This window comes from Schistocerca nitens, chromosome 4 (genome assembly GCF_023898315.1).
Source record: "Schistocerca nitens isolate TAMUIC-IGC-003100 chromosome 4, iqSchNite1.1, whole genome shotgun sequence".
Classification (NCBI taxonomy): Eukaryota; Metazoa; Arthropoda; class Insecta; order Orthoptera; family Acrididae; genus Schistocerca; species Schistocerca nitens.
The window spans coordinates 788,493,348-788,565,436 of NC_064617.1; the positions used below are offsets into that span (position 1 = coordinate 788,493,348).

General features: G+C 41.8%; 1 protein-coding gene across 1 annotated transcript; it reads left to right on the top strand.

Annotated features, from left to right (window-relative positions):
- The first annotated feature begins 32,627 nt into the window (after positions 1-32,627).
- On the top strand, positions 32,628-43,296 carry LOC126252860 (trypsin delta-like). The gene is made up of 2 exons (XM_049953813.1): positions 32,628-33,038; positions 42,789-43,296. Exons 1-2 carry the CDS (start codon positions 32,631-32,633, stop codon positions 43,140-43,142), a joined length of 762 nt encoding a protein of 253 aa, XP_049809770.1. The 5' UTR covers positions 32,628-32,630; the 3' UTR covers positions 43,143-43,296.
- Positions 43,297-72,089: the final 28,793 nt, after the last annotated feature.

The following is a 72,089-nucleotide window of genomic DNA, read 5'->3' on the forward strand; positions in this document are numbered from 1 at the left end:
TCTTAAGATATGCATTTTAGAGCCCATGTTTACTGGACTTTTTTTTTTTTTTGCTTTTTTTTTTTTTTTTTTTTGCTCCGTTCTACCACCTCTGAAAGTTACCTGCCCTACAATCATGGCAACAACAATACTAACGGTAGGCAAATGTTTGCAAATCCTCATGCCACCTAGATGCTCTAGCTGTAATCCAGTTCCATCTTTGGAAGGAAGTGTTTTGTTTGTAGAATAACGACCAATACACGTTTGCGCACTGTCCTTGTGGGAGAACGTATAAGTTACCTTAGACAAATCCAATATCAGTGTCATTCCCCGCTCTTCAATAAGACGAGGGAGAAATAAACTGTGTGTGTTATTGTACGCACACTATATAGTGGCAGTTTTGGCGGGGAGATTTTTGAACTATAGTTGCATGGGGTACCGGTAGAAGTTGGGCCTGAACTACCACTGCCAAACACAACAAACAATTCTGGTGCAGCCACTACCAAATACTCTGTTACTCCAATTTGCCTTTTGTTGCAGACTGATTTTTTTCTTATTCTGAAATGAGTGAAGAGAGTAATCCTGGTGCATAAAGGGCTCGAATGCGACTCTCACCATAACGAAATGAATCAGCGATCCCTATGACCGTTACGTCAGCTCTACTTTCGTGGAAGCACAGAACGCGGACGTAGGATGGCAGCCCTCCGAGAGGGAGGCGGTGCTTACTTCCCCTCACCTCTCCTCTCCCCTCGGGCAGTCGACTTCTCGTTTGTTTACGGTTTGCGACTCACTACCACGACATACTGTCTGCGTAATACCACCTCGCGCTTAACCAGTCGCCGACGTTGCCTCCGCACCACGGCATCACGCTGTATCACTGGTCAGACCAGTGGAGTACGCAGCCGTGGTGTGGCGAATCGCCACCGCCAACCACATCGAAGAACTCCATACGGTGCAAAATGGGGCCCTGAAGCTCACCATGCGCCTTCCACATCTGTGTTTTCACGTGTCGGCTGCCTGAGGGCATGGGCATCAGATTCAGGCCCGTACGAAAAGGTGGGTCTATTCCACAACCGGATCGTCAGGAAACTGGACCACCAAACGCACCACAGGCCGACTACACGTTTTCCCAACATGCTGAGGGAGTAGCACTCCACACAACCACTGAGGAGGACATAGAAAACACAACTACCTAAGGCCAATCCATACAAGGGAGGCCACAACGGTTCCACAACACCCAGGAGAAGCGAGAATAGTACGCAAGTGCTTTGCCTGCCTCCAGTCAAGCCTAGAACACTTGCCATTAAACGCGACTGCGAACACCTCCTGCTGTTCCTGAACTACGTAAATGATTTAGTAAACAATGTGAGCAGCCATCTTTGATGGTTTGCAGAGGATGCTGTCATTTACAGTCTTGTTAAGTCATCGGATGATAATAAACAATTGCAGAATAATTTAGACATGGTATCTGAATGGTGTGCCAACGGCCTTGCCGCAGTGGTAACACCGGTTCCCGTCAGATTACCGAAGTTAAGCGCTGTCAGGCTGGGATAGCACTTGGATGGGTGACCATCCGGTCTGCTGAGCGCTGTTGCCAAGCGGGGTGTACTTAGCCCTTGTGAGGCAAACTGAGGAGCTACTTGATTGAGAAGTAGAGGCTTCGGTCTCGGAAACTGACATACGGCCAGGAAAGCGGTGTGCTGACCACATGCCCCTCCATATCCGGATCCAGTGACGCGTATGAGCTGAGGATGACATGGCGGCCGGTAAGTACCGTTGGGCTTGTTCGGGAGGAGTTAAGTTAGTTTAGTTTAGTTGATCTGTATGATGCGAAAACTGGCAGTTGACTCTAATAATGAATAGTGTGAAGTCATCCACATGAGTACTAAAAGGAGTCCGCTAAATTTCGATTTCACGATAAATCTAAAGCCTGTAAACTCAACTAAATAATTAGGAATTACAGTTACGAATGACTTGAATTGGATGATCATGTGGATAATGTTGTGGGGAGACCAAACCAAAGACTGCGATTTATTGGCAGAACACTCAGAAAATGCAACAGGTCTACCAAAGAGACAGCTTACACTACGCTTGTCCGCCCTCTTCTGGAGTTCTGCTGTGTGGTGTGAGATGCACATCAGTTGGGACTGACCCAAGACATCAAAAAAGTTGCTGGAGTACGCAGCCGTGGTGTGCGAAACGCCACCGCCAGCCACATCGAAAAGCTCCAGACGGTGCAAAATCGGACCCTGAAGCTCACCATACGCCGTCCACAGCTGTATTTTCACGTGCCGGCTGCATGAAGACAAAGAAAGGCAGTTCGTTTTGTATTATCACGAAACAGGGGATACAGTGCCATGGATACACGGATTGGTGTGGCAATCATTAAAACAAAGGCGTTTTTCGTTGCGGCAGGACCTTTTCATGAAATTTCAGTTACCAAATTTCTCCTTTCTCCCCAAAGTGTGAAAATATTTTGTTGGCACCCAACTACATATGGATAAATTACCATCATAATAGAATAAGAGAGCTCAGAGCTCTCAAGGAAAGATTTAAATGTTCGTTTTGTTCGCGCACTTTTCGAAAGTGGAACGAGAGAGAAGTAGCTTGAAGTTGGTTCAATGAACCCTCTGTCAAGCATTTAATTGTGAATTACAGAGTAATCATGTAGATGTATACGAAGACACAGTACAAAGTAATGCCTAACTGTGAATGCTGTACTAATCAATGAATAATCAAAGGTGCAGTGGCAAAACATGATTGATCATTGTTCTGGAGAACTAATAATCTGCCTTTCCCTATATTCTCGCCATTGAAACTATATGCCTTGAGAATGTAGTTCATCGCACCAGTTATTTAAATAACAGCACTGGGAGGACTGTCACCGTCTAATTGTGGCAGAGAGTATGTGGTAGACTGGACATTGTGCATCTTGTTATTCCATAGATCTTGAGAAAAAAGGAGCATAAACTGTTAACTGTTCCCACAAATACTGATACTCCATATGTGTTCCTGCAACAGAGGGCTGAGATTTACGCCGGCCGGGATGGCCGAGCGGTTCTAGGCGCTACAGTCTGGAACCGCGCGACCGCTACGGTCGCAGGTTCGAATCCTGCCTCGGGCATGGATGTGTGTGATGTCCTTATGTTAGTTGGGTTTAAGTAGATCTAAGTTCTAGGGGACTGATGACCTCAGAAGTTAACTCCCATAGTGCTCAGAGCCATTTGAACCATTTGATGAGATTTACGCTAACCTACCCTAAATCCGCTATCAACGTCATTCCACTTTGGAATAGCACGAGGGAAAAATGAGCAATCCTAAATCGTTATGTATCTCATTGTTAAGCACCGTAGACATGGAACTATTAACACACTTATCGTCCCATACACAGATTGTATGATAATTAATCGTGTAAACGCATCTAGTTGAAAGTATACGACACAAGAAGCAAAAAAGTCTGAGCAAACGTAAGTCTGCAAACAAACCGTTTGCGAGATAATTGCTACTTTGTGGTTCCTAGCCACTACTGACGTGATTCTGTGTAAGTACCTCATACTGTTCCATGGTGCTGGCTTTGTTTACATTTTAGAGCTGTGGAGCCGTAAACAGAATGGATACGACAGTACAGTACACTATAGCCACTCAGGTCAGTTACTTGTGAGCATCAGTCGTGCTGTACGAGTGTTGGTGATAACACGTAACATTACAGTACCGAGGAAAATGTGGATATGCAATTCATGTATGTTAGTACCCGCGGCAGTGCATGGGAGGCTGCACGCTTGTTCCAAGAAGCATACCCTGGCTGAAGGCACTCTGACAGTCGAACATTCACAAGGGTGCATCAGTACCTCCGAGAAACTGGGAGCATTGCACATGCAGCGCGAGCGATTAGTCCTGCACGAAATATGCCTCTGCTTGATGATGTGGTGCTGGAAACGGTCGAACACTCTCCAGGAATCTCGACAAGGAGACTTGCCATACAGATTTATGGAATTAGCCACAGTAGGGTCTGGAGAATAATACATCGCAGTGCAGTGTACCCGTGTTACCTCCAACGACTTCAGCGTCTGACTGAGGAGGACTCTGGTCTTAGACTACCGTTCTGTATCGGCTGCAATAACGAACTGTGGACAACACTAAATTTGACAATAACATTTTATTTAATGATGAAGCAGGGATCACTGGTGTTGACGTGTTTCATTACCATAATTCTCACTTTTGGAGCCATCTAGGCTCCAACTCGCATGCTGTGCATGAGTCGCCACATCAGCGACGTTTTTGAATGTGTGGTTAGGGGTATTAGCTGATCGTCTTATTGGGTTGTACATGTTACCAAAAAAACTCAATGGATGGGATTACCTTTGGTTTCTGCAACATCATCTTGCAGGTTTGCTTGAGGATGTACCCTTACAGCAACGTCAGAGGATGAAATACATGCATGGCGGAGCATCGGCACATTTTGCTGCAGTGGTCAGACGATATCTAACGCGCCGATACAGCCAAAAATGGATTGCGCGAGGAGGATCTCTACCGTAAACTCAAGATCATCTGAAACTCATCAGTTTCTGTGTTAAAGATGCAGTGCAGGCTACTCCGTTTAACACGGTTGAAGAGCCGGCCGGTGTGGCCGTGCGGTTCTAAGCGCTTCAGTTTGGAACCGCATGTCCGCTACGGTCGCAGGTTCGAATCCTGCCTCGGGCATGGATGTGTGTGATGTCCTTAGGTTAGTTAGGTTTAAGTAGTTCTAAGTTCTAGGGGACTGATGACCTCAGAAGTTAAATCCCATAGTGCTCAGAGCCATTTGAACCATTTTGAACGGTTGAAGAATTGGAGCAGAGACTTGTCACTGCTAGTCAAGAATTTCGAAATAATCCAGGATGTTTGAAAGGATTCGAAACTCGTTGCGGTGACGGGTACAAGCCTACATCAGGGTACAAGGACGATACTCTGAACACCTCCTTTATCGTCCTAAGGCTAGCTGATAAAATAAGTAAATAAAAATGTTTTCACCGTGTATTTTACTGTTGTTACACATAGTTACACTCTAAATTACATTATTTTGTTTAATATTTTGTATATTTTCTGAAATATTTGAAGAAACATATGTGTACTTCGGGTCTTAACCAGTAGAAGAAAAAATATTTTATGGCGCATATTAAGATTTTTTGTTCACGGGATTTTAAAAAGCAGGTTACACTTCTTGCACATGGTTCTGCACCCTTCAAAGCAACATTTACAGGCATTCTTCGCCTCTGCGTACTGGGGAAGGTGATAACAGTGGTCATAGCGGCTTAGGTTTGGGGAAAAAACTTCTCTTGAATGTTTTGTCATCAGATGCATAACTGTCAGAGCTCTCGGGTGTTCATCCACAGATCTGTTCACTTTATCAGCTCACTTGCAAAATTCAGTCTAACGTCCACTAGGACAATCTGTTATATTTTGAAACTCCTTCCTCTGCACAAGATCTTTTGCACGTAATCCGATAGTTAACTATGGCTAATGGTTAAACGATATAATTCGCCACTTACAGGTACCATGTGGCTCTCTTTCAACACAGGAGTGATATTACTCTCCCCCCCCCCCCCCCCCCCCCCGCACGAAGTATTTCTTCGTCATTGATAACTGAAAATAAACTGACGTTATAACATCTGTTTCCAAACAGTCAAGTTACATACAGCAAAAGCATTACATAATTGTGAGGTTGTCCTGAGGCAAAATAAAATAAGTTACTATTTACACTGTATAGGATATACAGAAATAGCTTTGAAGATGTAACCCGAAGTTCGCGTATGTGTACTCCGAATTTTAAAGTCGGCTGTAGTGAAAACTCGGAATACACGTATGTGTACCCACGGACTGAAAAGGTTAATTATGATCACAGTTATATAACTGTTGTCCTGTTCATTCAAAACACCTGCACTTCTGTTGAAGTATCTCTAATAACTTTTCTTAACCTTGTGCAGTATTGTTAGCTTTTCCAACTGGGATGACGGTAACACAGAATCAAGTCAGTGGTAGCCGGCAACTACAAAGTCGCAACTATCTTGCTAACGGTTCAGTTGAGAATCTGTGCCTTCTGAGAGTTTTGTGCTTCTAGTATCGTGTTCTTTCAACTATATGCGTTTACGCCTTTAATTATGATATACACTGTATATCACATATCACTGTATCGATGGAGGGAGCTTGGTACATATTCCAGTGATTTTTCTGCCCAAAAAGCACATTGAATAGCGGATAGTCATCTCGCTTTTCTCATTCCTATGGCCTCAATGTGAGATACATTATGGCAGCTGTAGAACTGTCGCTCATTCTACCTCGAACGCGCGTTCCCAAAAATTTCCCAACAGTTTTACGGTAATTACCTCGTCGTTCTTCCACGGAACCCGATTTATCGCGGAGATGATAAACCGGTCTGGGGATTACAATGCAAATGTACGACAAACACAGGCTAACCTGGGAGACAGACAAACGGACACAACTTCTACATACATGACACAACTCTGCCAGTCACGATTTTCTTTTTTAAATACTGTGTACATTTCGACTAGAAGACACATACAGTATTAATGTCCACTAGTAGGTGTCTAGATGCTTCTGATCAGACAGTACATGCGTAATGTAGATCACACAGCATACTATTAAGTAATTAAAGGGGAACAAGTTCACAAATGTGCAGTGTCCATGTGGGTGTGAGATATACTACACGCTAGTCGAACTCCGATATCAAAGCCAGTCCATTCTCGAACAGCATGTGAAAAAAATTAACAACATGTGTATTAACCGCTTAAATCTTTGCGTACTCTTGCAGTAGCTCTGCAGCATCTTCCTCGTGAGAAAATGCTGTTGTATGAAGTAATGCTGACCTGTGGGTTTTAACACTAAGCAATGTATAATTAAAGGCGCAACAGCAAGACTTGTTTGATCATTGCTTTGAAGAACTATTAATCTGCCTTCCCCTCTACTCTCGCCATTTAAAGTATTGTCTTCAGATGTACAGCAAATTCTGTCTGTCTGATTTTTAAATGCGTTTTGCCTTTCGTCATCGGTACTTCCCTGTAACTGTTAAATCACAATTTGGCAATAGACTACCATCCTGCCCTTCCTTGCTGCAGAGACTAGGAACCAGTAATGATTTTCTTACGCTCGGAGAAATGCATGATATACACTGTGCTGTCTTACAATACATTTATTCGCAACCGGCTTCGATCATGGGCCATCTTGTCAGTGCTAGCACAAAAATGGATACAAAGTGAAAATTTTGAATATCAACACATATTACATTTTCTTGAGAACTATTAATCCGAAAAATTAAGTGTGCTTACGAAAAATATATATTGCGATAACTTCACATGTCGTACATGCTGTTTAACCAGAAAAGTACACGCCACTGACTTGAAAACATGAGAAAATGATACTTAACTCCATGATACCGATTAAGCAAGCAGAAAACAATAAAAACATGAAAATACACGCATCAAAAAAAGTTTTGAATCACCCCAGTTCCTAGAACTCTTGAAGATAGACGTTGACTGTGGGTATTGTATCACGGACACAGTACCTCTGACTGTTCAGTGATGTCACTAAACCCGCCCACAGATGTAAACAACCATGCATGAGCAACGCCTACTAGACGGAGGAGGTCCGACAGCCGATCAGTTCCACTCATTCTACCAGGATGGAGGTACACGGCTCGTGTTGTCAACCATACCTAGACGGTCAATGTCGCGGTTCGATAGCGTCCGCATTGTTAGTTTGTGCCAGGAAGGGCTCTCAACAAAGCAAGTGTCCAGGCGTCTCGGAGTGAACCAAAACGATGTTGTCCGGCCATGGAGGAGATACAGAGAGACATGAACTGTCGATGATATGCCTCGCTCATGCCACCCAAGGGCCACTACTGCAGTGGATGGCTGCTTCCTATGGATTATGGCTAGGAGAAACCCTGACAGCAACGCCACCATATTGAATAATGCTTTTCGTGCAGCCACAGGACGCCGTGTTACAACTCTAACTATGAGCAATAGGATGCATGATGCGCAACTTCACTCCCGACGTCCACGGCGAGGTCCATCTTTGCAAACACGACACCATGCAGCGCGGTACAGATGGGCCCAACAACACGCCGAATGGATCGCACAGGATTGGTATCACGTTCTTCACCGATGAGTGTCGCATATGCCTTCAACCAGACAATCGTCGGACACGTGTTTGGAGGCAACCCAGTCAGGATAGACGCCTTAGACACATTGTCCAACGAGTGCAGCAAGGTGGAGGTTCCCTGATGTTTTGGGGTGGCATTATGTGGGACCGACGTACGCCGCTGGTGGTCATGGAACGCGCCGTAAACGGCTGTATCATACGTGAATGTCATCCTCCGACAGATAGTGCAACCAGATTGAAAAGGGCTGTTTATGGATGGGGGTGATCCACCAACCACTCTGAGGGATCTACGCCGAGTCGCCATTGACAAGTGGGACAATCTGGACCAACAGTGCCTTGATGAACTTGTGGGTAGTAGGCCACGACGAATACAGGCATGCATCAACGGGAGAAGACGTGCTACTGGATATTACAGGAACCGGTGTGTACAGCAATTTGGACCACAACCTACATATACCGGAGATGGAGGAAAAAAGTCATACGAACATGTAACATTGTTGCCACGATAGATGGTCGTGCCGAATAAAAGTTCCTCTGACCACGTGCCGTATGTTCCTCGTATGTTACATGCTGTGTGATTGACACAGCGTACTGTAAGTAGCAGAATGGTCGGGATCAGCAGTGACTGAACCACAACGTGGCGACTGCGTCATACCCTTAGGAGCAGCGCGGGACACGCCCACACCAGCAGCTTAGTAGGACAAAACAGTGGCTATGCCGCAACACGGTGTTGGCACACGCCACGAAGTTGACACCAACTCTGCCACACAAGTGTGGTACAAAGCAAAGACTTTAAAACACACTTTGGGGGAACGACAGACACCATTCCTTTTCGGACGACGTCGAGCTGGCCGGGCTACAACTCACAGTAGCACTGTTTAAGGGGTATATAACTATGATTAATTTTCTTCTGGAGAGAACCAATCTCCAGGTTACAACCGTGCAAGGCGGTCTTGAACAGCAGCTCATTACCTGCCCAATGTATACACAGACAGCAAATCAATTTCTCTTGTGTACGTAAAGAGAATGTCTGCATATGGTTTAAACGCGGTAGGGTCTGAAGAATTTGATACACAAGCATCATATCCAGTACGAGTTTCTGGATATCGATGAAACAGAGAAATTTAAATACAGGTGATACAGACTAAACATTCAGGAATTTGTTTTTAAAAGATTGTGTACCAATATGCAACTGTGTCAATATATCATTAGTGATCGGAGGTACAAGCTGCCCCTCGAAAGAGTCGTAAGATGCATTTCCTCAGGTGTTTCGGTATATATTTGCAAATTGGTTTTTGCAATTTCTAGCTAGAATCGACCCAAACAAATACTGCTCATCAGGTCTTTAATGTTATGACCATTATTGACAGAAAACGTCTGTTTCAGGTACACATTTCAGACAACAGTCCCAAATTAGTCTAGTGCAAATCATTTTACTTACCACCATCGCATTATATTTATAGGATGGTCGGAAACAGTCTGAAAAGCTTGTAAGAGTACTGCATGGTTGGTTGTGCTGAGAAATAACTTTTAAGACAAAAATTTTATATTTTGCACCATTTCTGAGTAAATTATCATTGAAGTTAGCCAATCAGGCAACCAAAGGTGTCGCCAAATGTGTTATTCATTTGGTTTTCTAAAACTGAACAAGAGAGCGATGAAAAATGAAATGATCGTATGGCATTGTTGGGCAGGATGTCCCATGCGGCTTCATCCGCCAAACGGCTCAATTTATCTTGTTTTTTTCTCAAGAATTATATATGTGTGTGTGTCTAACTGCCCACAGTTCACTACTCTCGAGGCTCATCCCAGGGATTGGGAGCCCTCCTGCAGGGCCGTCAGCTTGTCCCCAGTTCACATTAGTGCTTCCTGCACATGGCTTTCCCATTCTGCCTGCCACCCCACCGTCATCACATACTGTGCACTGCTCATCCTTACCAGCATATCTTTTATTTATTTATACTAACATCTTTATTCCAACATCCATTATTCTAAACAAGTTTCCTGGATTTTCTACATCTGTTACATTCAAATGGTGCAGTTCTATTTGCAATACGTCTCTATTAGGTTTTCATCCTTCCTCCTACACTACCCTAGCATGACCTATTCATTATTATAAAAATTAATAATTTACGTCTTATATATCTACTTACAACTAAACATCCTTTAGTGTCGTAAGTTTAGTGGTTAGTATCGTTATAAATGGTTAGTAGAACATGCCATCATACAGCCTATCCGTTATGTACATGTAGCTTCCCCTTTTTGCTTCCCATGTTAATTCCGCCCACAGATGTAAACAACCATGCATGAGCAACGCCTACTAGACGGAGGAGGTCCGACAGCCGATCAGTTCCACTCATTCTACCAGGATGGAGGTACACGGCTCGTGTTGTCAACCATACCTAGACGGTCAATGTCGCGGTTCGATAGCGTCCGCATTGTTAGTTTGTGCCAGGAAGGGCTCTCAACAAAGCAAGTGTCCAGGCGTCTCGGAGTGAACCAAAACGATGTTGTCCGGCCATGGAGGAGATACAGAGAGACATGAACTGTCGATGATATGCCTCGCTCATGCCACCCAAGGGCCACTACTGCAGTGGATGGCTGCTTCCTATGGATTATGGCTAGGAGAAACCCTGACAGCAACGCCACCATATTGAATAATGCTTTTCGTGCAGCCACAGGACGCCGTGTTACAACTCTAACTATGAGCAATAGGATGCATGATGCGCAACTTCACTCCCGACGTCCACGGCGAGGTCCATCTTTGCAAACACGACACCATGCAGCGCGGTACAGATGGGCCCAACAACACGCCGAATGGATCGCACAGGATTGGTATCACGTTCTTCACCGATGAGTGTCGCATATGCCTTCAACCAGACAATCGTCGGACACGTGTTTGGAGGCAACCCAGTCAGGATAGACGCCTTAGACACATTGTCCAACGAGTGCAGCAAGGTGGAGGTTCCCTGATGTTTTGGGGTGGCATTATGTGGGACCGACGTACGCCGCTGGTGGTCATGGAACGCGCCGTAAACGGCTGTATCATACGTGAATGTCATCCTCCGACAGATAGTGCAACCAGATTGAAAAGGGCTGTTTATGGATGGGGGTGATCCACCAACCACTCTGAGGGATCTACGCCGAGTCGCCATTGACAAGTGGGACAATCTGGACCAACAGTGCCTTGATGAACTTGTGGGTAGTAGGCCACGACGAATACAGGCATGCATCAACGGGAGAAGACGTGCTACTGGATATTACAGGAACCGGTGTGTACAGCAATTTGGACCACAACCTACATATACCGGAGATGGAGGAAAAAAGTCATACGAACATGTAACATTGTTGCCACGATAGATGGTCGTGCCGAATAAAAGTTCCTCTGACCACGTGCCGTATGTTCCTCGTATGTTACATGCTGTGTGATTGACGCAGCGTACTGTAAGTAGCAGAATGGTCGGGATCAGCAGTGACTGAACCACAACGTGGCGACTGCGTCATACCCTTAGGAGCAGCGCGGGACACGCCCACACCAGCAGCTTAGTAGGACAAAACAGTGGCTATGCCGCAACACGGTGTTGGCACACGCCACGAAGTTGACACCAACTCTGCCACACAAGTGTGGTACAAAGCAAAGACTTTAAAACACACTTTGGGGGAACGACAGACACCATTCCTTTTCGGACGACGTCGAGCTGGCCGGGCTACAACTCACAGTAGCACTGTTTAAGGGGTATATAACTATGATTAATTTTCTTCTGGAGAGAACCAATCTCCAGGTTACAACCGTGCAAGGCGGTCTTGAACAGCAGCTCATTACCTGCCCAATGTATACACAGACAGCAAATCAATTTCTCTTGTGTACGTAAAGAGAATGTCTGCATATGGTTTAAACGCGGTAGGGTCTGAAGAATTTGATACACAAGCATCATATCCAGTACGAGTTTCTGGATATCGATGAAACAGAGAAATTTAAATACAGGTGATACAGACTAAACATTCAGGAATTTGTTTTTAAAAGATTGTGTACCAATATGCAACTGTGTCAATATATCATTAGTGATCGGAGGTACAAGCTGCCCCTCGAAAGAGTCGTAAGATGCATTTCCTCAGGTGTTTCGGTATATATTTGCAAATTGGTTTTTGCAATTTCTAGCTAGAATCGACCCAAACAAATACTGCTCATCAGGTCTTTAATGTTATGACCATTATTGACAGAAAACGTCTGTTTCAGGTACACATTTCAGACAACAGTCCCAAATTAGTCTAGTGCAAATCATTTTACTTACCACCATCGCATTATATTTATAGGATGGTCGGAAACAGTCTGAAAAGCTTGTAAGAGTACTGCATGGTTGGTTGTGCTGAGAAATAACTTTTAAGACAAAAATTTTATATTTTGCACCATTTCTGAGTAAATTATCATTGAAGTTAGCCAATCAGGCAACCAAAGGTGTCGCCAAATGTGTTATTCATTTGGTTTTCTAAAACTGAACAAGAGAGCGATGAAAAATGAAATGATCGTATGGCATTGTTGGGCAGGATGTCCCATGCGGCTTCATCCGCCAAACGGCTCAATTTATCTTGTTTTTTTCTCAAGAATTATATATGTGTGTGTGTCTAACTGCCCACAGTTCACTACTCTCGAGGCTCATCCCAGGGATTGGGAGCCCTCCTGCAGGGCCGTCAGCTTGTCCCCAGTTCACATTAGTGCTTCCTGCACATGGCTTTCCCATTCTGCCTGCCACCCCACCGTCATCACATACTGTGCACTGCTCATCCTTACCAGCATATCTTTTATTTATTTATACTAACATCTTTATTCCAACATCCATTATTCTAAACAAGTTTCCTGGATTTTCTACATCTGTTACATTCAAATGGTGCAGTTCTATTTGCAATACGTCTCTATTAGGTTTTCATCCTTCCTCCTACACTATCCTAGCATGACCTATTCATTATTATAAAAATTAATAATTTACGTCTTATATATCTACTTACAACTAAACATCCTTTAGTGTCGTAAGTTTAGTGGTTAGTATCGTTATAAATGGTTAGTAGAACATGCCATCATACAGCCTATCCGTTATGTACATGTAGCTTCCCCTTTTTGCTTCCCATGTTAATTCCTCTATACATTCACGTTCTTGTTAATTATGATCTAATCCAAAAGAGGAGAGAAGATATCGACGCCCATAACGAGTTACCCCGCATTTCCGAGCCCGGCTTTTTTTTTCTACGTGCTTGTCCCCGTACTTCCACATCTCCCTCATGTCTTTTCTTTCCTTTCATCATTTCGAATTCCCACATTATAAGGAGTGCCATAAGCATGACTGTCCCCTTCTCGTCATCGGTACTGTGGCACAACTGTCTCTTACCTGTGAACATATTACAAAACAAAATAACAACATAACATTACTTTCAAATAACCTTATTATGTGTGGCCTTCATGCCATTTAAATTGGTGGGACATCATTTTTTTTTCACACTGTGTCAATGGGCAGTGCAGCCCCAGTTATTCTTGTACTCCTTACATTCCTCCATGGTTGTCAGTGAGGTTGTAAAAAGTGTGTATCTTCTTTAGTATTTATTACCTTCTTTGTCTCTCCCTGCAGTAAATGTCGCCGCTTTATACTTATACGGAAAAAATAAAGATTTCGTTTTATTTTGCAAGAATCCTTCGTTACAATCAAGTCTATCCCCTGGCCAGCTGTTCAGTCACATACTTTACTATTAGTCCACTTATCATTTCGCCCTTCACATCCTTCGACTAGTTTTAAGGCACAACACTTGCTCGCTGATCTATGACAAATATACAATGTTATCCACTTTCTTCCACAATATACTCGTACTAAAAAATACCGCATGTATTCTGGATGTGGGTCATCATATTCAGCCTCAAACATTACGTCCCGACACTCGTTCATCATGGACATATACAAAAAAATCATCTACTGTTCCCCTCACAAGTGTTCATTCTCTCTTTTGCTTACTAATTTGGCAAAACAAACCCAAGCTTTCCAGAAGCCGCGTGCTTTCCTGTACATTCTAGTATTCCACTCCTTCTCATAATGCACCTTCCCTCTGCTACTGGGTTTTATCAGGCTCCTGGCAAAACTTATGCACTTAACTATAGTTTCTTATTGTCGGTAATATAAATCCCTCCTTTATGATATATTCTACGCACTGTACTCCCGAGTTGGTCTCTTCTTTCCCAATGCCTACATTTACTCCAAGTAACTCGTAATATAATTTGAATCACCACATATTTCGCTACCTATCACCTGATTTTCCTTAAACCTACTAGATTCTGTCATTTCTTCTTATCCCAAAGGCCTTGTTCACATTTTGAGTAACTCCCTAAAAGGTTTAACATGGCTAATACGGTGTTTTCCCCTTTATTTACCTGGCTTGAGATTCACCAACACTACGACACTGGCATAACTAATGTCCCGGATCCTCACTTGCCCATAGTACAGCAGGAAGAATTTGTGACATACACCCTTCTATCTGCTTGATAGTCTACACGGTTGTGTCAGAACCTACTGACTTCTTTCATAGCTCCTTGTTTTAGCGTTACTTCCCATTCTTTCTTTTCTCTTCGCCGCCGTTGTTCTTAATTTCTTTATTGCCGACGCTGTCACTACTTTGTGCCATGGTGTTGCCTGTTCGAGAAATCTACCATATCTACAACCTTGTCTCATGCTGGCTTATTCAGGGTGTATACGTGGACAAGGAAAAAAATTCCCGGATTTTTCGCGGATTTTCCGGTTAAAAATACACTTTCTCCCGGATGACAGTATATTTTCCCTTATCAATCCTTTGAATGGTCATGGTTTTATACACGGGCGTACAATTTCCCGGCGCTTTAGAAAACGAAACTCATGTAAACAGACACGTTTTGGAAATATCTTTGATGTGCAGCAACTTGTACGTTGCGTATTTTCGTATTACGAAAGCATACATTGGAATTCCACCAAACACCGCATGTTACTTTCCAAATCATTAAAATCGTGATTTCGATGCGCCTTTGTAAGCCGTTCGTAGCTCATGTCACGTGATCTCGCCAGCCGATGACAGCGGATATTCGGAGCATAGGACACGTGATGTAGTGAGCCAACAGCAACATCACTGTTAAGTAGCACGAACTCACAAACAGGGAAAGTTAATAGTTTAATATACATAGTGTTGCTACAAGAAACGCAAAGCTTTCACATATAATATTGGTCTCAAGCTGCAAGAGAAGCTAGGCTTTCGCATATACTGTTGATCTTTTTTACGTGTGTTACACCTTAAGATATATCACACAAATGTGCCAGTAAAATTTTTAATAATGACATAAACGTCTGATCTTCAGGGTTCGAAAGTCTTCTAAATGGCTCGTCATCAAAGAATTGATTTTTAATTGAGAGTCAAACGCTCTGTGATTTAATAAATTCATGGTACATTCTTGCACATAACTCAACTTACGTAAAAGGATATTTACTTTGAAAGTAACGCTTTCAAACCACTATTTGCAATATTTTCGCGCGACCTGTTAGAAATAGGTTCGTTTCAGCAGTTGCCAGAGAGCGCAGATCACAGGCGACACCGCGCGCTTCCACAGCTACAATGACATAGGAAGCCCGTATTTACGCAAACGTGTAAAACATTGAAAGATCGTACATTATGTCATAAAAGAAACAAGACATCAGAGGATGCTGCAAGAGCATCGGCATTTCGTGAACCATATTAAAATGTGCATATTTAAAGTGCATATTTAAAGGGCACATTCGTATGTCCAGATACCCAATGAAGTAGACCTCGACCTGATGTTAAGCTTTTCAGTGTGGTTTTCGGGATGTAAATTTTCTTGGAGCACCAGTACTGTATTATACCATGTTTGGTTCTTTATTATAGCATAATGCCGTAAGTGCTAGAAAATGAAAACGTGCACTTGGAATACAGCGAACAGTTGAAACTAGCCAGTACTGTGGATTTAAACGTTTCGTTTCAAATACATTGACCGCCTCTGCTGAAAAGGTTAACAAAAGTCAAATTTCTTTAGCCAAACAGACAAAAATAACTTCATTGTTCCGCAAGGCGCTTAATGCTTGACTGTCAGAAAGGCGGAAATAAAATAAAATCTGAAACTAATGACATATTTCAGCCTTCCGTAAATATGTTTAAGTGTTTTAATTCACTTGATAACTCGCGGCCACAGATATCCGTTTTGTTTTCATTTGACGTGAGAGCAAACGAAGGAGAAACAGTAAAATCACAAAATGTAAACACGGCTCACGTGGAGACTACCCACTATAACTCAGACTGCTCTGCGCATCAGCCCCGGATCTACGACATTTGCGAACCGGGTCAATACTAAAAAAAATCGAATTTTCAAAATATGTTTACCTTGTAGCGCACATCTTTCTGAAAAGTTTGAAACATAAAACATATATATTCGAGAAAATGCAAGACATATTATTTGGTCTTAAGTATGCCAAAGTGCAGTGCCACGCCTCTTCCTAAAGTATTTTTCTACCCCACGTCCAAACTATATTCAGGAGAGTGGACACTGAAATGTCCTGTGGTGCCTCTCCTGCTCCCAGCCTACCCCTCTTTAAAAAAAAATCTCGCAATTAATAGCGGATGGGATTCAAATGGTTCAAATGGCTCTAAGCACTATGGGACTTAACATCTGAGGTCATCAGTCCCCTAGAACTTAGAACTACTTAAACCTAACTAACCTAAGGACTTCACACACATCCACGCCCGAGGCAGGATTCGAACCTGTGACCGTAGCAGTCGCGCGGTTCCGGACTGAAGCGCCTAGAACCGCTCGGTCACCACGGCCGGCGCGGATGGGATTATCTGTAATCGAGAGAGCAAGAACTCTTCAGAAAACCTGAACACTTTATTGCCTATTAGTTAATAACTTGCTGTTTTGTGCGACATGAAATTAAATATAGGATATATAAAACCAATACTGACAAGAGATAAGCAAGAAATTACACATTTCTTCAAACCTTAGCTCCTAGCATTTTTTTCTCTCTAATCTTGCTACAGCTTTACATGGCGTGCTTTCCTTTCTGCGAAAGAATCTATTACATCATCAAAGTTAGTCAAACGTTTTGCTACATGAAAAATCGAAATGTCGTTATCTAATACTGAAAAATCTGTTAATACAAATAATACCCAAGACCGGTGTGGTTTCTCGAGCTGTCTATTTTGTCACTGTCTGCTAGATACAACAAAATAGGCCTTTCTAATATGGCAGCAATTTTGTAACACATCAAATAAAAGAGACTGTTTTTGCACAAATGGTCATTTTCATAAAACGACAGATAATAATCCAATAATTACCAATATCAAATGCCTATTAGGCCTACTACAAGCAAAAAGCTTTATGTTAGGGAATAGTTTCACATTTCATTCATACGCACCAGGTTCTCAAGTATGAGATCGAAAAGTAGTATTACGAAATTTTTATATAAATTTTTATATAAATTCTTCCATAATTTGTGTGATGTCCCCGTTTCTTCTCCTTCCTCGTTCTAACAAACAATCTTGTCATCACCAATTCTGTAGCTATTTCTGCCACTGTCAAAATTTGTTCACCGATTAACTTCACTAACCCTGCCAGAATCACAGGTTTAGTTATCCCACGATTATTCTCCAGGTAGGCGTTGTTACATGTTCGTACAACACGTTACTTCCAGAACAGGACTTAGCGACTGCTAGCTGGGGACTGTACTACTGGTCCTTACTATTGTAGCGATCTGGCCAAAAACTTTCTATCAAAATTTCATTTTCTTGGATACACTGAGAAGATAATACGTAATCTTTCTCACTTGTTATTCCTGTCAGTCGCTTATTTTCATTTTGGTAGTCTGAATCTATGGATGCTGATCTTTCGCAAACCCAATCAGTCACATAACCAGACAGCGATTTGCATTCATACGTTCGGCTTTACTCCCTCAGTTCGTATTGCCCCGTCCCCTTTTTTGTCTGCGGAAAGTTTATTTCTAGATGCAACGAGGAATCTCTTGACAGAGACATCACGTACATTATGCATGCATTCAAAAGTCAACTTATGATTCTTTCATAAATCAACTTAAAATGTGTTCAAAAATGTTCAAAAACCAACAGGGAAGCGTTTAAAAATCATATGAATAATCGATAGGCAAACTTGCGCTGGATGCTAGGTGCTTTGTGAAACAAGTTTTTTTCCTCAAGAATATGAAATTGTCGCCCCCGTTTCCCGGTAGCATCTAGCTGCTTGCTGCGACTGCTTGCACAGCCAACAGCCACATTCCTATTGCCAGAAGCGAGAGAATCCACTACTCAAACGTGACTCAACTACGCATGCGCATGAGCCCGCGCGCAACTGCTAAAACAAATCGAATGTAAAAAGTTGCGACTTCACGCTCATTGGAGGCAATTTGTTGTTATGAAGCACTGCATAGTGCTCCTTAAGCCTTTGACACATTTTCAATTAGCAGATGCTTTCATGAGCAACGTGTGTCGTTGTTGTATATGGCGCATTTCCTTTGCAATTTAAGTTATTTTCGTTTTTTTCTCTCGTTTATGTTTTATTGTTGAAGTATTATTCTGCAGTAGCGGGATACAGTAATATCCTTTGTTAGAGTATCGGTTCTTACCAGTCAAAATTACAAAAATTTAACTAAGAACTAAAACAATGAAAATTTCCCGGAATTCTAAAAATATCCCGGGTTTTTCCCGGTTTTCTCCAGGATGAAAAATTCCCGGGTTTTTCCCGGATCTCCCGGTTGTCCCGGGTCGTATACACCCTGTTATTCTTCAGTACAGTTATCAGAGAGATTCCTGGTGCACTACGAGTCAAATTATTCATCACCTCCTGAAAGTCTGTGAGGGACGTGTCCCACGGTGCATAACGTTTACTGCCATAGTGTGGTGGGGTTCCAGCTTCCGCTTGAAAAGTCAGGGGTTCAGTACACAGTGGAAGCAGCTACATGGGTAGCGGGGGCTGTGGAGCGGACTGGGCGATTTTTAGGTTAGAGGTTCTCAGGAAACTACAGAAAGGGCGTCAGTGTAAAAGGGTGCAGAGTGATCACAGGAAGGGAGACTAGTAACAACTGGTATTGTAGCTGTAAACTGTCGTAACTGTGTTAGAAAAGAACCAGAGCTCCAAGCGCTAATAGAAACCACTGAAGCTGAAACCGTTAGAGGTATGGAAAGCTGGCTAAAGCCGGAGGTAAGTTCAACCACAATATTTACAAAGGACATAACGGTGTTCAGAAAGGATAGATTAAATACAGTTAGTGGTGGAGTGCTTATTTTTGACAAAAGTAGTTTACCTCCTTTTGTTCTTTGTGGCCTGCGGCGCAAAATATGTCTTTTAATGACATGATTATTATGAATAATAGCCAGCTACACTGCTATGTAAATTGTTTATATTTTATATCATTCACGATGAGCCCATTTCGGCAGATTGACATCGTCAGATGCTCTGTAAATACATAAGTAAGCGATGGTCATAATATAATGTTCTTGTAACTATGATCTGAAAAGCTTTAATACATCATTAGGTGTTTTTACCTCACATGTAATATCGTTGCTGTCATGTCCTGTCTTAGAATTATTACTTTCTCCCAGGTGTACACTGGAGATGTATATCGGATTCTTCTTGTTTTACATGTACGCTACTTTTCTGACAGCGTGGACGACAATGGGCCAGCAATATTACATGTTCACATATTTACCATTATAAATGATTGTGAAATTCAGCTATTTTTTATTATTTTAATAGGGTTGTTTCTAATTATGTTTTTGCCTAGAGTTTGTTTTCGTTTTATTTCAGATTTCGTAATTATTGTTGTTGCCTATGATTTATGTTAGTGTTATGTCTCTGTTTCATACTACTCATATTGTTATCGCTGTTACTATGGATATTGTTATTTAGCGTCTCTGATTTTATTATTTTACCAGTTTTCTTGATTTATAACGTGAATAAAGTTTTCTATAAACTTTTTGTGCTTTTGTGTTACTAAAAATCAAATGAATTTCACACATCACTTATTTATAATGGTAACTATGTAAACATGTAATATCGCTGACCCACTGTCATTCACGCTGTCAGAAAAGTAGCATACATCGAAAACAAGAAAAATCCGATATACATCTCCAGTGTACACCTGGGAGAAAGTAATGACTCTAAAAAGACAGGACATGACGGCAACGATGTTAACATGTAAGGTAAAAACACCATATGATGCATTATAGCTTTTCAGATTACAGTTACAAGAGCATTATATTAAGACTATCTCTTACTTACGTACCTCGTATTTACAGAGCACCTGACGATGTCAATTTGCCGAAATGGGCTCACTGTGAATGATATAAAATACATACAATTTACATAGCAGTGTAGCTGGCTATTATTCATAACAGTTTACCTCCTAGTGAAATTGAAGTAGATGGTTACTGTGAGTTAGTATGGATAGAGGTTATACTTGACAACTGGAATAAATTGATAATTGGTTCCTTTTACCGACCACTTGACTCAGATGATACATTTGCTGAACAGTTCAAGGAAAAGTTGAATTGTAATTGTGACATGAAGTAAAGCAGGAACAATGCGACCATACTGCAAATCAATAGGAATACTGTACAGTTACTGTACTGGTCACTAAATAACAAGCCACCAGCTGGTAAACCAATGTCTTTATTTGACGCGTTTTGGGTGGAACCTATCCTCATATTGTCATGAACATCTTGATGATTAGATGTATATAGGCAGTATGTAACAAACAAAACTGCTACTGGTGTTGCATGTTCGGAAACTCTACCATATCTGTAATCTTGTCTACTGCTGTCTTATTCTTTAGTGCAGTTATCGAAGCGATCCCTGTTGCACTGTACAGCAAATTATTCATCACCTCCTGAAAGTCCGTGAGGAACACATACCATGATACGTGATGTTATCTGCCATGATAGCTTTGTTTGTTACGTACTGTCTTTATACATCTGATCACCAAGAAGTTCACGACAAACTGAGGGAGGTTCTACACGAAATGCGTCAAATAAAGTTATTGGTTTGTCTGCTAGTGCAGCAACTGTGCAGTACTCCTATTGAAAACATTTGTGCCATTTCAAATAGATACCTATCCCATACAATTGTAGTTGGTGGTGACATCAACCTCTCCTCGATATGTTAGCGAAAATAAATGTTTAAAGTCGGAGGTAGGCATAAAACAACATCCGAAATCGTACTGAATGCGCTCTCACAAACCAATTTCGAACAATGAGCTCAGCAGCACATCCCAAGTATAAATGTTTGCGAAAACGCACTTCATCTCTTAGCAACAAACAATCCTGAGCAAATAAGGAGCATCATGACGGACAGAGAGATCAGTGACCAAAAGGTTAGATACAGTAACATCCAAAACATCAAAAATAAACGTAAAATACATCTATTTAAAAAAGCAGATAAAAATTCACTTAACGCTTTCCCAAGTGACAGTCTTCATCCGATCTGACTACGTAAGCGAAGACCAGATGTGGTTTGCATCAAGAGAATAGTATTGACGGCATTTGAGAGATACATACCAAATAAATTAATAAGAAGTGCAACTGATCCTCCGTGGTACACGAAACAGATCAGAACACTGTTGCAGAAGCAACCAAAAAGCATATCCAATTTAAAAGGACGCAAAAACCTCAAGATTGGCAAAGTTCTACAGAATCTCGAAGTTTAGCGGGAACTTCAGTGCCAGGTGCTTTTAGTAGTTTCCACAACGAAGGTGTGTCTCGAAATCTGGCAGGAAACCCAAAGAGATTCTGGCCATATGTAAAGTACACCAGCGGAAAGACGCAATCAGTACCCTCACTGCACGGTAACACTGGTGATATTACTGGCGACAGTGCCTCTAAAGCAGAGTTACTAAATGCAGTTTTCCGAAACGCCTTCACCAAAGAAGACGAAGTAAATATTCTAGAATTCGCATAAAGGAAAACTGTAAACATGAGAAACTTATAAGATCTGTAAACACCTCAACATCCTTAGGATTAAGGACTCAGATATCACGGTGACCTTTGACATCGTTTCATTATTCACCAGGATGCCTCTACATGGCTCACTAAAACTCATTGGTGAGAAATTTGACGAGAAGATCACCGACTTTTTTCAGGCATGTCCTAATCTCCACGTATTTTCTATTTAATGGACAATACTGTGAGCAAACGGAGGGAGTCGTCGTGGGCAGCCGATTCTCGTCAGTGGTTGCGAATTTGTATAAGGAGCACTTTGAGGAAGAGGCTCTGACGTCATCCAAATGGAATCCCACCTGCGTTTTACCTTATGTGGATGACACGTTCGTCATTTGGCCCCAAGGAAGAGACAAACTCCTTGACTTCCTTCGACACTGAACTCTACACATCCCAAAATTAAATTTGCTGTGGAGGCCGGAGAAGGAAGAAGACTACCTTTCCTGGACGTCATGTTCAAGAGAAGGCGCACTGACCTATATTTGCACACAGATAACTGCCACCATCCTGTGCAGAGGAATGGGATACTAAAAACATTAGTACACGGGATGCACAGAGAGTCTGCTCCAGGAACTGGAACAACTCAGAACTATGTTCCAGAAAAGCGGATACCCAGAAAGGCAGATTAAGAGCGCTATTCGCCCAATCATTGCAGTATAACTTGTGGAGACGGAAGCAATCACGGAGGAAGAGGTAGCCACAGACTTTATACCGTATACCGGCGCGTTGTCGGCAAAATTCGGGCGCTTACTCTAAAAGCATTGCTACGAACTTTTACCTGCCCAGTAAAACACGAGCATTACTGGCGAGTGTCAGAGATGATCTTGGTCTGTGGAAGACCGGCACATACAAGATACCGTGCCAATGTCGCAAGACAGTATACTGGACAAACAGTGTCCACCACTGAGGACCGATGTCGTGAACACCAGCGGCACACTCGACTAATGTACCAATGTACCCCAACAAGTCGACGGTCGCAGGACACTGTTTGTCAGAAAATCACGCTATGAAATATGACTGTGCCAGGATTCTAGCGGAAACTTCTAAATATTGGGACAGTGTTGTTAGAGAAACCATCGAAATTCATACAGGGATAATCTTATCAGTCAGAACGACAGCTATACTCTCAGCAAGCCTTGGGAACCAGCACTGGGTCTAATTTAGAAGGTGCTCACCAAACACAATGATCTGGCCACCAGGGTAGACAGAGCAACTACATCAACGCTGTCATACACGCCCATCCAAGTACTTCCGTGACCGCCGACGCTCGCCCTTGGACGCGGACCGCGGAGGAAACGGCTTGCAGTGGGAGGGGATATAATTTGGCCGTGCGTCCGATGTTCTCGACATTGTAATCATCAAGGGAGATGCACACTAGAGATGGGCATAGTCGTTCCTCCTTGGGAACTAGTTCACCGGTGATCGCTCTTTTTTGGGAACCGTTCATTTTTACTCATTCACCATTCATTGTGCTTGGGCTATGGTTCTTATGAATAACTGAAAATTAGTAGCATAGGTGACAGAAGATGGAAGGCGCCAAGAGGGGGCACTTGCCTCCCCCCTGGAATACAGTGTTTTTATACATAACAGAACTCTCAGACACTTGTAATTTTCGTGGTTCTACAAAACATCTCGTTTAACCAACTGTAGCGTTGTGTGGCTGATCGCAGGAAAATAATATAAGTTGGGCACGAAAAACCGGCCCCGAGCACAGACTGCTCGCCAATTAAGCACGATTTGTTGACAGCTACGAGCAGAATAGATAAACATGTAATAACAGGCAGTGAAGAAATAACAAATAAGCTAATGCAAACAACTTCGAAACAATAGATGACGACTGGTAAGCGACAATGAGCAGTCTAGTACTTGAGGCCGATTTTTCGTGGGCCACCCTGTACCACTGAAATAATCTTTACAAAATGTGACACCACACACTCGATTACGAAGCACGGGCTTCATTCGATTCTTAGTCGGTCTGCCTTCCATGACAATGAACATGCTCTTTTACCTTGAATCAAAAAAAGACGGAAAATGGCCACTCGCGTGTGCCGTGCCGACGTCCTTTGCATGTGTAATAACAAAAAATCTTGCCTTTTTACAAGTATTTCTACTGCTGTTTATCGAAATAATGTAGTAAGCTGATACGCCGTTTTGTTACCTGAAAAAATGTATATAATACATTACACGTAATTTTTATGTAATTTACGGAATTATAAAATACATTTTAATTACCGGTCGTGGACGCTGAATAGAATACGAAAAGAACCAGAAGTTTAGAGTTCAAAAAAGGTTTGTAACAGATCTAGAATGGGCGTGCAAAGCGAACGGAACGAATAACAACAACTCGAAACGGAACTAACTATGAGCAGTCGGCAGTGGAATTGCGACAAGTGGCCACGCGAAGGAGGACGAGTGAGCGAGACCGAGACCGAGGCAGACGGGAACGGGACCGAGGCTGGAACGAGACCGGCCGACGTGCCGTTGCGGGAACGAGACCGACCGTTTCCCGTTCCCTGAAACTATAAGTAGAAAGCCGAGAACGAAGTGACCTATGGAAGACCGTTCCTTAGAATTAGTTCCTCGCTCGTTCCGTTCATCTTGGTGAACCGTTCCTTTGGACCCGTTAATTCGCGAACGACCCATCTCCACTGCACACAACACAGTCGCGACCACCCACTGTGCCTTGTCATCCGATGACCCGCCAGTGATCTTCGACTTGGACACAGACGGGGTAGCACCACAAGAACATCGCAGACCTCTTCGTAACACCAACTGGGAGCACTTCCACCAACACCTAGCAGAGACAGTCGCCGCCGCTCCCGATCCGGCGGAGGAGGGTGTGTGTGCAGTACTAATCGCATTCATTCACTACACACTAGCAGCGGCAGATGCAGCCTTCCGCAACCGTCGAATAAGCTGTAGAACAACTCCAACTGGTAGCTACACAATAAATAAGAGCATAAGAAAGGTTGTAGAAGTTTTCATTTTCTTACAATAGCGGGCGGAGGGGGGGGTGGAGGGGGGCGGGGGAGTAGAACGTGGCAGTCACATACCTGAATACACTGCAAAAAGTGCACAATAAAACTCTCCGACTGGCGCTGCATCTAACCCGGAACTCCAACATGAGACATTTTCACGACATCGCCGGCCTCCCGATGCTGAGGTAATGCATCCGTGAGCTCGCCACAAGATTCTGCGCGACGGCGCTAAACTCGGCGAACGCGCTGGTCAACGGACTGGGAAACCAAATACACTGGCGCCCGGCTAAAGGATGGCTGGAGTGACACATCTGGCAGCAAGTGAAGCTGACAAACAAGAGGACAACACCAACACGAGAGGTCACCACTTTCGTCATGTGTTCAGATCAGGAACAGTAGGCTCTGCTTAACCTGCATACACCGTGCATGAATGCTCACGTGCATCACATGTCTATCAGGAACGAAGTGCATCAGTGCACGTGACGATGGCGACTTGTCTGATCGTCGAAATATTGTGCCCGTTGGACACTGTGGACAGGCAGTACACCTGTGGATTGCTCGATCAACAAATACGCCGAGAGGAACTGAAGAATGAGCACTTAAAAATAAATATATCCTCGGTGTAGCGAAGCAGCTTAAAACTCTTAAGAAAAGGAAGGCTTTCAGTCCAGATTGCTTACCAATCAGGTTCCTTTCAGAGTATGCCGATACAATAGCTCCATACTTAGTAGTAAAATACAACTGCTTGCTTGTAGAACGATCCGTATCCAGAAACTGGAGAATTACACAAGACGTACCAGTGCCCAAGAAAATAAATGGGAATAATTCGGTGAGTTACAGATCCATATCACAAACGGCGATCTGCAGTAGGATTTTGGAACATATACTGTGCTCGAACAGTATGAATCATATCGAAGAAAATTATTTCTTGACAAATAGCCAGCACGGATTCAGAAACTACCATTATTGTGAAACACAACTAGCTCTTTATTCTCACGAAACAATGAGTGCCATTGAGAGGGAATGTCAAATTTATTCCATATTTTTAGATTTCCAGAAGACTTTTGACACCGTTCCTCACAAGTGACTTCTAATTAAATTCCGTTCCTATGGAGTATCGTCTCAGTTGTACGATCAGCTTTGTGATTTCCTGTCAGAATGGTCACAGTTCGTAGTAACTGAGGGAAAGTCATTGAGTAAAACAGAAGTAATATCCGGCGTTCCCCATCGAAGTGTTATAGGCCCTCTGCTGTTCCTGATCTACATACGTGATTTAGGAGACAATTTGAGCAGTCCTCTCAGATTTCTAGCAGATGGTACTGTCATTTCCTGTCTTGTAAAGACATCAGATGATCAAAACCAATTGCAACATAATTTAGAAAAGTGGCTGTTGAGTCTAAACAAGGAAAAACGTGAAGTCATCTACACGAGTACTAAAAGGAATCCGCTAAATTTCAGTTACACGATAAATCATACAGATCTAAAGGCGGCCAGTTCAACTAAATATTTAGCGATTACAATTACGAATCACTTAAACTGGAACGATCACACAGATAATATTGTGTTGAAAGGAAACCAAATACTGTGATTTATTGGCAGAACACTTAGAAAATGCAAATATGTACTAAACCGACTCTTTTCCCTACGTTTGTACGCCCACTTCTGTAGTACTGCTGTGCGGTTTGGTTTGCTCATCAGTTAGGATTAATGGAGGACATCGAAATATTCAAAAGAAGGGCAGCTCGTTTTTTACCACCCCGAAATAGGGGAGAGAATGCCACAGATATGATACGCGAATTGGTGTGGCAATAATTAAAACAACGGCGTTTTTCGTTGCAGCAGGATCTTCTCATGAAATTTCAATCACCACTTTTTCCTCAGAATGTGGAAATATCTTGTTGGTGCTCACCTGCATATGGAGGAATGATCATAATAATAAAATAATGGAATTTACAAAGCCGTGACATAAAGTCACACAGGGGGAAAGCGACTGTGGTGAACCATATATGTATAGTCTGTAGGAAGCTGAGAAGTCTGTTCATGCTGATTAAGTTAATATCGTGTAACTATCAGGTACTGGTTACCTTCAGTGCCAGTATTATCTGATGATGACATACGCTGAAACGCGTCATTGTGATAAGGGGATACTCCGAAACGCGTCATTTTAATCAGTAAAGTCATTTTAATTTAGTTAATGACTTGTTGCCTTCCCACCTACTCAGCTTTCTACAGACGGCATATATGGCTCATCATGATTGCTTTCCTCCTGCGTGACTTTGTTACGTCGCTTTGACTTTATAGAAAACAACTTATACGTAGGTGTTTATCTGTATATGAAGATAATTTAGAAGATGTTTTGTTATTTTTCAAACAAATGAATGTAAATGAGTGTTGAGACATGGTTGTAGATGGGGTGAGTTGTTTGAAAGAAAGAAGACTTTGCAGAAAGCTTGGAACAGAATACTAAAGCGGGAGCACGAAAATTGAATAACGGGTACGGATGATTCTGTTTTGGAAGATATTACTGAGCTAATGGTAAACCTAAAGATGTGCCAGGAATGTGATGTCGATGATGTGGAAAGTAGCTCACTAGTGACCGTAATGATCAAAGTTTCCAGATCATGTAGGATCACGAAATTGTTGGAAACATATTTGCAGGCAAACGAACTGCAGGAAGAGATGAAACAAAAGAAAACATAGATGCAGTAAATGATGCAGGACCATCTCATGTGGAAGCATTTCAGGCTCTGGATACCGCTTTCAAATGGTTCAAAAAGAAACAGAGTGTGTGCCGTAAGTTTATTACAGTTAAAACGAATTGCTGACGTAGCAGTAATGAAGAGGAAAAATTGTTTATATTATACAATAGTTACGTAATAGCATTGCGGAGGCTCTTCAGCTATACTGGAATAGCACCTTAGGAATAAACGAAATGGGGGTTGTGCCTCAAATCCAGACATAGATGCTTTAACCAAAAGGAACTACATGCTTCCAGAAACCTTACCAAGTCTCAAACATCTATGATGTATATATGTAGACTGAAGTGACGAATTAAAATTTGTACCAAGGTCGGGATTCGAACTCAGGTCTCCTGGTCAATGGGCACGTGCACTGACTACTACGCCTCCCTGGCACTGAGGCTTTGCACAACTGCATGGACTATCCCAGCATGCCTTGTTCCGAAACCCAAATTCCCTTTGAGGCCTCAGCCCAATTGGTATCCACAATAAACTCGAACAGCACTGCAGGGGCTCTCCAGTTGTTCTGGAATAGCACCTCAACATCGAACGAAAGGGAGTATCCAGAAACCAAGGCTGTTCGACTTTAGGGCGAATACCGAGTGGGCTGTGGTATCAACGGGAATTTGGACTGAGGAGGGAAGGATGCTAGGGTAGTCTGTACAGTTGTGCAAAGCCACCGTGGTAGAGTGGCGTAGTGGTTGAGTGCATCTGCCAAGTGAGCAGGCAACCCGGCCTTGGTACAAATTTTCATTCGTGGCTTCAGTCTGTGTATATATATCACAGATGTACGATGATGATGACGATGATAATGTTTGGTTTGTGGGGTGCTCAACTGCTCGGTTATCAGCGTCCGTACAAATTCCCAACCTTTGCTCAGTCCAATCTCGCCCCTTTCATGAATAATGATGAAATGATGAGGACAGCACAAAACACCCAGTCATCTCGAGGCAAGTGAAAATCCCTGACACCGACGGGAATCGAACCCGGGACCCCGTGCTCGGGAAGCGAGAACGCGACCGCGAGACCACGAGCTGCGGACTACAGATGTACGAGACTTGAAAAGGTCTCGGCAACCATATAGCCTAGTTTCATTTAACTAAAGCATCTATGCCTGGATTTCAGGCAGGATCCCCCCATTTCGTTTACTGCTGAGGTGATATTTCAGTACAGTAATTATCAAATATTTTAAATAAAATTAAACTATAGTGACTGTCCTATGTGACTTTTGTTGGGTTTTTCATGATTAAGATTGCGGTACATCAGCAATTTTAAGAAAATAGGAATATACATACGAAACCACTTAATAAACAAATTCTTTTGTTCAAAAAATGGTTCAAATGGCTCTGAGCACTATGGGACTTAACTGCTACGGTCATCAGTCCCCTAGAACTTAGAACTACTTAAACCTAACTAACCTAAGGACAGCACACAACACCCAGCCATCACGAGGCAGAGAAAATCCCTGACCCCGCCGGGAATCGAACCCGGGAACCCGGGCGCGGGAAGCGAGAACGCTACCGCACGACCACGAGATGCGGGCAAATTCTTTTGTTGATTTTACTAAGTTTAATTTGTTTTTATTGTTGTGAATAAACACCTGAATTATGTATTAACCACAGAAAGATAACCATATGGCAATATACCTAAAAGATAGTCATATACAGGTGATGTAGATTGTCTTCCTAGAGTTAATAATACTTTTTCTTCATACATTAGCTATCCTGATTTTCTATTATCCGAATGACTTAGGACAACAGTTAATCTGTTTAATCGAATCTCCACTGTTCTATATAGCATGAGTTTCTTTTCATTCTGCTATCCAGTTATTTTGGTATCGACAACGTGACATCTCAGTGATTATCATACTTTGTTAACATCTCCTCATAGTACTGTTTAACCCTTTTTTCAATACATAAGTAATTTTTTTTTCTTACAATATTTTTCATGACTTGTTTTTATTAAAATATAGTATGTGGTACCCTCTTTTGTCTAGGATTTTTTCCAAGTAGAAGCGAGGTCACTCGTGAATTATATATGAAATCTTACTCTTTTTCAATTCCTTTGCCTATAAGTTACAAAAGATGAGTAATGAAGGACAGGTCGACTAACAATCAAGCTATACCTACAAATACCTCGGCCGGCCGAAGTGGCCGTGCGGTTAAAGGCGCTGCAGTCTGGAACCGCAAGACCGCTACGGTCGCAGGTTCGAATCCTGCCTCGGGCATGGATGTTTGTGATGTCCTTAGGTTAGTTAGGTTTAACTAGTTCTAAGTTCTAGGGGACTAATGACCTCAGCAGTTGAGTCCCATAGTGCTCAGAGCCATTTGAACCAAATACCTCGTATTGTTATCCTTAGTGCACACCAATGACGCACCTACTACTATCATTGCTATTCATTCCACAAGTATGGTTACTTTGCAAAAAGTTTCTACACTGTTGCCTTTATATTTGCTACGTATTCAAGACTGGCTAGGAGTAGCACTCACTTTAACTTCACTCAGAACTGACTTCCCCTTCTCATCTTCACACTACAAATTCTTAAAATACTTTCTCCTTTTATCGCACTAACCTCTTCGGCCACACATCTTCCAACACGGCGTTAGTTTCATAGGCTAATAAATCGCTTCATACAATAGTCTACTCTGCTTTCTAGACTCTACCACATTCACTGCATCAGGCTCTCTGGCTGACAAAGAATCCCATAAAACATCCATCATCCCGTGACGAAAAACCACCATTAAAACAACATTCTGCCTGAACGTTTGGACCTTTTTTTTCTGCACTTTATACGTATCACTACGGCCTTCCCATAAGACATTGTCTTCCTTACTCCCATGAAACTGGACCGCACACTTCCGTCACTGCTTGAAAAATGTGCAGTCGCATCAGCACTGTGTTCCTACGCGCAACTCAGGTCATCTTAGTGAACTCTCTCCATTCCTTTAATCTTTTAATTAGAACGTATTTAATAATTATTTGTCGCTACATCACAATGATGCCTCCACCATATCTTTCAGTGTTTTATGTTACTGAAGCACCAAAACCGAAGTTGGACAACATTATACTGCTGCCTTCTCCAAACTTTCATTCTGTTCTTAGTAACGCTGGTATGTCTTTTACCACCTTATTTCCATGGCATCGATAAACATCTCAAACATTTCATTCGAGGATACACTTATTGACCTACTCATTATTTTGTATATTTATATGATATATCCGCGTGTACGCTTATCCTCTACCGCGTTACATGATTATTCACAACCTACTGCTTACAAATTTTCGAATGGCTATTTCGATAAATATTTACTTTGGTTTTACCTCAGGTAAGTTTCCCACAGAATCTTACTCTGGCAGATCTGTAAGGTTTTACATCTTCTACACTAATGTAAAGATATCAGGTCTCCAAGGAACCTCGAATCGAGTATACCGTGGGCAAAATAAACAGGTGGATTCTATTGTAACAGTTTCCGAACAAAAATATTGTAGACTAAATGTATTTTTACTTGTATTCGTTAGTGTATAAAATTTATGTTTCTTTTCTTAAGCACTGTTCAGGTCGTGGCAATCAAGCAGATTTTTTGGAGATATCGAATCAGCGCATCACTCCCAACTTTCATTACGAAAAAAGTTCGGTATCGAGAGCCCTATTCAACTTTTATAATTCTGGGCGAGTCACGCATTTAGAATTCCGTAAATGATCGCTTTTTTCCCACTTTTTCGCAAATTCCAAACAATGCGGTATTTATCAAATGGTTCAAATGGCTCGGAGCACTATGGGACTCAACTGCTGAGGTCATTAGTCCCCTAGAACTTAGAACTAGTTAAACCTAACTAACCTAAGGACATCACAAACATCCATGCCCGAGGCAGGATTCGAACCTGCGACCGTAGCGGTCTTGCGGTTCCAGACTGCAGCGCCTTTAACCGCACGGCCACTTCGGCCGGCTGCGGTATTTATCTTTCAGTTCATTCTTAATTGGTTGCGTGAAACACATTTACCGTGAAACTCTCGGGCATCTCATTTACGAGAGAAACGTTTAAACCCAGTTTTTTGTCACATTTTTCACTGCATCCTACACATGTTTAGCTACGTAGTACTACAGGAAACATAGTCAGTAGAGATATAACTCTAGGAGAAAACTCAGCAATGATGTAGTCGAAGATCTAAAGAGAAATGTTACTGTTCACTTTTGTTATGCACTCAGAAAATCGGTATGCCGGCGAGGAGTTTGTACCAGCACAGGAAATGGTTGGTTGCGAGATCGTTAGGCTGTATCGATAAATTGCTGATTGAGAAAAGAATGGCGTCTGTGTTGCTCAATAGCTTATGTTTTTATTGCAATCGTATAATGAAACCAGATTTTATTCCCGATTAGATCTCAGTACTCCGATAATGCAGAGATTAGTAGACACATTGTAGCAGAGCCTGATATCTGGAGAGGTACGGGAGAATGAATCGATGTTGGCCTTGGTGAATCAATATTGCAGACGCTTGTGTGAAGTGGACTGAGGCAATCACGGGTAGTTAGACCTGATTTGCCCACCTGGGGTGCTCCTGAGTACTGGTCTAGAGTATTACCATTCTACAGCCACACTCGATATGAGATTTGACAGTGTCATACGTAAGCTGATACCACTTTGACCTTGTTTGTTTTTGAGATAGCTCGGTAATTGGCACTGTTCTGGAGACACTCCGATTATTGATAAAGCAAGGTGGTATAAAAACCGCTAGCATCGGGAGGCGCACGTCGAACCAATCACAGAGATGTCGATGTCCGCCGTGATTGTGTTGCTGTTGTGTGCAGTCTGCAGCGCTGCGCCGTCCGCGAGACCTCGTGGTCTCTGGGCTCGCCTTGGCGGCCGAATTGTGGGCGGCGAGCCGGCGGACATCTCGCAGTACCCGTGGCAGGTCTCGATCCAACTGATGGGCGGCCACTACTGCGGCGGCTCCATTATCAGCAGCACCTGGGTGCTGTCCGCAGCACACTGCTTCTACGGTAGCCGCGCATCAGAGTTCTCCGTGAGGGCAGGTACCTCTATACGCGAGAGCGGTGGCTCCGTGTACCAGACTGCTGACATACAAATACACGAAGATTTCAGCTATTTCACTGGAGATTATGACGTCGCCGTCGTTTCTATCTCGGGCTCATTCTCTTTTGATGGCAACGTCCAGGTACGGCCTATAGTTAGAGTCATAATTTACAGCGGGGTACATGGACGATAAATAGTTTAGATAAGAAGAGAATAGAAGCTTTACAAATGTGGTGCTACAGGCCGGCCGGAGTGGCCGAGCGGTTCTAGGCGCTTCAGTCTGGAACCGCGCGACCGCTGCCTCGGGCATGGATGTGTGTGATGTCCTTAGGTTAGTTAGGTTTAAGTAGTTCTAAGTTCTAGTGGACTGATGACCTCAGATGTTAAGTCCCATAGTGCTCAGAACCATTTGAACCATTTTTTTTTTGTGCTGCTACAGAAGTATGCTGAAGATAATATTGGTAGATCACATAACTAATAAGGAGGTATTGAATAGAATTGGAGAGAAGAGGAATTTGTGGCACAACTTGACTAGAAGAAGGGATCGGTTGGTAGGACATGTTCTGAGGCATCAAGGATCACCAATTTAGTACTAGAGGGCAGCGTGGAGGGTAAAAATCGTAGAGGGAGACCAAGAGATGAATACATTAAGCAGATTCAGAAGGATTTAGGCTGCAGTAGGTACTGGGAGATGAAGAAGCTTGCACAGGATAGAGCAGCATGGAGAGCTCGATCAAACCAGTCTCAGGACTGAAGACCACAACAACAACATGTAAAGCCTCTTTTAGACAATCGGCATTCTTGCTTGTCTCATTGGACCACTCGGGGTAAGTGAGTGTATTTCAGCGCCCCTGGCGTTTTGTTCCTGTTCTGAGTCTCACCTGTCACAATTATTGGTTTTCGTTTACAAGTCGCAATTGACTGATTGATTTATATAGAGAAACAAACCGACAATGGTCTTTGCTCACTGTTGCCCGCACCGAAACTAAGTTTACTGTCCAGTTTCAATCCCTGTAAATCTAGTAACGCCAACAAGAAACTTTGAAGAGTAGTAGGAGGCCTTTTACTAGTTCTTTGTTAGATGCTATTTCTTCTTGAGGAATTAATGAACCGAATATGCTGTGTTTTTTGACCTCCAACGTCGTGGTGCGACTTCATCCTCCTCACCGCATAGCCTGTGCTATGGTGTTTTTTAAAGCTTCCATGGCGAGTCATCAGTTCTACCACGAGTTCAACCTACCTCCTGTTCAAACCCAGGATTACAGAAATTCTCTTGAAACATGGCTACGGTAGCATTAGCTTACCATGTCTGTTTTTGGATCTTAGTCAAGTATTCTGCGTGCTGCATCCTAATCCATCTACTTAGTTTTGTTCGTGCCATCGGCCTAGTGATGGATCTGACAGTTTCCAGAAATGGAGTCGTCATCCTAGACAGCCTATCAGATTCTTCATTGCTACTATGTGACCAGTAGATCGCCCTGTTGCTTTCCCATAGCCTCACAAGGGCTTCGTGACATTCTGCAACGATCTTCGATCTCGTTTCAGGGGCAGACGGAGATTTCAGAGTTGCTTGGCTGTCTGAATAACGCGTTACCGACGACAGCTGCGAGTATAGTGAGAGCTATCTGTTGTGCAGTTTGGTACCTGTGCGCTGAAAGTGAAGTTAAGGGGTTTTGTGTGGCGACAGGAAAATAAAGGGAGAGAAATTTAAATTGCGAGTTATTCCAATAAATATTAAACCTGAAATGTTAGAATTAGAATGAGAGTTACTTGAGTGATAAGATAGATATTAATGTGCTTCACAAAGAAGTCTTTCCCCTTAACTGAGAGTGCCTGTAAATGGATCTCAGCTTTCAGGACAGTCCAGCTATGCCTGTGTTTAAAAAGTTTACTTGTATGATAGGAGGTCCGTACTGTCGCCGTAATGATCAAATGGCAGCGTTACGAAGCTGTAGCCTCCACACTGCTGATGTTGCACGCCGCTCTCCTGAAAAGCTTATTTAAGCTTATTTCCCACGTTAGACATGCGTGGCCACCTACTCTCGTAGGATGCGAGAATGTAGTTCTCTCCGTTTTGGGGGAGAAAGTATTAGTAAATTACAGTGCCAGTTCAAAGATGACCTATTGCGACGGGACAGGACAGCCTGTAAGCTCGAACTAACACTCAAAAACCGACAAAGACGAAGGTCTAATCTTGCGTACTTGTAAACTTGAAGCACGAATTTCCATCGTTGTTAAAATGATGAAATTACTCGCCTTTGAATATATATTTATTTATACGATAGTTCTCTTTAACAAAACAACAACTTTCGTGTTTCAATTCACAGATAAATGAACTCTAACGAATTCCGTAATGACTGCCGTGTAATAGAACCGCCCCGACAACACGTCTTTCTACTCCAGTATCTCAAGCCGTAGTAAAAAGTATTGTTAATCCAGTGTCAAGGATGCTGTATCAGCAAAGAGTACCACCGCATACACAGTGTTTATGTACATGGTCACTTTCTTTCGCTGCAGAAAATACGTTAATTGTCAAGCGCACCTAGAGAAGAGTTTGTTGAACTACAATCTGTGCCGTACAATACTGTCAAACTGATATACACAATCCATTTCAAAATCATCACATTTCTATTATTTTAAGTCGATTTGTAGAGGGACCATCCTTTTAACGAAATTAACCGAAATGTAATATCAGACTGAAGGCACGAGGAAAGATAATACAGTTTGTTGAACAAAGCAAAATTTATGGTGGATGTTCTTGGCAAAGATCTTCTGGTAAATTCTCAACACTCCTGAGAACTGAAAGAATGGGAAAGAGTTGTCCAAACATTTCAAAACATCTATACTCATTTGCTCGAAAAAATACGCCTTCAGAAACATGTCAAACAATATCCAGAAGACAGTAAATTGCCCTTTTTTGTTTTTTCCTTTGTATCTTGTTTTGTTGCTAAGTGACATGCAACGCAGAAAATTATTTGTCCCATTAAACATATTCAACCTTTTCACTGTTTAAACAATTTCCGTTAAGAAAATTTTTATGTATTTACGTTCTTATCTGTGCATCGTATAGGCTTTTTTTCAGGTATTGGGAAACGCAGATACCTCATTGCTTTCAAACATTTTGCCGCTGCTGTGGGAAAACACTATATCAAAAACACCAATCCCTAGTGCAACCATTGCAGTGTGCCAAGAAAACAAGCAAACAACAAAATGCAGATTAAGAAGAAACAAAAGCACGGAATCCATTACTATAACAGAAGTGAGCTCAGCGAGAATAGGTTATCTTCTCACGTTTACATGGGGCTCCCAAAACCGGACATTATAAACCTATTTCACAATACCTTTTCTGGTTGGTCATGTAAAACTCCAAAATCTATTCTGGAAATCCATGACTAGCTGCCGGTTTTCCACTTTCACAATCGGTTTTCGCTCCCATGTAAACGCACAATCATTTTTGAAACATGCTCGGATTATCAGGTTACGTCTTGTTTTCAGAATATTCGACTAATATGGACAGGATGACTCATTGTGCAATGAAGGAGAAGCAGCATTATTAGACTGAGCATGAAACTGTCTATCTTTAATATTTAAGTGAATAGGCACTGTACTGACTAAACCAGAAATTGGAACAGCTGTTTTCCAGACGCTATATTTGCCTGAGCTAGCAAATCCGCTTCAGCCCTTAACTCGTAAACACGATAGCGAAAAACAGTTTTCGAAACTCGTTTTTCGTCTTTCGGGAGATGTGTCGCGTGTAAACGTAGTGAATTCACGACGCCACAGTCTCTTCTTTCTGCTCTTCAGCAGCCTGTTACCCTCTCACGTCAAAATTAAAATGTGTTTCTTTCGATGGTTTATTCGTTATTTCTCTTCCGCATGTCCTTAGAAATGTTTCCACAAGTTTCATTGTTTTTCATGGAGGCCCTCTCAAGTAGCGAAAGTTTAATTACAATTTTTTTGGAAGGAGAGCAAGAAATAGTGGCGTAATGTCATACAAGCCAGCGTTGCCAGTTACTAGGATACTTAATAAATGTAATGTGTGGTGTAAGGCAGAGAGCACACCGGCAACACTACAAAGTGCTCTCCGACTGACTGTGCAGTACACCTCGTGCACTCGCCTTATTGTTTATTCACCACTCTAGCCGCTGATTTTTAGTAACTCCCTAAGACTGACTTTCAGTATTTTTTGTATGTGGAACTGTAAATCTGTGACTTCTGTATACTTCACTGATTTCCTTCCTATGCTTACTATTTGCAATATGAACAGGCGATAGGCAAAATAGTGTGAACACCTCTACTTAGTCGGGAATGGCTTATTAACAAGGGGTTGGACCTCCTCATTTGCCCGTAATACAGCTGCGATTCTTCTTCGAATACTAGCATATAATGAATGTATAGTCTCCTGTGGAATGTTATGCCAGTCTTCGATCAAAACCTCTTCTAACACCTGTACTGACGAGGGAGGCGGAAATATGCTCCGGAGTCTGCGCCCCAACACCGCCCACAAGGGTTCGATTTTGTTCAAATCCGGGTGCTGTGCTGGCCAGGGAAGACGTTGCAGTTCGGTTGCATAGTCCTCATACCACGATTGTACTATCCTGGCCGTGTGAATGGGTGTATTATCGTCTTAAAATATGGCATCATTGTTGGGGAACAAATGTTGGCTTAACACGGCCTTTGAGGGTAGCGAAGGGAGCAGCAGAATACCATAATATGGCTGCCCACACCATCACACTTCCACCTCCATGATTAATCGTTCGAATAAAGCAATCAGGATTGTAGGCTTCTTTTGGCGTTCTCCAGACGTAAGCCCGGCCATATGTTGGAAATAACGAAAACGTTAACTCGTCGGACCAAATAACGTGTTTCTACTGATCAGCCGTCCAGGATTTATTGCTCCTGACACCATGTTTCACGCTACTTTGCGTTGGTTGTCGTCGCCAATGGTTTCGTTATAGCAGCTCATCCATGAATATTCGCTTTATGGAGTTCTCGGCAGACAGTGTCAATAGCTACGGAGTCTCGAAGATGGCTATTTAGCTCTGCAGTTAACTGCCATAGTTCGTGTTGTTTTGACACAATTCGTGTTAGCGTACGATGATTTCTGTCATTTAGTTTTGATTTGTGTCCACTATTACGTTTACACGATGAGTCTTCCCATGTTGTGTGTAGGCTATCATGACTGCTGAAACAGTTACTCTCGAAACATTTAATAAGTTGGCTGTCTTGGTTACTGATGCTCCAGCTAATCGGACCCCCACTATCTGCCCTCTTTGGGACTCTGTTAGGTCTTTCATTGCATGTCGACATCGGCGTCTGAATGCAAATAAGAAGTGTACGCTACTCATAAACAACCTGCATTGTTGCCTAGTCCGTACTGAACACACACAGCCCAGCGCGACACATGCCTTACCTGCGTTGTTGAGCGTCGAACACAACCATCCCATTACTAACACTGATCACATTATTTTGTCTATCCCCTTTATTATGAAACTACAACATTTCATGCCTTGCAGCTTGAACCAAGGCTTATATGGAAAGGGTATGGATTCTTTTTTTTCAAAAGGCCTTTCCTGACTCTTAACTGCACTTGTTTCTGAAAAAAATATTTATAAATTACTCGTTTGCTAAAATTTTTAGGCTCTAAAAGAATTATTTGTCCCACATGAGAGTGATAAAGCTGCACATAGCGTAGACTATTGCAGCTTTTGAATTACATAGCCACTGGGCGACAGGAGAAGGAACATTTTGTTACATTAAACAAAACAATCCATTAACAAAAATAAGACTGATATTTTGGGACATTTGTGCTGGATGAATAACAACAGGCTGACAAAACCTATCTCTAAATATCTTAGGGAAAAAAAATTAATGGGAGTTGGATCCGAGAAGTTAAAAAAGATTTAGAAATCCACAACACGCAGGTTCAAGGAACGGCAGAAAGAGGTATTTTCAAAAGGAAAATTAAATTTATAAGGATTCCAAGGCAGTAACAGTGAGAGAACGGGTGTAAAGTGGCCAGAAGAAAGAAAAAAAGGAGATGAAGTGAAAAAATGAGACAATATTGAAGAAAAAGAGAAGTGCGCATGAGGAGGAATTGAAATTATCTGAAATCATTACGTCGTCCTAATTGGCCAAACCAGTAGGGAAAAGAATCTGAAATGGAACCCTTTCGAAAGGTCTTTTAAGAAGGAGTTATACAAATCGTGATTATTTGAAAATTATGTAACGTAAATACCACCCTCTAATGAATGTGGCGTTCATCCAGTGTTGGAACTTCCCGTTCGATCTTTCCGACATACTACAACGACGAAAAAAAGAATCGCGACACCAAGAAGGAGTTGTGCGACATCAACGAAAGTTGGTAGCCGTGGATCTCCATCTGAAGGATGCAATGTTGAGGATGCCAAATCGGGTTTGCTTCAAATACACGGTGTAACAGTGTAACAGGCATGAGCGTCAGTTACGTTTGAGACTGGACACCCTGAGTTGATGTAAGTCAGGAATGCTTTTAAGATGACAAAGACGTCGCTATCAACACCTCACCGAGTTTGAAACAAGGTCGTATAATTGGGCTACGAGAAGCTGGATGTTCCTTCAGCGATGTTGCGGAAAGACTTGACAGAAATGTAGACACTGTAGATCACGAGAATGTACGGTCGCAAGAAGACCGGGCAGCCGGCCACGTGGCGCTACTCGGTGGGAAGACCACCGCGTTCGGTGTAAGTTTCTGGCGCATAGTATTGTATTTGCAGCAGCAATTTGAGGAGCGCTTAGCGCCACAGTGACATAACTAAACTGTTACAAATTGGTTATTTCAATGACACTTCCGAGCCAGATGCCCTGCAGCGTGCATTCCGCCTACCCCTAACCGCAGCCATTTGCTACTTAAGTGATGTCAAACGAGGGCTCATTGGAGGGCGGGTTGGAGGTCTGCTTGCTTTGTGAAATCTGCTTCTGCGTCGGTGCTAGTGATGACCGTATGTTAGTTAGAAGGAGGCCATCTAAGGGCCTGCACCCACCCTATCTGCATGCTAGACACACTGAATCTAGACCTGAAGTTATGGTCTGTGGCGCGATTTCGTATGACAGCAGGGGCACTCTCGTGGGTATTCCAAACACCGTGAGTGCAAATTTGTACATCAGTTTGGAGATTCGATCCGTTATGCTGTCACTCACGAACTGCATTCCAGGGGGGGGGGGGGTTCCAAAAGGATAACACTCTCCCACATACCGCTGCTGTAACCCAACATGCTCTACAGAACGTCGGCATGTTTCCTTGGCCTGCTCGATCACCAGATCTGTCTTCAATCGAGCACGTGCGCACATCATCGGACGACAACCCCAGCATTACCCCGAGCAGCATTAACCGTCCCTCTATTGACCAACCAAAGCATCAGTCATAGAACTCTATCCTACAAAGTGACGTCTGGCACTTCCATAACGCAATGCATACACGTCTCTATGTTTACATTCAAGATTCTGGCAGTTACACTGATCTTAAATGTATCAGAATTTGACATTTACAATGGCTTTTCTCGCGCTTACAGTAACCTGTGATCTTGCAATGTTAATCACTTAAAAATGGTATCTAGACAAATGTATTGTAGAAATTTCATTGCTCGGCGTTAATTAATTTTTGGTGTTGCAATTTTTTCTGTGATTGTAGCTCACCACAATTCACTTTGTGTAAAGAGCCGCGTCATGTGGAAGTAGATTATAGTGTAGTCCCAGATGTAGATAAAACTAGGGATGAAAATTTAATTCGACCTGGACAATTCAGCATGGCAAGCCGCCGGCTCCATAAAATTATTAACCTCGTAATTTTATGGAGTACGTGGACGGACATCTCAGCCGTTCACTTTCTTTTTCAGTCTTCTAGGAATTCTCACAAACCTTTATATTTCATCTTCTGAGCGGATATGGCCGAGCTACAATAACTGAACAAGGAAATCCGAAGTGCCACAGCGCAACTTCCGAATTTTCCTTGATTTAGTAATTTTATACATCGAAACCTTATTATTTGGCGTTCCTCTGCTCCAAAGACTCATTTTGAAACTTCCAATTTCTATGTCCCGTTCTACAAAAATAGTTACTTTATGATAGAATGAATGCTATGATAACATCTTGTTTATGTCATAGCATTAAAGTGACATTCGCTGTGTGTCATAGGTACTGCAATCAGGCTGATTGGATTTTTTGTCCTGGTATCTTGGGAAAATTGGTGGTCAGTTTTCCAAATTACATTGTTTCTTACGTTCCTGATCAGGGAAATACTACAACACTAGGTCTGCAGGGGAAAGTGTGCAGTAACTTGTACCAGCGAGGATTAGACATTTGACACAACGAGGGACGGGTCGTTGCGTTGTTCTACTACAAGAATAGGGGTGTATCTAGGGGTAGTATGTACACGGATAACATACAAGACTTATATGACTAAACAAGCTGTGATCTTATCCCACAAGGAATAAGGTATTAGCAATATAACTGACTTACTGTATTCCTTGTAGCATACAATTAGCCAGTGCAGAGCAGTCTGAAAACAGAACACCGAAATCAATTATTATTTTACGGCGAGTTAACCATAAATCACAGGGAGCTGACAGAACTATCTGGCCAGACTCTCGATGCTGCCCACCATCTGGCAATTATGCTGATCGCTGGAATATTTTTGTACCAATCTTATCCCAAGCCTCTCCGCTGAGGCTGCGAAGTCGCACCCTACCACCTTTTCATGTTACGACAAGCCAAGAATATTTGCCCAAGTATTTGCATACAATGTTGTTATTCGTTCACGGTGCAGCAACATTTGAAAAAGCATTTTTGAGCATTGAAGGTCTTCGATATAGGTATGTGTAAAGAATTATGATTTAGAAATGAGTGTGGCAAATATCAGTGTTTTAAGGCGAGATTGGAGTAGATCACCTAGGATGTTTGACGACTTTTAGGAAAAAAACACATTCCACATGTGATATTTAGGTGTTTGTTTGATAACATTTCAAAAAAGTACGACTGTTTTATTATTATGTACACTAATCAGTCGAAATGGGGAGAGGTTACTGGCTATTTGGTATGCGCTGAAGACAAATTCGTGTCGTTGTTACACTGAAGATTAACCGTACAACAAAACATCCTCTAATTTTCCCACAGACCAGCCCGCATCTCGTGGTCGTGCGGTAGCGTTCTCGCTTCCCACGCCCGGGTTCCCGGGTTCGATTCCCGGCGGGGTCAGGGATTTTCTCTGCCTCGTGATGGCTGGGTGTTGTGTGTGATGTCCTTAGGTTAGTTAGGTTTAAGTAGTTCTAAGTTCTAGGAGACTGATGACCATAGATGTTAAGTCCCATAGTGCTCAGAGCCATTTTTGAATCCAACAGACCTTGAAGAAAATTTTCCTTAATTGAAATATATATAATCGCCATTTCGTCGTAACTTCCTATGACTCAATTGTTTTCCTTATCTGTATTTCCATTTGAACTAAGGTCATTTTACAGCTAAATCAGTTTTACGCCATACGCTTGTAATAATAAATGTGGTATGGAGCACACTGTTAAATGAATTCCACACACTAGCAATAGGTGTGGCGAACCGTTACTTCCAAAAACTGCGAGGTCTCACAATCACTTTAAATGCGCGTGCACACACACACACACACACACACACACACACACACACATACATACAGACATACACACGCAAACACTCATACAAACACACACAAACACACATCTTCAAATTTCACAGAAATGGCATAAAATTATGTTTCGTCTTTATTTTCTATTTAATCGATTAACAATGAGTCTTTCTGTTTCATCATTTACTGCATCACATTAATCGCTCTCTTTGTCACTGCTTTCACTTGAAAGGATTCTACTAACATTTATATTCCTTACAGACAGTCGGTCTTGGCACTGCAGACATCGAAGCTGGCACATCAGTGACCATCACCGGGTGGGGCGCCTTGGATTATTATACACAGACCCTACCTGAGCAGCTTCAGGCTGTCACCACGGTCATCGTCGCACGTCGTGACTGCAATATCTATTACTTGGGCGGCATCACGGAGAACATGATCTGCGCCGGTGAATATGGCAGAGGTGCTTGCAACGGAGACAGCGGCGGACCGCTGGTTGTTGGGTCTACGCAGTACGGCATCGTCTCCATGGGCTACTGCGCTCAGGGAATCCCCGAGGTTTACACCAGTGTCGTTGCCGTACGATCGTGGATTAGCACAGCGACTGGCGTCTAGCAGACTGCCAAAATTATCTTTTTGACAAATTTTAGTACTAGTGTCATGGTCACCTGGCTCTCAAATTACGGTCAAAGAACGTACTTCATGCTGTAAAGAGCGACTGTAGTGTATGGTTAAAGTTTCGTCAAATAATAAAAGGAATTAAATCAGTTATCGAGATAATCACATTCTGTGAAGCAGACACTCCTTGTCCGTGTCCACCAACTCCACCTTCCTGGCGCTCTCTCTCTCCACAACGCCAACCCCCTCCCCCCCACACACACATTTTAATTGTAGGCATGATTATAAACTGTTAGAAAATAATGGGTGAACATTAATGAAAATGACAAACTACAGGGACGATTCCTGACTGGAAATGGAGGAAAGAGATCCTATAAACATGTTTCCGGAAATGCACCGTCGCCAGTGTAGATGCGCTGATGACCATGTGGCGTGTGTTCCTTGTTTGTTACAGGTTGTGTGATTGATGCAGTGTACTGTAATTAATAGAATGGTCCGGTATTCATGTTCGGAACAAGCCGAGATGGTGTTTGCGGTAGGGCCAAGCAGATGGAAACATTCTATAGCAGCACGGCTATTCAAAACACTGAACCACATCACACAACAATTGATGCCCTTTTTGAGCGTTTGTGTGATCATGGGTCCTTTCAGACAGACGAACGTACAGGGATGTGGCGGACTGTCCTTACACCAGACCAGGAGGATCGAGTTCTGCCTCTCGACCGTTTCTATCTGCTTGGCAGCACACAAACAAAATCTCGGCTTGTTCCTCACATGAATACCAGACCGTTCTGCCGCTTACACTTATCGTGCACTGCGTCAATCACACAGCTGGCAACGCATAAGGAACACACGGCAGGTGGTCAGAGGAACTTTCATTCGTCGGTGCCATCTATCTTGGCAACGACGCTTTTCTGAACACATGTTCAAAGGACTTTTTCTCCTCCATTTCCAGTCAGGAATCCGCCCTGCAGTTTGTAAGTTTTATTAATTGTTCACTCTGTATATAAATACATAGGAGTACTGTTCGCTGTATAGCGTAAGAGTGTATATAATAATCTGAAAAGCTCAGGTTGTGCCGTCCACTATCCCTCCTCTTCTGGTGTCTTCCAAAGGCTGCCTGCGACGAAGTATTTAATGGATAAAGATTTATTTCTTATGTCGTTGGTATTACGACCATGTGTCGCCACGCCGCAGGTTCAAAAATGGCTCTGAGCACTATGGGACTCAACATCTGAGGTCATCAGTCCCCTAGAACTTAGAACTACTTAAACCTAACTAACCTAAGGACATCACACACATCCATGCCCGAGGCAGGATTCGAACCTGCGACCGTAGCAGTCGCGCGGTTCCAGACTGAAGCGGCTAGAACCGCTCGGCCACACCGGCCGGCCACGCTGCAGGTGCAGATCATAGTGTAACCTGGAATTAGAAGAACCCGCATCAATCATTACCCAATTAGATTTTCTCTGTTAAATTCTGTTCTTCCATAGCAGATTGTTTTCGCTAACAAGGAGACCCAGGGATAACTTCGACTTGGAAAGTCGAATTAAGACGCGTGAAACAAACGAAGAGTCAATACATTGATGTTCCAACAACACGATAATCTCTTATGTTAATGTCCTCATTCACATACTTTTACACTGAAGGTGTTTAACGATAAGCCTCTTCTTGAGTACGTAAGCATTTGAATAACTCACTTAAAGTGATATCAATAGGTGCATTTCGTTGACGTTCTTCACGTCAGCTACGAGTCACGAGTAAGAGATACAAGCTTACTGGTAATCGGAATACTGCGTGACAAACTATCATTCCGATATCGGTCATAAGTGTTTTGTAAGTTCTCAGTACACCGACAAAAGTCGCCATCATCCTAGGTGCCGTTAATCGTTCTATTCAGTTCACTCGCCGTACTCTCATGCACTGAATTCACAGGCGTAGTAACATAGTTCACTGATTGCCATTTAACTGTCAAATAACTATTACGCTCATTAAACGACCATTCTCAGTTCGTAAAGCTTGTTTAAATTCCGTATGCATTGATTACTGAAGTGCAAGATAATCAGCTAAACTTCGCAACATTAACTGTCAGAGATATTGCTATACATCAGATGCTATACAATGTGTAAGAATATTTACTGTCATTTAAACTTCAATTTAAACTTACATTTACTTCCTCTGAGCTATAAAAATCTCCATTCAGAGTTGCTTCGCTAATCTTCCTTTAACTCAAAAGTCTCAAAATTAAAGCTTGTGAGAATCTTAGTTTATCTTCTGAGCACTTATTACTTACAATCAATTACCAGTACATACCTATCTGATATATTTCAATTTTTAATGTCCAGAGTCGGACCTCAGATACAAAAGTGCAAACAAGGCCTTTTTTTAGTAATTAAATTCAGTCTCGACAAAATTTTAAACGTGGTCTGCGGCCGACTAACTGTCTGTTGCACTTCAACAGCGCCCGGTACACTCGCTCCCACGTCGTCAGAACATCACTGGAACGCCTTGCAGAAAACGATAATAGATCATGAACAAAAATAAAACAAACACTTTTGTTACATCATATAAAATCTGTTATTCAAAACTATAGCACCTATTTATACTTGCCTGGTGTCGCTCAGCGGAACCTATCAGTGTTTGTGACAATCTAATGTAAACACTACGGCAGGAAGTTAAATGAGATACTTCCCAACGACCGGTGCATCTCCCCGTCATCAGACACAAATTATGCGCCACTCCCAGCGTCTTACGTAGAATAGCATGCCACAGTGGTACACCGTTAAGGATAGATGCGGCTAGCACGGGTCGCTACACATAGTTTGTGTAACGGATAAATTAGCAGTTACTGAGCACTGGCTGAATACAGGACGCGTGTTGTACGACAGAAATGTCAAGAACTTCAATGCATATTCCTGTTTCTGGGACAATGTTATCAGAGGAACTGTTCTCATTCGCACAATTGTTGATTAAAACTAACAGATGCACTGAATATCGTCTTGACAGTGCGTGCGGTCAGTTGCCTGCTGCCTTTTGAAACCCCGTCTGCGGAAAAACACGACTCAAAAAGGAGATAGGTGGTTCATAGCTCCGTGTCTTAGGATTCAGTAACACACTTGATGGCAAATATTCACTGCAAAACAACACGAAACTTTGTTGTTCAGCTGCCAACCAGAACACCGTTTCGTCGCGTCCTTTTTCCGGTTGGCGCCAGCACTATTTAACCTGAGCATCACAGCGTGTGACACTTACTCAGGAACCTGCTGAAACTGCTAATTTATTGAGGGACACTGAGTGAGTTCCAGAAAAATCAGCTGAAAACAGCGACACATAGCAATGCATGTAACGATAATGGGGAGGAAAGAGGAAGGGGATAACGTAAGCCAATGCTCAGGTAAAGAAAGAAAACTGTTCATAAAAATAGAGGTAAGTGAAGTGCAAGGTGTGTAAGGAAAGTAATGAGACTAATTTTTTTAATCTAGCAAAATTTTTATTTTTTTCAAACAATAACATTGTTCGCTTCAAAATAGTTCCCTTCGGCAGCTATACACTGTCGGAGTCATTGTTCCCAGTCTTGCCAGCAGCGCTGAAAGGCTTGAACTGGTAGGGCCGTTAACATGTCGGTCATATTCTTTTGAATGTTTTCCAAAGTTCCAAACTGACGTCCTTTTAAGATGTTTTTTTTTTCACTTTCGGGAAAAGGATAAAGTGACAAGGACGGAGATCACGTGAATAGGGAGACCGCGGATCCACAGAAATGCCTTTTGAGGTCAAAAATTCCGTGTTGGAAATGTCTGTGTGACATGGGGCGTTGTCAAGATGCAGTATCCACTTGTCTGCAACGTACAGTCTCACTCGATTCCCGTTTTCCTGAGCCTTTCAAGGAAATCTTTGTAAAACACTTGGTTGACGGTTTATCCTGGAGGAAAATGTTTTTTTATGCATGGTACCCTTGCTGTCAAAAAACCAAATCAGAACTATTTTGATATTTGATTTGCTTATTTGAGCTTTTTTCCAGTCGAGGGGAGTCTTCCACTTTACCAATTTATCTCAGGATCGTATTCAAAAATCCAGGTTTCATCACCTGCGATCACACGAATAAACCTTTTGTGGTCATTGGCAATCTGTCAAGAAGATCAATGGACAAGTTTCCTCGATTGTAAGTTGGAGATCTACCTAAGCAAGGTTCGTCTTCAGTCTGTTCTCGGCTTTTCGAAACGGATTTTTTCAAGCGAAAAACCTGTGCTCTTGTAAAGGAATGTTTCCCATTGAACTATTTCAACTTTTCGGAGGTCACACTCGCGGATTACCCAAGTTTAACACAAAACTTGATGGCATAACTTCGATCTAAATTCCGTTGTTCCATTTTCGTAACACACAACAAAAGCACAACTTCACTGATGGCGTTCTCAAAAATCATGTGATAACTGTACGAAGGTGAAACTAGTACTGAGCATCTGGAAGGGATGAAAATAGCAGTCAACAGAGGCACCACAACACAGTGTTGCCAGATCGCTCACAGAGTTGCCTTTTATATGATATGCATCTGCGTTTCTAACGGAAGAGTTCACACAGACTGCAGAAGAACTAAAATAATCAGCATTCACAAAAACAAAAATCAGGAGTCAGTGATACAGAACAATACGCCCTTCCAAATCTATGCTACTATATAAAGAGAGGTTGTAATTTAACATTGTTCCCAAGAACTTCGAAAGTACTCGACGGATTTACTTCAAATTTTTACACGACACTCTAATGATCGTTTGCACGGCTATGGTTTACACACTGTTAATGTATATGGTAAATAAATATGTATGTACTTTATGAAAGGGAAAATTTTTTAGCAAAAGGCTCCGAAAGTTATTGCCCAATTTACTTCAGATTTTTACACGATAATTTAATTAATGTTTGAATGGGCACAGACTACACTTTTTTTTAATTTACATGATTTATAAGTACATATACAGTACATAAATGGGAATGGTTGTTTACAAAAATCTCGAAATGTTCTTGTAGAAATTACGTCAGACTTTTACACGATACTCTAATAAATGTTGGTACTGGCATAAACTAAACATTTTTAAATACATATGTCACATAAAAATGTACATCTACGCTACTGCATGAAAATAAGTCACTGTTGAAAGTTGTCTCCTTTCAGAGGCTCTTTTCTTCTGGCTCGACACCCATTCTGCTTTGTCACTAATATGACAGTATCTCTCGCCTTCCATGATATTATGCTTCGCTTGCAGACCTAGGTGCCCAGTCGTTCTCCCGTGCTGCGATAGCTTTCATGTTCGCCGCAACTGGCTCAGCATTTCCCCCTAGCTGGCAGTCTACTGGTCATTGACGCATGCAGTTTGGTTTCCGGGAGCTGCTAAGGTAAAAATTGGACGAATCTTTAGTGTCCACCAGGGATACTATCCTGGAGCGTAAACAGTACTCTCCCGTTTCTCTCCCTCTCTCTCTCTCTTTCTCTCTCAGGAATAAGTTGTCATTGTCTCACACAAATTATAAATTATAATATTATATTTTAAATATTCAAAACACATTGATCATTTGGTAAAACAAACTACCATTCAGAATTAAAAACATAGAAAAGACTGACCCATTTGCAAAAGAATTAAAAAATAAATTAGTCGCAGTCTTCTATAAAGCATAAAACATAATTTACGAGCTAGTTCTTTAGATCACTTCGTTTCAAACAAACATGTCTTCAATTGATGTACATCTTTAACCACCAATACGGCATTTTTCGTCATTTCATTACAAACAGTTTTACCAATCCGACGCGTTTCCGAGTGTTGCTCAATGTGCTGGTGTTTTGAAACAGAATTTGTTCACGGACATAAGATAAATGAGCTACTGCTTTAATTCGTCTGCTTGAAACAGACCAACTCTTGCAGCTAGTTTTCAGAGTTTCTACAAATCAACTTACGTTGTTGAGACACTTCAACGAACACTGTTCAATATATATGCGTTATTGGATTCAGTGCTAGCTGGCCTCAGCTTGTTGTTGCTTGTACATCGCGGTCGAAAAAGGCAAATTAGGAAAACAGTTAGTACAACTTTTTCAGTAAGTTTGGGAATTAATTTTTTCAAACACTTTAATCTCTCCCTTATGAAGTGTCTAGTCCATACATATACCTCTATAAACAACGTAACTTCGAGGTTAACGTACCCTACAGTAAAGAAAAAGCAAAACCTCCAGCTCTCTCCATTTGAGGTGAATGTTCTTGTTTCGAACGTCATGTTCGTCATATCACGTCATATCACGTCATGTCACGAAAGCCCATGGACAGCTCTTTTCGTCTTTTGACACAGCGTGTGACGTCAAATTGACGCCATGTGTGCACGAAGTCTTGCAACTGTAGATTACCATGTAGGTTACCGAGGTGTTTTGTGTCCGCTCACAGGGTATGGATGCATGTGCGCTCAAAATCAGTCTTATCGATTAAACAATTTTTTGCGCAGCAGCATTGCAAGAGTCTTGGTTGAATGCTGCGTTTCGTTACTGCTAATGCGTTATTCAACAAGTAAACATATTCAGCGATGCAAATTTCGTTTAGACGGAACATTTCAGCAGTCGTAGTATGTTTGAAAGCAGGACAATGTTAGCATCTGGCACAGAGTAAACTCAGTTTGTAATGTGTACTAACTGTATTGGAGATTAAGCTGGTGTACCTATAAGGGTGTATGTTTTATTTTTTTCTGTCTATTTTTCTCCATTCATTCGCCGAAGTTGTTCACGCCAAAGATTAAACGCGGTATGCCCAAAGCAATCAATGCTGTGGAGCTAGCGAGAAAAGATGTAGAACATTAATTTTCTTATGTTTGTAAGAGTTTCTATCGGATGTTTCCCGTCCATGACAGAGAGAGGACGTGGATTTCTGTTTAGTTCACTAATAATATGAAATATATTAATTTATAGTACGAAGTCAACTTCACTTACTAGTTCCTTATTTCACCTACTCTATCTGTCTGCTTTACCGGTGACTGTAACACTTCGGAGAAGCAAGCTGGACGTCGGAACATTGTCTTCAAAGGAGAGGAAGAGATAAACAACTTCAAGGATCGAAGAACTATCGTCTAATAACCCAACATTACACGTTTCAGATTTCTTGTGTATACGAAACATCATAAGTCTGTCTGGAGTGTGCGTCGCTGTGCTTAAATTATCTGAAACATACGCTCTCCAGCGAACTCACTAATTGTTACGCCTCTTGTACGACGCCAGATTTCCATTGCAATTATTATTCTTAAAATTATTAATTAATCAGCAGAACTGGCGACCGTTCCCTGGATGGTGCGAGATAGATTATACAGGTGAAATAATTAAACGATATAAAACACACTGTGAAACGTGTTATTGTACTAATCGTCTTTTTATTTACTTTGTTTCATGATTGGAATATTGCCGAGAGAAAACCAACGTCAAATACCACATAAATTACAAATCGTACCAACAACATTTAAGAAGATGGTCCATAAGATAGGAAAGAACTCCAACTCATAGCTCGGATGATCGCACTTGGTAACGGCTCGACCAAAAGTAGTAGCAGTACCTTACCCTATCCAGTCATAAAACTGAGGCATTTTTTAAAGCAATAGAGGTTTGGGTTAACATTATTTTGATTTTTAGGAACGTGGACACAAAAACTGTAAACGATAACAATAAGCTGCAATTGCTGTCGCTGTTGTGGTCTTCAGTACTGACACTGGTTTGATGCAGCTCTCCACGCTACTCTATCCTGTGCAAGCTTCTTCATCTCCCAGTACCTACTGCAACCTACATCCTTCTGAATCTTTTTAGTGTATTCATCTCTTGGTCTCCCTGTACGATTTTTACCCTCCACGCTGCCCTCCAATGCTAAACTAGTGATCCCTTGATGCCTCAGAACATGTCCTACCAACCGATCCCTTCTTCTAGTCAAGTTGTGCCACAAACTTCTCTTCTCCCCAATCATATTCAATACCTCCTCATTAGTTATATGATCTACCCATCTAATCTTCAGCATTCTTCTCTAGCACCACATTTCGAAAGCTTCTATTCTCTTCTTGTCCAGACTAGTTATCATCCATGTTTCACTTCCATACATGGCTACGCTCCACACAAATACTTTCAGAAACGACTTCCTGACACTTAAATCAATACTCGATGTTAACAAATTTCTCTTCTTCAGAAACGATTTCCTTGCCATTGCCAGTCTACATTTTATATCCTCTCTACTTCGACCATCATCAGTTATTTTGCTCCCCAAATAGCAAAACTCCTTTACTACTTTAAGTGTCTCATTTCCTAATCTAATTCCCTCAGCATCACCCGACTTAGTTCGACTACATTCCATTATCCTCGTTTTGCTTTTGTTGATGCTCATCTTATACCCTCCTATCATGACACTGTCCATTCCGTTCAACTGCTCTTCCAAGTCCTTTGCTGTCTCCGACAGAATTACAATGTCATCGGCGAACCTCAAAGTTTTTATTTCTTCTCCATGGATTTTAATGCCTACTCCGAATTTTTCTTTTGTTTCCTTCACTGCTTGCTCAATATACAGATTGAATAACATCGGAGATAGGCTACAACCCTGTCTCACTCTCTTCCCAACCACTGCTTCCCTTTCGTGCCCCTCGACTCTTATAACTGCCATCTGGTTTCTGTACAAATTGTAAATAGCCTTTCGCTCCCTGTATTTTACCGCTGCCACCTTCAGAGTTTGAAAGAGAGTAATCCAGTCAACATTGTCAAAAGCTTTCTCTAAGTCTACAACTGCTAGAAACGTAAGTTTGCCTTTCCTTAATCTTTCTTCTAAGATAAGTCGTAGGGTCAGTATTACCTCACGTGTTCCAATATTTCTACGGAATCCAAACTGATCTTCCCCGAGGTCAGCTTCTACTAGTTTTTCCATTCGTTTGTAGAGAATACGCGTTAGTATTTTGCAGCTATGACTTACTAAACAGATAGTTCGGTAATTTTCACATCTGTCAACACCTGCTGTCTTTGGGATTGGAATTATTATATTCTTCTTGAAGTCTGAGGGTATTTCACCCGTCTCATACATCTTGCTCACCAGATGGTAGAGTTTTGTCAGGACTGGCTCTCCCAAGGCCGTCAGTAGTTCTAATGGAATGTTGTCTACTCCCGGAGCCTTGTTTCGACTCAGGTCTTTCTGTGCTCTGTCAAACTCTTCACGCAGTATCGTATCTCCCATTTCATCTTCACCTACATCCTCTTCCATTTCCATAATATTGTCCTCAAGTACATTGCCCTTGTATAGGCCCCCTATATACTCCCTCCACCTTTGTGCTTTCCCTTCTTTGCTTAGAACTGGGTTTCCATCTGAGCTCTTGATATTCATACAAGTGGTTCTCTTTTCTCCAAAGGTCTCTTTAATTTTCCTGTAGGCAGTATCTATCTTACCCCTAGTGAGATAACCCTCTACATCCTTACATTTGTCCTCTAGCCATCCTTGTTTAGCCATTTTGCACTTCCTGTCGATCTCGTTTTTGAGACGTTCGTATTCCTTTTTGCCTGCTTCATTTACTGCATTTTTATATTTTCTCCTTTCACCAATTAAAATCAGTATTTCTTCTGTTACCCAAGGATTTCTACTAGCCCTCTTCTTTTTATCTACTAGGTCCTCTGCTGCCTTCACTGCTTCATCTCTCAAAGCTACCCATTCTTCTTCTACTGTCATTCTTCATCACGTTTTAATGGAACAGTAACATTCAAGTTCAAATACGCTCCATTAAATTTCGGGCGTGCAGTCGCACACATTCAGCTTCTACTTCTAATATTTCGGCTGTAGACGTCCAGTCATCTTCAGAATGAGCCGAGCGACAGATGGCTGGACAATATACAGCAGAAATGTTAGAAGAAGAAGCCGAAATTATGCGCAGCACGTCCTGCATTACACCTATTTGATTTTGTATTTATAACCCTGTAATCACCTGACCAAAAGTCTTGTTCCTACGGCCACCGAACTTCACTAATTCCCACTATATCTAACTTTAACCTATCCATTTCTCTTTTTAAATTTTGTAACCTACCTGCCCGATTAAGGGATCTGACATTCCACGCTCCGATCCGTAGAACGCCAGTTTTCTTTCTCCTGATAACGACGTCCTCCTGAGTAGTCCCCGCCCGGAGATCCGAATGGGGGACTATTTTACCTCCGGAATATTTTACCTAAGAGGACGCCATCATCATTTAACCATACAGTAAAGCTGCATGCCCTCGGGAAAAATTACGGCTGTAGTTTCCCCTTGCTTTCAGCCGTTCGCAGTACCAGCACAGGAAGGCCGTTTTGGTTAGTGTTACAAGGCCAGATCAGTCAATCATCTGGATTGTTGCCCCTGCAACTACTGAAAAGGCTGCTGCCCCTCTTCAGGAACCACACGTTTGTCTGGCCTCTCAACAGATACCCCTCCGTTGTGGTCGCACCTACGGTACGGCCATCTGTATCGCTGAGGCACGCAAGCCTCCCCACCAACGGCAAGGTCCATGGTTCTTTAAGATTAAATTTCACTTTTATTTCATAGTTATAATTTTAAAAAATTTACAAAATTGAACCAATTAAAAATGTTGTGCCGACTAAGGGGAAAATAGTGTAGAGATACTAAATGTCGCCGCAGTGGGTGCGACGACAAATGATAGTGGCACCGAAAATGTCACTCATATCGACGACACTCTGGAATGTTACACAAATTCAATTTATGATGCTGATAATAATTTCATGCTTCACGACGCTTCCATGCTCGGTAGACGAGACTAATTCTCAAATCTCACTGAGAAGCATTTTCTCGCATTAAGTCAGTGAAAGACTTGCAAGTGCGGAATCTACAGCTACATCTACGTGATTACTCTGCTATTCACAATAAAGTGAATGACAGAGGGTTCAATAAACCACCTTCAAGCGCGGGAAAAACGAGCACTTTAATTTTTGTGTGCGACCCCAGATTTCTCTTATTTTATCGTGATGATCATTTCTCCATATGTAGGTGGGTGCCAACAGGATGTTTTCGCAATCGCAGGACAAAACTGGTGATTGAATTTTCATGAGAAGATCCCGTCGCAGACGAAAAACGCCTTTGTTCTAATGTTTGCCACTCCAATTCACGTATCATATCTGTGGCGCTATATCCCCTATTTCCCGGTAATACAAAACGAGCTGCCCTTCTTTGAACTTTTTCGATGTCATCAGTCGATCCCACCTGATGCGGATCCCACACTGCACAGCAAAACTCCAGAATAGGGCGGACAAGCGTGGTGTAAGCACTCTCTTTAATACACCTGTTGCACCTATTAAGTGTTCTGCCAAAGAATCGCAGTCTTTAGTTTGCTCTACCCACAAAATTATCTCTATGATCGTTCCAATTTAGGGTATTTGTAATTGCGATTCCTAAGTATTTAGTTGAATTCACAGCCTTCAGATTTGTGTGACTTATCGCGTAATGGAAATTTAGCGGATTTCTTTTAGTGCTCACGTGAATCACTTCACATGTTTTTCATTATTCAGGATGAATTGCCACTTTTCGCACCATATAAATATCTTATCTAAATCATTTTGCAGTTCGTTTTCGTCATCTGATGACTTTACAAGACGGTAAATGACATCATCATCTGCAAACAATCTAAGAAGGCTACTCTTATTGTCTCCTGTGTCAATAATATTGATCAGGACCAGTAAATGGCCTATAACAGTTCCTTGGGGAACGCCGGATATTACTTGTTTTACTCGATGTCTTTCCGTCTATTACTACGAACTGTGACCTTCCTGATAGGAAATAATGAATCCAGCCACACAACTGAGGCATGCAGTTTGGTGAGAAGACGCTTGTGAGGAACGGTGGCAAAGCCGTCTGGAAATCTAAAAATATATCCCCTGTCGATAGCACTCGTTACTTCATGAGTATAAAGAGCTAGTTGTGTTTCAAAAGAACTATATTTTCTGAATCCTTGCTGACTATGTGTCAATAAATCGTTTTCTTCAAGGTGATTCATACTGTTCGAACACAGTATGTGTTCTAAAACCCTACTGTAAATCGACGTTAGTATATGGGCCTGTAATTCAGCGGTTTACTCCTATTTCCATTTTTGGGGTTTGGTGTGACTTGAGCAATTTTCCAATATTTAGGTACGGATCTTTCTGTGAGCGAGCGGTTGTATATAATTGCTAAATATGGAGCTATTGTATCAGCATACTCTGAAAGGAACCTAATTGTTATACAATCTGAACCGGAGGCATTGCCTTTATTAAGTGATTTAAGCTGCTTTGCTACACCGAGGATATCTACTTCTATGTTTCTCACCTTGGCATTTGTTCTTGATTGGAATTCAGGAATATTTACTTCGTCTTCTTTGGCGAAGAAGTTCAGGGAAATCGTGTTTAATAACTCTGCTTTAGTGGCACTGTCATTAGTGACTTCACCGTTGTTATCGCGCAGTGAAGGTATTGAATGCCTCTTGCCACTGGTATGCTTTATGTATGACCAGAATCTCTTTGGGTTTTCTGCCAGAGGGAAAATGACAATGTTAAAAAATGTAGTTGGCTCCTCTATAGACTGTGTAACAAATGCAAAATTTCTAGGAATGAATATTGATTCTCAGTTGAAGTGGTGTGAACATACAAAGGTACTTGCAAACAAAATGTCATCAGCATGTTATGCCCTTAGAATTCTATCATCAGTGTGTAACATGCAGTGTCCTTTAGTTACATACTGTTAATATGTACACTCAATTCTTAGCTATGGCATTCTTTTTTGGGGAACAAATGCACAAAATATGAACACAATTTTCAAACTCCAGAAAAGAACCATAAAAATCATACCCAAAAATGGTAGTCGAGCTCACTGTAAAGATCTGCTCAAAACATTGGGAATTTCAACTGCTCCGTTTCAATACGTTTACCAGTCAGTTGTACGCATCAAAAATAACATTGGTAGTTATTGCACAAACAGCTCTGTCCATGACCATGGAACAAGAGCTAGACTCAAATTACATTTGCCAAGAAAAAATAAACATAAAACTCAAAACCGCATTTTCTACCAAGGAATAAAACTGTACAACAAATTACCGAAAGACATAAAAGAAATTGTAAAATACACTTATTTAAAAAGGCAGCTAAAAAGTACCTGTTATGCTTTAAACGGTGCAGGATTACTTAGATAAAACAGAGCAGGAGTTTGGTAAAAAAATGTGATACAAATAATTAATAATAAAGATTATAAAACATCCAACATTCCACATAACACCTTCACAGTACATATTTTTCCTTCTATTTTCCTTTCCTAGAGAAACATACCCCCAAGCTATGCTTTGCACAATACTAGCACCTCTTCCTCTTTCTGAGCTCAACATCTCACTCATTATAGAGGAATGCTTACTCAGTTCTTCAAGATAGCAAATGGGAAGTTGTGGTACATAAAATGGCCCAGTGTGTGTGTGTGTGTGTGTGTGTGTGTGTGTGTGTGTGTGTGTGTGTAGTGAGTGAAGTGTTATGAAACAATGTGTGTATAGTGTGTGCAGTGACTAATAGTGAGATATAAGTGAACAGTGTGGCATTACATTAGTTAATAGCTATTTGTAAAAAGAAGTATTGTATACCAGGAGTAAATCTAAAGATTGTCTATAACAAGAAGTCTGTAAATGTATGTGTATACGAATTAGTTTATTTTAATTAGTCTAAACTTGTAAATACTTTGACATGTCCTATATCCTAGTAAAAAGGAATCAATGGATGAATAAAGCTACTACTACTTCTACTATTACTACTACAGAATATACGTTGCAGTGCTTAAGGGGAGCCTCCACCCAAGAATTTAACTTTTATTCTACCTAACTGATAGCAACCAAATTTTAAAATCGTGTTTATCATGTAAAAACGTAGCAATAATCAACTTTTGAAGTCCATAAGTTCCTTGGCTTTCGGGTTTGAAATTCTTTATATGGTTTTAATGATGCTCTTGAAAACTAGCTTCTGGTACTCGCGCCGCAATTGTCACATGCCAGATTTTGTAGGTGCATTCGCAAGACATACACTCCTGGAAATTGAAATAAGAACACCGTGAATTCATTGTCCCAGGAAGGGGAAACTTTATTGACACATTCCTGGGGTCAGATACATCACATGATCACACTGACAGAACCACAGGCACATAGACACAGGCAACAGAGCATGCACAATGTCGGCACCAGTACAGTGTATATCCACCTTTCGCAGCAATGCAGGCTGCTATTCTCCCATGGAGACGATCGTAGAGATGCTGGATGTAGTCCTGTGGAACGGCTTGCCATGCCATTTCCACCTGGCGCCTCAGTTGGACCAGCGTTCGTGCTGGACGTGCAGACCGCGTGAGACGACGCTTCATCCAGTCCCAAACATGCTCAATGGGGGACAGATCCGGAGATCTTGCTGGCCAGGGTAGTTGACTTACACCTTCTAGAGCACGTTGGGTGGCACGGGATACATGCGGACGTGCATTGTCCTGTTGGAACAGCAAGTTCCCTTGCCGGTCTAGGAATGGTAGAACGATGGGTTCGATGACGGTTTGGATGTACCGTGCACTATTCAGTGTCCCCTCGACGATCACCAGTGGTGTACGGCCAGTGTAGGAGATCGCTCCCCACACCATGATGCCGGGTGTTGGCCCTGTGTGCCTCGGTCGTATGCAGTCCTGATTGTGGCGCTCACCTGCACGGCGCCAAACACGCATACGACCATCATTGGCACCAAGGCAGAAGCGACTCTCATCGCTGAAGACGACACGTCTCCATTCGTCCCTCCATTCACGCCTGTCGCGACACCACTGGAGGCGGGCTGCACGATGTTGGGGCGTGAGCGGAAGACGGCCTAACGGTGTGCGGGACCGTAGCCCAGCTTCATGGAGACGGTTGCGAATGGTCCTCGCCGATACCCCAGGAGCAACAGTGTCCCTAATTTGCTGGGAAGTGGCGGTGCGGTCCCCTACGGCACTGCGTAGGATCCTACGGTCTTGGCGTGCATCCGTGCGTCGCTGCGGTCCGGTCCCAGGTCGACGGGAACGTGCACCTACCGCCGACCACTGGCGACAACATCGATGTACTGTGGAGACCTCACGCCCCACGTGTTGAGCAATTCGGCGGTACGTCCACCCGGCCTCCCGCATGCCCACTATACGCCCTCGCTCAAAGTCCGTCAACTGCACATACGGTTCACGTCCACGCTGTCGCGGCATGCTACCAGTGTTAAAGACTGTGATGGAGCTCCGTATGCCACGGCAAACTGGCTGACACTGACGGCGGCGGTGCACAAATGCTGCGCAGCTAGCGCCATTCGACGGCCAACACCGCGGTTCCAGGTGTGTCCGCTGTGCCGTGCGTGTGATCATTGCTTGTACAGCCCTCTCGCAGTGTCCGGAGCAAGTATGGTGGGTCTGACACACCGGTGTCAATGTGTTCTTTTTTCCATTTCCAGGAGTGTAGTTCAACGGTTCTGTTCATTCATTTTATGAGAAATATAAATAATTTGCTTTTAGTGTTTATTTCAAATTTCAACCTTAAATTTTCTTTAATTATCGGTACATAAATGTGATAATAAAATAAGCAAATTATGTTTTCGATAATATTAATGCTAAGAGATATCCAAACAAATCGAGACTACTTCCTGCAAAAATTTCATTCAGTTTGGTTAATAAACCTGGCACTAAACTAGGAAAACAAACTTATGGTAAAATGGATTTTAGCATTTAATCAAAAAATGAATTTTATTACAAGACATATATCCATTAAAAATCACTGGCTTCAGAACATTTTCCCATCGTCCTTATACGAGGCGTCTTCTTGTAATTTAAAGATCAGGCTAAACATTTTCTTGAATTTTCTGAATAAAAATCTACTCACAATCTTCTTGAGGAGATGCAGTGCTAGCGATACCTGATTGTAAGCCAACATTTATTTCCTTGAGACTTGTTGAATGTACTGAATAGGACTACAGAGAATTCCCTAAATTTACATTTACACAGTCAATACGCAAAGTAATAGATTTCCAACGACTTACTGCCAGTTGTTTTGCTTCAGTTTTTCTGGAAATCTTACAACTTGTTTTTCCCAGTCTGAGTTTATGACAAGTTTGGAGTAAAGATGGTTCTGTTTGATGGCGACAGGAAATTATCTGGGACATCTTTCGGTGTGCCACAGTCCCTTATGCAGCTCGTATTTCAAACATTTCTTAGATGTACTTGGGTCATTCCATGTCAAGTGCCCTAAATTTAGACAAGCTCCCCACTCGACCATCTCCAATTTTGACGAAATTTTTACAGGATGTACATATAGACCTTACATGAAGCTCTGCCAAATTACAGCTTCGTAAGTAGTATGGTGGGGCCACTAGCCACCTTTTCGTAAAGGCTCGTTTTTGGACATTGCGACTGAAATGAATAAATGATCAACTTTGTTTTACCATTGTTCAGGATCTAAGAGACACGTCGTGCTGAAACTTTGTTTTTGGGTACAATAGCTTAGTTGTAGTACAAAAGGTCAAACTATGTTAAATTCATCATAGTGTGCTATCAAAGTGGGTCATAAATCTTGTCATACCAAATTTGGGCTATACTTTATTGAATTGTATCTACTGAAAGAGTAATTTTCTGAAGCTAATACTTTAGTTATCTGCAGCGTGCCAGCATGTCATAAAGCTCTGCAAGTGGCACTAGGAATGCTCAAATAACTGAGTTATCGAAGTTCAGTGTGTGCTAAAAAATTTAATCAGTCAATTTTGGCTACCTTTCAAAATGTCATAGCTCAAATGAGGTCACTCAAATTTGATTTTTCTTGGCACCATTGAAAACAGCTCACCTTGTTTGATCAAAAAAAGTTTTTATTTTGGAGACTTAGCATTTAAGAACAAATAAACTTTTCGTTACATTACATTTCTCGACATTGCGACATAAATGAATAAATGAACAACTTTGTTTTATCATTACTCAGGATCTAAGAGACCTGTCATGCTGAAACTTTGTGATCCTGTTCAACTTTTTGGGTACAATATCTTAGCTGTAAAACAAAAGGTCAAACTATTGTAAATTCATCATAGTGTGCTATCAAAGTGGCCCACAAATCTTGTCATACCAAATAAACTTACACTTATATTACATTAAATAATATATGTACCAGTCATACTCTTTATGGTTCTCATGCCAAATATTTCAGTTCTTATTAATTCATTTGCTGACATTTGTTACTAATAGCAATTACAGTAGATTCTAACAACCTATAATATCGGCCCATTCTTGTTGCTGATGGAGCTGGAATGGCAGAAATAATGTGATGGTTTGGAATCCAACACGCATGCTGCCTAGCTAGCCAATAGAATGAATGTACAGGTCCATTGGGATGCATGAAACTGACTAAAACACCATTTTCTTCTTCTGAAACTTCAGACACATAACCAATCCACCATTTTCCATCATATATGCAGGCAATGTATTGGTCTGGTTGTATGCTGTTATATCTCTGAATGAAACTGTTGCTTGACTTTGGTCAACATTTGCCACAAAAGAATTGTATCATTGGTTACTCTTCTAATACAAACTTGCTTTTCATTAAGGGCACAAAATGGTCGTTCTCTCTTGTTCCTGATACAGTGAGCCGTTTTTGAACCTTGCTTCCTGTTCAGTTTTTAATGTTTCAATTTCTGCTTTTGAAACAAAAATGAATTGGATTCCTCTGATATCCTTTGTACAGTATTTAAACAAATCAGTTGGTGTCAAAATCTGGTCCTCAGTTGGTCTTTGAAGGCTTGCTCTTACTGCCAGGCACTTTACAGTTCCTCCAATTCCATCACATGGAGATTTTCCATGGCTTGTAGCAAAAAAGTTCCATTCAGCTGAGATTCCAAAGTCATTTTGATGGTGGCAGAGATTCAGAAAATTTTTGAAGTTTTTGTACTGTGCTGCTGACCAATCACTGAAGTAGTAAATGTGTGTGATTTTTCCAAGGAGACACTTTAAATCTTCTATTAATTTCACTATAAATGCATGTTTCAGGCTGTCGCTTATTATACAGTATCTGATGCTGCTGATCTCCAAGTTATTTCTGGAGTACACAACAAATGAGTGTAAAGTTGCTTGACTGTTATTCCAGTGAAAACCTTGCACCCTGGACAATGAAGGAATAATTTTCAGCAAAGGCCATTAATATGATCAGTTCATTTGGCTTACAGCTTTCTTTTATGCATTTTAGGTTCTTGCTCTGGTGCTTTGCAACATAATGATGAATAGAAAATTTGCCAATTTTTGAAATAAGATCTTCAATAAAATTCTCGGTGGTCATCTGCTTGGTTTCTAATGTATCTCTATCAGTGTGCACCCACTGTTTGAACTCAATGGTATCATCTGGATCACTGTCTTCAAAACTACTTTCTAAAAACTGTTCCAGTAGTTCTTTTCCTGGAGAGATTCCACAGTGATCAAGCATACAGTCTTTGGATTCCAGATCACACACTGTTTTAGCAATCAGACTCTTATAATCTTCTTTAATTGGAGTGCTTGCAAGCATCAGTTTCATATTCTGATGTAAAGTGCAAACACAGACTGAGTGGATTCCTGCAGCACCCACACTGATGCACCATTTTGAGCTCAATTCGCAAAATTTGGAAAATCCTATTTCAGGCCCATGCTGAAGTCGATATGCAGCAAACATTTCTTTCAAATGACTCAGAAGAAGGTATTTTTGCATCAAAACTTTCTTTCCTTCTATTCTAATTGATGCACAGTCTTATTTACCTGAACAAATTCGGCTAAATTCTTTATTCTGAAAAAATGTTACCACTCTTTCTTTTACGGCATCTGGAATCTTCTTGCCACACTTGTTCTTTGGCAGAGCTAATGTACCATTTTCTGCCTGTAACTTCCTAGCTGCTTTTACCACCCTCTCTGAAACACCAAAGTCTTGCATTGTCTCTTTTATAGTCCAGCTTTGTGGTACTAATGTCAGTATTTGCAATTTTTTCAGGCTGCCTTGACAATTGCAACTTCTCTTTCAATTATTTCATCAGCTGCTTATAATCTTCACAATCAGGACATGTCTCGCTTGTACTAGGTGTTTGAATATCTTTTGGGGCGAATCCTCCAGCAGCAGCAATGTTATTCGCAATTGCCTCTTGAGCTTCGCTTATTCTTCGTTTTGTGTAACCTTTCAGATCGCTTTTTGATACTCTCTGAAATTTTAGAGGGGAGACCCCAAAAGCAGTTAGACTTGAATCGATTGATACTTCTGGATATGCTTCATCTTCTGACTGGTTTGAAGTTGACTTTGCTAAAAACTGTTTTCTGCAAGTTGGACAGATCTTCTGACCAGGTTTCACATTGCTCTTAGTTATAGGTTGCAATTGTTTTGCTGTTTCCACATTGATAATCCGTAAACCCTTTTTTAACAGAATGGTTCTTTGCACCACAAGGATTACAACAAGATCTCCGTAGAAAGTCATATTTGTCCACAAGTATTGCTTTGTGATGAAAGCATATTTGTGCATTTTCAGTAAGAAATGTCTCACTTATTTGGTTTATTAGTTCCTGTTGCTCTAACGAAAATTCTTTGATTGCAATGAAACCTTGTTGATGTGTGTGTTTTCAGATGACATGCAGAATTGCCTGCAAAGCCAATGACACATGGTACTGGAACCTCGTTGATATCCATAACTCTACAATTAAATTTATGCTTCAAATTGCTGTTTGTTTCAATATTAGATAAAGTAGAAGTGGTGTATATTTCCGACTGAAAAATATTAAACAAGCATAGATAATGGGAACTTCCTTGAGAATACAGCAGAAAAAAATTAAATAACCTGGTAAACATTTCTAAAGAGTCACCCTGTACCTTGAAATAAGTTTTACTTACCGAAAAGAGATGTTTATCCATTAATGACAACATGCTTTACATTATTTAAAAAGGCACACACAACATCTGAACGCTCTTCACTACAGAACAGTGTGCTTCAGACTGATTGTTGAAGCATGTTACCGAACTCCGTTGTTGACACTTAACATTGTTGACACTAAACTGTTCTGTCTCCAAAATAAAAACAACTTTTTCTGATCAGACAAGGTGAGTTGAAACAACTCAGCTATTATTTGAGATTTGAGCAATCTGGATGCCACTTGCAGAGCTTTACGACATGCTGCCAGGCTGAGGATAAGTAAAGTATTAGCTTCAGAAAATTACTGTTTCAGTAGATACAATTCAATAAAGTATAGCCAAAATTTGGTACGACAAGATTTATGAGCCACGTTGATAGAACACTATGATGAATTTACCATAGTTTGACCTTTTGTACTACAACTAAGCTATTGTACCCAAAAAGTTGAAGAGGATCACAAAGTTTCAGCACGACAGGCCGATCAGATCCTGAACAATGGCAAAACAAAGTTGATCATTTATTCATTTCAGTCGCAATGTCAAAAAACAAGCCTTTACGAAAAGGTGGCTAGTGGCCCCACCATACCACTTATGAGGCTGTAATTTGATAGTGCTTCATATAAGGTCTATATGTACATCGTGCAAGATTTTCATCGAAATTGGAGATGGTCGAGTGGGCACCCGTAGGTCACTTGACATGGAATGACCCACGTGTAATTCGAATAGAGCTAGTCTGTGATCTGAGAGTATACACTCCAAAGATGTGAAGAAGCCATTAAATTCTTTTCCAAAAAAATTGAAGTTTTAGGGTGGAGTCTAACCTTAAAATAGAGAGTAGCCGTTTTTAAAGCGATGGAAAGTAGCGTAACGTATCAGTGTAGGATGCCTAGTCTATATATTCGTTGTATGCGATGATGTCTTGTCACACTTAGTGTTCTATAAACGTGCTTCAAAACTTCGAACATAGTGAAAAAATTCAGTTTACAACGACTCAATAATTTTCTAATATTTTCACCATGAAAAAACATTTTTGTTTTCAGGAGGGACAACCAACTTGCGCAGTTTCACTGATTTTCGGGTTAAGTTGACTGTATGGAAACTTGGCTGCAACTAGAACTTATACACACAGAATGTGACGCTTGTATGATTAGTTTCACAGCAAAATTAGTCTCGTAGACGGCTGTTTCCTCAAGGAAATTTTGCCAACTTAACTCGTCTGCAGCTCTGATAAAGTCGATGTTTAGACTTTTCACGTACATTCTACTCTTTTATGCAAGGAAGAGAACGACATTGCTCCTTTAGTGACAAACTAAATAAGTCATATTCACACGTTTAGTGTTTTCTGCATTTAACTTTTAAATAAAATAGCAACAAAATATAAATTTGTTAATTTAAATTTCGTCCTGAAACGGCAGTCATCATTAGGCTGCAAAAGTTGTAAGAAATACAATGTTCCTTACTTAGCTGCCCCCCCCCCCCTTAGTTCTCTGCATCATCAATATATTAAAAGAGATATAGAATTTCATTATTGGATGTCATTGTCAGTTCTCATTAATACAACAGGCTTAAAAATAAGTTTGCCACAAAACGCTTTAATGAGGCGCCTCCTAGCAGTACGTTGTTGCTCACTGCTGTGGTGTGAGCGCGAGCTAGCTCTCATGAGCGGGTGTGCTGACCTGCTAGACTTCTTAGTGTGCCTGTACCTGCGAAAAGCCGGTTGACCCGCAAGAGCCCCCAGGCTCGTTGCAAGTGTCACTCCATGCAAATGTCACTCTGTGCAATTGTTCCAATCCCGTGAAGTGATGCTGCTGCACGATAACACTCGCCCGCATACTGCTAGACTGGCGCACTATCCAGGAGCAGAAAATACGCTCCGAATATGGCTCGACTAATTCTTCGCCTCAAAAACACATTATTTATATAGTCGCGGAATCGAAAAGTTACCCGGCGTTGGCAAACTGTTATAAATAGTGAAGGATAATATATTACTGATGACTAAAATCTCTGTTATTTATATCTGTTGTGTTTATTAAACTTATGGCAAAACGCTACGAACTTATGCACCAACCAATATTTCACATACAGGAGACTAAAATTCGGAATCTACAACCGGCATTCAGATCGGGTCACATGATGTCCCTCGCTCTCTGCTTTGCAGACGCCATATTAATCGTATTTTGTTTTTATGTATTATAACTTGTGTGTTAGGACAGTAGGCCGTTTCAAGGCAATGGCGCTTTGAAGATTTGTCACAAACGTCACTCCTGGTTCGATTTGTTACAATTAAATGTCACTTAAGGACAAATCGGTGGTAGACAGACTTTAGGAGTGCTTAACATAAACAATAAAGCGCTACGTATGTGATCTCGTAGTTGGAGATGTCTGGTTATGGAGTTGAATGAAGTTGTAACGTTTATGCAACAAATATGTAACGTAGCTACAGCCAATATTGCCTATGTTCACCTTTGAACATGGACATGATAAGCAACCTGAGCTACCAGTAAACAGAATCTAACTAACCTGCATAACACTGTGTGCTTGTTGTATGTCAGTTTCACAGTCATTTAAGCCCTCAACAGGTCGTTACACGAAAAACTTAACACTAACCTTTGGATAAGCCATCTGACTGCGTATTTGAATATTAATTTACAAGTGATACAGAATCTGACTTGTGCAACGGAATTTACTGGACTACTCGCTCGACCTATACTTGAGTATTGCTCATCAGTGTGGGATCCGTACCACGTCGGGTTGACAGAGGAGATAGAGAAGATCCAAAGAAGAGCAGCGTGTTTCGTCACAGGGTTATCTGGTAAGCGTTACGGAGATGTTTAGCAAACTCAAGTGGCAGACTCTGCAAGAGAGGCGGTCTACATCACGCTGTAGCTTGCTGTGCAGGTTTCGAGAGGGTGCGTTTCTGGATGAGGTATCGAATATATTGCTTCCCCCTACTTATACCTCCCGAGGAGATCACGAATGTAAAATTAGAGAGATTCTAACGCGCACGGAGGCTTTCCGGCAGTCTTTCTTCCGGCGAACCATACGCGACTGAAACAGGAAAGGGCTTGCGGAGTGGGGCTTGCGGAGTACAAATGTAGATGTAGATGTAGAAAGTACATGACATGCTGTGGCATGTCAGTGTCTCTGTTTTGGCACTAAATTTTGCAGTCGCCTCTTTAGATGACTGCCTTTTTCCATGTGGTTTACAGCAATTCGCAGCAGCTTATTGTTACTAAGAATGAATTTAATGAAAAGGAGTTTGCTTGGGTCCTGTTAACTATTAAATAACTTGTGAGAAGGGATTTCATTAATTAAGTCTATTTAAAGCTTCAGAATCATCATGAACAAGTATTAATAATGGCAATGACAATGATATATGTGCCAGTCAAGGCTGAGTGCCAGATGAACAGATTATTTCAGTTTCAAAGTTACATTAACATTTAATAACCACAGCAGTTACATATTAATCAGATGTGGAAAATAATTATTATTATTTGTATGATAAGGAGGCTTCTTTAATTACAAGCAAAACATGGGATTATTGCAGACTCGGACTAACAATCACGAGCCTAACCCTGCAATTGCTTTTGAGTTATGCTTGCGCATTTTACCTTGAATTCCATCTTCAAGCGTAGTTAAGCCATCTAAATCTCTCCTGGCTATATAAATGGAATCAGGCCTTGAGCGTGGTAAGGTCTGCCATGGACCGACGTGAGGGCAGAGTGACACGTCTTCTGTCTCCGAGATCTCGACCGACACTAATCCTTCCAGTCTTACAGGCAAACTATGTCTCACAACAATGCTTAGAATCGCGCTCCCACGTTTCGCCCTCAGATTGTTATTATCGACATCTGAGTGTTTACACAATCCAAAGAATAGCGTTAAGTTGACTATATTGTTTTCAATGTAATGGAGAGTGCTGACACTTCTTACAAAGTATGTTCACATCCAGACACATGCAAATAATTTTTCCCATCTTCACGTTCGTAACAGATTCTGGTTCTTTCTTATTCACATAATAGAAGTGTGTTCCGCAATATTCGATTTTATTTACATGAAAAACGCCCTCTTACGATAAAAAAAGGAAAAATAAAACTCCAGAAAGTGTAACGACCAGCAATATTCGTATTCTTGATAGTCATAAATATCTGTCCGCCTTTTTCCAATTGGTGGATAGGCAGGGAACCTAAGAGCACTGCTTAAATTTGCTGCGAGTGAAACGAGAAGCAGTGACATTTATATTCTTGCTTCACACAAATATTTAGCTGTGACTGAATCGTTAGCAACGCCTTCGTAAATTCGGCGGTCGAGATAAAGATCGCACCAGCCATCGCGTGAGGGACGTCACATGACCCGAACGCCAGCCAAATGCCGCATGGCCGTTGTAGTTTCCGAATATAGTCACTCGTATTCCACACTGATGTTCAAAGTTTACAGAAGTGCATTGCTATCGAAGTTTTCTCAAAAATTCTCGCGAAATTTGAAGTGAGAACATATTCTCTCTGTAAAACTTCGAGGCGTCGCAAAGACACATGCAGAGTGAAAAGCATAAGGGCAACTAAGTGGGGCAGTCCAGCTTGTAAAAAAGCGGCAGCCTTCCATTGGCAGCAGCTGTGAAGCTGCGAAACGAAGAAACGGGACTGTGGACACCTGGCCCAAAGGAAGGCCAACATTCCACTCCACAATATGGAAAATTAAAATTTGCAACAGTGAATGAACTAATTCACTGACAGTGAGCAGCGTTTTGTTAATGGTAAAAATATAACTTGACCATCACCTTGTTAAAATTTGGAACTTAACATTTAGTAAAGTAATGCATTTTCCTCTACTACACCAACAAATTATTTTAAAAACTCAGATAACTAGATGCTGGTAATATCCCACATGTAGAAATAGTGACGTAAATTCTCATGCCTTCAATATAACAACGACGAATAAATGACACAGTGGAGCAACTAGCAGAAAAAAATGCACATCTTCATCTACATACATACTTCGCAAGCCGCCGTACAGTGCATGGTGTAGGATACCTTGTACCACCACTATAAAGTCGTTTCCCTTCTTGTTCTATTCGCAAATGGAGCGAGGGGAAAATGACTACCTGTATGCCTTCGTATGAATTTCTCTTATCTTACGCTTGCGGTCCTTATGTGAAATGTTGATTGGTGGCAGAAGGATAGTTCTGCAGTCAACTTCCAATGCCGGTTCTCTAAATTTTTGTCAGTTGCGTTCCTCGGAAAGAACGTCACCTTCCCTTCAGGGATTCCCATTTGAACTCCCGAAGCATCTCCGTAATATGTGTGTGTTGAGCGAACCTACAAGTAACAAATTTAGCAGCCGTCTTTGAATAGCTTTGACGTCATCCTTTAAACCGACCTGATGGGAATTCCAAACACTCGAGCAGTACATAAGAATGGGTGGCACTGTTGATCTACAAATGGTCTTCTGGAGAGATGAACCACACGTTCCTAAAGGCCTCCCAGTAAACCGAAGTCAGCCTTCCCTACTACAATCCTTACACGCTAGTCCCATTTCATAACGCTTTCTAACATTACGCCTTGATATTTAAACGACTTGACTGTGTCAAGTAGGACACTAGTAATACTGTATCCGAACATTACAGGTTTGATCTTCCTACTCATCTTCATTAACTTAGCCGGCCAGTGTGGCCGTGCGGTTCTAAGCGCTTCAGTTTGGAACCGCGTGACCGCTACGGTCGCAGGTTCGAATCCTGCCTCGGGCATGGATGTGTGTGATGTCCTTAGGTTAGTTAGGTTTAAGTAGTTCTGAGTTCTAGGGGACTGATGACCTCCGTTGTTAAGTCCCATAGTGTTCAGAGCCATTTGAACATTTTTCCACGTTTAGGGCTATCTGCCGTTCATCACACTATCTGGAAATTTTTTCTAGGTCGTCTTGTAACCTCCTACAGTCACTCAACTTCTGCACCTTCTCGTACACCACAGCAACATCAGCAAACAGCCGCAGACTGCCGCTCACCCTATCAATCAGAGCAATCATGTACGTAGAGCATAATGGTGGTCCTGTCACACTTCCTGAGCACTCCTGACGATACCCTTGTTTCTGATGAACTCTCGCCATCGAATACAACGTATTGGCTCCTATTACTTAACACTTCTTCGTGCCGCTCACGTAACGGGGAATCTATTCTGTACGCTTACGTTCTGCACTGGGGCACCTTGTCAGACGCTTTTCAGAAATCTAGGAACATGGAATCTGTTGCCCATCATCCATAGCTTGCAGGATACCATATGAGAAAAGGACACTCTGACAAGGGAACCTCCCCATCGCACCCCCCTCAGATTTAGTTATAAGTTGGCACAGTGGATAGGCCTTGGAAAACTGAACACAGATCAATCGAGAAAACAGGAAGAAGTTGTGTGGAACTATGAAAAAAATAAGCAAAATATACAAACTGAGTAGACCATACGTAAGATAGGGAACACCAAGAATACTACAAGCCCATGAGCGCCGTGGTCTCGTGGTTAGCGTGAGCAGCTGCGGAACGAGAGGTCCTTGGTTCAAGTTTTCCCTTGAGTGAAAAGTTTAATTTTTTATTTTCAGACAATTATTATCTGTCCGTCCGTCCGCCCGATGCGAGGTAACTGCGCCGTAGTATGGGGACGGTACACCTAAACGGAAAAATTTGAAAACGTTAAAAACATGTTTTGACAGACCACAGGGAAAACTGTGCGACTGTGAAACTGTTGCATTCATTTGTTGCAGTTTATGTGACAAACTCTTATGTTTTCATCACTTTTTTGGGAGTGATTATCACATCCACAAGAAACACTAAATCGGGCATGGTAGAAGAATTTTTTTACCCATTCGCCAAGTGTGCAATTTAGGTGGGTCGACAACACATTCCTGTCATGTGACGCACATGCCGTCACCAGTGTCGTATAGAATATATCAGACGTGTTTTCCTGTGGAGGAATCGGTTGACCTATGACCTTGCGATCAAATGTTTTCGGTTCCCATTGGAGAGGCACGTCTTTTCGCCTACTAATAGCACGGTTTTGCGGTGCGGTCGCAAAACACAGACACTAAACTTCTTACAGTGAACAGAGACGTCAATGAACGAACGGACAGATCATAACTTTGCGAAAATAAAATATTAAAATTTTCACTCGAGGGTAGACTTGAACCAACGACCTATCGTTCCGCAGCTGCTCACGCTAACCACGGGACCACGGCGCTCATGGGCTCACATTATCCTTGATGTTGCATATCTTCCACATGGACTACTCAGTTTGTATATTTTGCTTATTTTTTTCATAGTTCCACACAACTTCTTCCTGTTTTCTCGATTGATCTATGTTCAGTTTTTCAAGGCCTATCCACTGTGCCAACTTATAATTAAATCAGAGGGGGGTGCGATGGGGAGGTTCCCTTGTGAGTTCCGCACGAGTGATGCTTTCTAAAACAGTTCTGATTTGTGGACAGAAGCTTTCTCGTCTCAAGAAACTTTAGACTATGACATTCGAAGTGAGAAAATGTATAAGAATTCTGCTGCAAACGGATGTTAAGAATATTGGTCTTTAATTTTGCGGGTCAATTCTTTTATCCTGGAATTGCAACCTACGTCCTCATTTATTTGCTGAATGTGAATCAGTGTCTATCTTCCTCTACAGTTTTTACCCTCTACAACACCCTGAAGTAACATGGCAATTAGCCCCTGATCTCAACACATGTCCTATCATTCTGTCCCTTCCTCTTGACAATGTATTCCATATATTCTGCGGGGAGCCTCTTCATTCCTTACCTTAGAACACCTAGTTTTCAACTTTCACCTGTAGCATTACATTTCAAATGCTTCGATTCTCCTCTGTTCCGATTTTTCCACAATCCATGTTTAACTGCCATGCTTTGCTGTGCTCCAGATGTACATTCTCAGAAATTTCGTCCTCAAATTAGGGCCTTTGTTTGACATTAGTAGACTTCTCTTGGCCAAGAGTGGCCTTTTTGTCAGTACTGGTCTGCCTTTTATTTCCTCCTTGATCGGTCCGTCATAGGTTATTTTGCTGCCTTGGTACTAAAATTCCTTAACTTCGTCTACTTTGAGATCCCCAATTCTGGTGTTAAGTTCTTGCTATTTCATTTTTGTTGCTCTCATTACTTTCGTCTTTCTTCTGAATCCATATTCTGTACTCACTACTCTGTTCATTTGATTCAACACATCCTCTGATTTTTCTTCACTTTCCTTGACGATTGCAATGTCATCAGCGAATCTTAAATCTCAATCTTGGACTTTTGTTTTATTTCCGTCATTGCTTCTTCGATGTGTATATTGAACACCAGTTTAATCGGAGCACTTCGTTCTTGGTCTTCCAGTCTTATTGTTCCCTCCTGCTTCTTGTTCATATTATATATCTACGTCTACATAGACACTCCGCAAGCCACTGTAAGGTGCGCGGCGGAGAGTACCCTACATCACTACTTTCCATTTCCACTCCTGTTCCACTCGCAAACAGAGCGAGGGAAAAACGACAGTCTGTACGCCTTCGCATGAGCCCTAATTTCACGCATCTTATCTTCGTGGTTCTTCCGCGCTATGTATGTTGGCGGGAGCAGCATCGTTCGGCAGTTAGCTTCAAATACCGGTTCTCCAAATTTTCTCAGTGGTGTTACCCGAAAAGAACACCGCCTTCCCTCCAGAGATTCCCATTTGAGTTCGCGAAGCATTTCCGTAACATTTAAGTTTTGTTCGAACCTACCGGTAACAAACCTAGCAGCCCTCCTCTGAATTATTTGGGAGTCTTCCTTCAATTCGACCTGGTACGGATCCAAAACACTCTAGCAGTACTCAAGAATAGGTCGCACCAGCGTCCTATATGCGGTCTCCTTTACAGGTGAACCATTCTTTCCTAAAATTCTCCCAATAAACCGAAGTCAACCATTTGCCTTCCCTGCCACATGCCTGTTACACCTCATATCGCTTTGCACCGTTACGCCCAGATATTCCCCTATTTCCCTTTAGTTTACCCCTATTTTTTTCAGAATTGCACCATTTTACACAGTCGAACGTTTTT

What these genes read in the sequence shown, in the direction of transcription:
- LOC126252860 (XM_049953813.1), top strand. Translation starts at nt 32,631, where the DNA reads ATGTCGATGTCCGCCGTGATTGTGTTGCTGTTGTGTGCAGTCTGCAGC. An exon ending in CTTTTGATGGCAACGTCCAG is followed by an intron (nt 33,039 to 42,788) that starts GTACGGCCTATA and finishes TATTCCTTACAG; the next exon opens with ACAGTCGGTCTTGGCACTGC.